General features: G+C 35.0%; 2 protein-coding genes and 4 pseudogenes across 3 annotated transcripts in view; 3 read left to right on the plus strand and 3 right to left on the minus strand.

Annotated features, from left to right (window-relative positions):
- Positions 1–11,056: 11,056 nt before the first annotated feature.
- On the minus strand, positions 11,057–15,381 carry LOC143557986 (mitogen-activated protein kinase homolog NTF6-like). The gene is made up of 5 exons (XM_077046923.1): positions 15,189–15,381; positions 14,240–14,369; positions 13,017–13,487; positions 11,682–11,865; positions 11,057–11,397 (listed from the first exon to the last, which is right to left on the minus strand). The coding sequence occupies exons 1-5, from the start codon at positions 15,344–15,346 to the stop codon at positions 11,219–11,221; spliced, it is 1,122 nt and encodes a 373-aa protein (XP_076903038.1). The 5' UTR covers positions 15,347–15,381; the 3' UTR covers positions 11,057–11,218.
- Positions 15,382–20,920: 5,539 nt separating this feature from the next.
- On the minus strand, positions 20,921–23,654 carry LOC143557980 (uncharacterized; annotated as a pseudogene).
- A 756-nt stretch (positions 23,655–24,410) lies between these two features.
- On the minus strand, positions 24,411–36,365 carry LOC143557987 (DNA-directed RNA polymerase III subunit 1-like; annotated as a pseudogene).
- A 1,654-nt stretch (positions 36,366–38,019) lies between these two features.
- Positions 38,020–38,824, plus strand: LOC143557971 (embryo-specific protein ATS3A-like; annotated as a pseudogene). The gene is made up of 2 exons (XR_013139652.1): positions 38,020–38,168; positions 38,314–38,824. The product of XR_013139652.1 is annotated as an embryo-specific protein ATS3A-like (transcript).
- Positions 38,825–45,535: 6,711 nt separating this feature from the next.
- Positions 45,536–47,507, plus strand: LOC143557973 (uncharacterized; annotated as a pseudogene).
- A 23,437-nt stretch (positions 47,508–70,944) lies between these two features.
- The window catches only part of LOC143557988 (GDSL esterase/lipase At5g37690-like), a 2,268-nt gene continuing 1,123 nt past the window's right edge, over positions 70,945–72,089 (plus strand). The window contains exons 1-2 of the mRNA XM_077046924.1: positions 70,945–71,137; positions 71,356–72,004. Of these exons, the coding sequence (XP_076903039.1) occupies positions 70,972–71,137; positions 71,356–72,004 (815 nt within the window). The 5' untranslated portion in view covers positions 70,945–70,971. The remainder of the gene's footprint in view (positions 71,138–71,355; positions 72,005–72,089) is intronic.

Below are 72,089 nucleotides of genomic sequence, written 5' to 3' on the forward strand. Positions count from 1 at the left end.
TTCACGGGGAAAAAATTATTTATAAATTAAGATTTGCCAAAAATAGTATTTTGGATAAACAATGACATCAAAAGTACTTCATATCAAATAGTAATTAGTTTTATACCCATCCGATAGACGGATTGTTTAACGTCATAATGTCATAACTATCTTTGCATTTTAAAATAAAAACATTATTTGTTTATCAACTTTAAAATTTCTCTCCAATGATCTGATTTCACTTGATGATTGCTTAATCTTCTATTTTTGTCACCAAAGTAGTACATTCCTTCGTTGTTTTAGTCTTCTCCAATTATGAGATTTTACTTAATGATTGGGCATTAATAAATCTAAAGTCGAGCTCATCACCTAACACTAACCATGGCATGCAAGAAGTGTTGTGAGGCCGTACCATCCTTGCAAATCTCATGCTCAATGTTTTAGTACTTGCTCGAGCACTTAAATATCGGAAACGAACTTGTTTTCTTCATATATGAATAACAACAATAAAAGAGCATACATTATTAACGAAAGAGCATAAAATTGAGATACTCATTCAAATTTCATCTAATACATAAATCAAAATTACTATAAAACTGGTAGTGTATTTACCAATATATTTTTGCAATGATTCAAAATATCTTGATAATAATGATGTTTCATTTTGCGGCTAATTTTCTCAATATCCAAACTTGAATGGTTTAATATTTCATTCTTGCTCCTCAATGTTTTAAAATGGCAGTCGGGTTTTGCCTAACCGCTTCAAAGCTAACCGGTCAGTTATGACTTATGGGTTATGATACGTAGCAGTTGAACTGGTTGACATGTAGCCACAGTTGGACTGGACCTTACCTTGTCAAATATGGAAGGAGCAAGTCCCTTTTAAAAGATAGTTGCTTTCATTGTTTGATGCTCTTGATCTACCTATACTGTTATAGCAAAACAATTTTCTCACATATCATTGAATTATAGTTGCAACTAGGATGCCAACTAATACGATGACCATTTGTAGAATTATTAACAAAGTTACAAATATAACTTTAAATGTTGTATTAAATGAGATTTTTAGATGTTTATGAATTATAAAACTTTATTTATCATTTATTTATATCTTAAGAATCCATAAAACATGTTATTATGTATATTATTAAATTTAACTTTTTATTTTATTTTTTAACCACCCGTATATTTTACGGACGATATCCTAGTAAATAAATAAATAAAACTTGGGCCTAGTGACAAATACAATTCAAAAGCCCAAGTATTGAGGAAAATTTGAGTGAACTGAACCCTAATAGATTATAAAGGGAACTCATGTAACCAAGTATTTCTCTTATCATGTGTCACGAGTTCGACACTCCGCATTCTATGTTTTATTTAGTAAACACCAACACATATCATATCATCATCTTCTCCACAATCGTTATCAAATTACACCATCTTATTTTAAAGAAACGTTGTTGAAGTCCTTCGTACTTGATTTGATTTTTGAATGTAAGGTTATGATTCTATGGTTTTTTGATAGAAACAATATTTCCATCTCACCCATTCTAATCAAATTAACGTGCTTAGTGCAAGGAACACAAGGAAATTATGTTGATATAAGGCATCTTAAATAAACATCTATATATAGTTGCAAATTAAATTGACAATGTTGGTTGTTAGCCAGACGAACCAAACAAACAAACCAAACAAAAGAATATGAGATATTGGGGTGACAACCCTTGACTCTTATCATATAATCAAACGAACTTAAAGAGCATCACAAACATACAAGGAGAAGAGAGTCCTCTTGATACACAAAATAAACAATAACCTAGACACCTATTTATAGATCAACTTTACTTCCTCTCCAAGACAATTAACTTTCTCTCCAAGGCATCCATTTCCTAAACCTATTACAGTTCAATTATTTAAAATAAACATAACAAAATAAAACATTAACTTTTATAATAATTCAAGATTAACCTTCATTGGTGTTCATAGTTACAAACTTGGATGTGTTTTAAGATTTAAAACGAATTAAACCTCTCCATATGCACATGACAATGTTATTGGCTCTGTCTCGCGCATTAAAATAAACATAAACTACCCGTATCAAATTTAAGTGTATAAAACGTTCATTATATTATGCATCAAAGTAGAACCATACATGGATAATCATACATCTAATCATCAGTAAGTATCAACATTTTATGTAGGTCTTTCATAAAAGTTGTTAGCTTTCTATAGTCACCTACCTGACATGTCAGTCATTCATCAAATTGCATCCTTAGCCTCATATCATAGTGAACACTAGTTAAACTAACAATGTTCACTGAACGCCCTTTAAAATAAAGAAACACAAATATTAAGTTGATAACCAAATGAGATTTGTAAACTAATTGTTAATAAAGATTTAACAAAACATACAAAATGAAACTGAAAAAAAAAAATAAACAATTTAAAATTAATCAGACATGTGCGGGTAAAGTCATATAGTCAAGAGCATCTGCAAGATCTTGTGTTGGTCTCGAGGCTGGGCTCACAGCAAGACACCTAGCAACCATGGCTTTAGCTAAATATAATACTCTTTCACCAGGGTACTGATTGTTGAGGGACGGATCCACCAATTCAGGAAATTTACTTCTATCTCTAACGATGGGTCGGGCCTGAATTTCGGACAGATAAACATGACACAAAATCATGAATTTGAAACCTACCAAGGGTTAACTGAGTATATAAATTTACACACATGGACCTAAAAATTTTTGGTTACACAATTCATTAAATTTTTAAAAATTATCTAAATCCTTTAGGCTAGGTTAGGCTTCAATCAATTCGGTTTGATTTTTTTTCCGATGTTTAGGTTATAACAAAACCAAAACGAAAAATCGATTTTTAGAAAACATAAAACCAAACTGCTACTTTTTATAGGTTCGGGTTCTTTTAAAACCTAGGTCAGCTGGCCCGTTAAATTCATGAACGTTCGTTTAATTAAATGAACTAAAGTTACCCGTGTTAGTTCGTTTATTAAATAAACGAACTTTCCACCGAACAATTCATGAACGTTCAATTCTCTTATTTAACTTTAACCGTACACGAACATTAGCATATACTCAAACAATTTTTTTGGTTCATGCTATTATTTAAAAAAGGAGCATGTTCGCGCTTGTTCGTTTAAGGACTAAACAGACATAAACAAATAAACTTAAACCAACAAAACTGAACAAACATCAAACGAACATAAATGAACATAATTGACCAATCATAAATGAACACAAACTCTAGTGGATGATCACGATGATTTATTCTTTTCAATCATAAAAATAACCAAATGCGTGTGTATAGAAAAAAAATTAATGAGCCCTCTTTATGTTTATATCTATATAAATATAACTACTTATATATTTATTAAAATTTAAACGAACATAAACAAACAAACAAAAATGAATGTGTATGAACGAACGTTCACGAACATAAATGAACGAACAAACATGTGCTGACGTTTGTTCGGTTAATTAAATGAACAACAAGTTTGTTCGTTTTCGTCTGTTTATTAACTAAACAAACATAAACCAACTTCCACCTGAGGCATTCACGAACTGTTCATTTACAGGCTTAGTTAAATGGTTTCCATTTCTTTTATGTTTTATTTTAGACTAACGTATTTAATGTTTAAACATTTGAACGTTTTGACAGTTGTGGATAATTTTTATTAACAAAAGATTAATAAAATGAAAAACTTACCCAATAAACAATGTCTTGCTCATCTTGGAATCTTGTAAGATCGATTGTTTGTCTACCTGAAAGCAGCTCCAAATATACAACTCCAAAGCTGTATATATCGCACAAGAATTTTAGTTGACTGGTACATGAATATTCAGGAGCAAGTGTTATTACGTTTTGTTAACAGCTGTACCCATCACTCATTTTGACAGCTGTACCCATCACTCGTGTTATTATGTTTGGTTGATCTCCGGTTGGGGCCATTCTCGATAGTCCAAAATCTGACAGTTTATCATTTAAATGCTTGTGTAACAGAATGTTAGAAGATTTTAGGTTTCGGTGTATCGTTGGTGGCGTAGCATCACGATGCAGATATGCTAACCCACGGGCTACATAAGCTGCAATTTTCATATGTGTGTTCTAGTTAAGCGGTGTATCGTTGGTTGACATGTGTACCCAAAGTTGTATATATCGCACGGTTTGACAACTGTACCCATCACTCGTGTTATTACGTTTGGTTGATCTCCGGTTGGGGCCATTCTCGATAGTCCAAAATCTGACAGTTTAGCATTTAAATGCTCGTCTAACAGAATGTTAGAAGATTTTAGGTCTCGGTGTATCGTTGGTGGCGTAGCATCACGATGCAGATATGCTAACCCACGGGCTGCATTAGCTGCAATTTTCATCCGTGTGTTCCAGCTAAGCGGTATATGTTATAAGGATTTCCACCTGTCACAAGAAATATAAATTAATTTTTATAAACTTAATAGGCTTTATGACACAAAAGATTTTTTTTTTATACTAATCAGGGTTTAGGTTTTTATACACTAACAAACTCAAATGAACACATATTAATTTGAAAATTATAATCATTAAATCAACACCAAATAATATGATAAGTTAGTTGTGACTCAATGGTGGAGCACTCACTTTACACATGAGAGGTAGGGGGATCAAACCTCACTACCACGAACTTATATGGGAGATATGAGGGATGACCCTGGCTTGCCAGGGTTCGAGTCCTGATCTCACCCGGTTTTACCGGCTCCTCGCGGGCGTGGGGGTGGGGTTTTATCCGGTGAATCCCTCAACAAGTGGACCGCTAGGGGTTCCGTCCGTCCGGACTAGTGGCCGGATCGGGCTACCTTTAGGCAATGGGGGTCGCGTACGGGGTACCCGGTGTTACTTAGTTGGACGTTCAAAAAAAACACCAAATAATATGAAAATCTTGAAGTACACAAGCATAATATCTTAAAAAGCTTAACATGGTAATATAAACATAGTTATATCAAAATAGGGCAGTAGTAAAATTTAAAAAAAAACTAGATAAATTTAGTAATAGTAATTATCATAAAAACAAGCATATACATGTAAACAGATGAATTAATGTAAATGAACGAAGATTAACGAACGCATAACCGAACGTTAATGAACACAATTGAACGAACGCGGTCTTTGTTCGTGTTCGTTTGCTAAACTTACCCGAAAAAGTTATTAATTCATACTCGTTGATTTATTAAACGGACAAAAAGACGCAATCATACACTAATGGACACACACTAATGTAACCGGACACTAACGGGCTCAGATGAACACCTATTAATTTGAAAACATTCATTGAATCAACACAAAGTAATCGACAACTCCTGAAGTACACAAACATAATATCAAAAATAGCTTAACATAGTAAGCATAAACATAGTTATATACAAATAGGGTAGTAGTAAAATTTTAAAAAATAAAAACAAACTAGATAAATTTATTAATAGTAATTTTCTAAAAAAGCAAGCATATACATGCAAACGGACGAACACACTTAAATGAACGAAGATTAACGAATGCATAACCGAACGTTCACGAACACAATAGAACTAGCGCGGTCTTTGTTCGTGTTCGTTCGTTAAGCTTACCCGAAAAAGTTATTTGTTCATACTCGTTGATTTACTAAACGGACGAAAAGACACAAATACACTAATATTCATTGGATCAACACAAAATAATCGAAAAAGCTTGAAGTACTCAAGCATAATATCCAAAAAAAAGTTTAACATAGTAAGCATAAACATAGTTATATCAAAAAACCGGACGAAAGTAAATAATCAACTAGTTATTTAAGAAAAGCGAAAAAAAGGGTTTTTTTCATACCGTGCAAGGCGTCCCATAAGGAACCTTTCTGCATCAACTCATAGACGACTAGCATCTCGGGTCCATATCGACATAAACCATGTCGATATAGTTTACCAGACAATAAATCAACAATTTATACAACAACATTTATACACAATTACATGTTCGTTATGTTTGTAATATTTGAATGTAGAGAGAGGACTATAATAATCATAATAATATATTAATAATAAAACTCAAAAGAAAGAAGTTGCAGGTGAAAACAGCATGAAAGTAGCTTTTTACAATAGGAAGGAAGTCCGTCATCAAACTTTTCGATACTTCACGTTATTGTTTTCACTAATAAAGCTCGTGGGTCCCACTCTTTCTCCACGTGTGTCAGAACCATGATACGATCCAGACTTGGGCCGTCCAGTATTGGGCTAAATCCACTACTTTTATTTATTTTTTATTTTAGAACGAAATTTTTTTTGTATTTAGACTTACACTACTGTACTCTTCGGAAAGTCTCGTTGTCTCACTTTAGTCAGACTATGTTGTCTTAACCGGGTGTCACGTTGGCTTCAGAGTTTGGCTTGGGCGTTTCTTCGGGAAACCATACTGTCCGCTGCCACTTGACAGTCGTTGTGTCACCACAGAGCAGAACTCTCTGACGTAATACATGGTGGGACGAAAACCCGGGTGGACTCGGGATTTGAACTGATAACCTCGCAATGGCTAACTCAAATCCTTCATTGCTAATATCCATTTAAAATACCGATGGTAGGGATGAACTTTTATTTCGGGTATACAACAATTGGGGATGCTACTTTTAGTTATTTGAGTATTTATTTTATTTGTTTATTCTGTCGGACAAAATAAAACAAATTTACAGACATCAAAAGCCTGGTTGGTGACACAATAATTTGTGTGGTGTATGATAGGTGAGCATTGGTGATAGAATTAATTTGCTAGGTTTCTTTAGGTGAGCTTAGTTCGATCCTGGTTACATTTTCTTTAGTTTTTGGGTGTGGGTTTTGGTTGTATCGGGCAGCTGGGGTGGGGGTTTTCCTCCCGGCTTTTGGTGGTTGTATTTGGTGTTTCTGACTTCTTGCTAGCTTGTTTCTTTAATTTAATTTTGTTGATCGTTTAAAAAAATTTGCCCATAGGATAATCATGTGACAACAATCATGTGTGTTTGTTCGATTGTTAATGTCACTTTTTGTCCTTTTTGATTATATGGTTGTATTCAATTTGAAATCAAATGGTATCTTTCTCATGATCAGGGTCGTCTCGTGGGTAAGCTAAATGAGGCAATGGTTTTAGGCCTTCAGATTTATAGGGCCTCCATCTTAAATAAGAGTTACGTATTATGAGATTTTGAAAGTAGAGTTCTTTTAGAATTAGTAACTCAATGAGCCACAAGCTAACGGAGATTGCTTCATATTCATTATCACGGCATAGCATTCATATTCTATAATTCATGTATACTCTCTAGCGTTGTATGCATACTATAAAGAAAATAAAAAGGCCTCAACATTTTAGTTAGTTTTTAGCCTCCGAGAATGTTGAGACGGCCCTGCTCATGATTGTAACAAGATTAACCAATATTTACCCTCTTTGGTCTATTAAATTTGGTGCTACCAATTGTCGGGCACACTCGACTCAAAAGTACTAGCATTGTGTCTTTGCCACCGTCACAAGAAAATAATTAGATTGACAACTGGTGATAAAACATCACAATCTTTTAAATTAAATGCTCGTCATTGAAACGCTTCTCTAACAAAAATAAAATAAAAATGAAACAAACTAGTGTCAGATGGAATTGTTGGTAAGTGGGGGTAGTCCCCTACTCAGTTTTTTATATTTTTCATATAGATTACATTTTACATTGTTAATTTTGGTTTAAAAAAAATTTAAACCTCTTAACTAAGTTTTTATAAACGGAGCGGTTATCTACCCGATCACCTTACCGGTTCACTCGTAGAATCAGACTAAAACTCGTATGGCATGATAACTAATTTTAAAAGACTTCGAATATTACATAAAATATAACATTTATATTAGATTAAACAAAAATTTTAATTTTGTTAGCTATATTTAAAAGATACAAGCAATATTTTCTTATGTTAAAAGAAAAGTAATATAAAATAATAATGAAACAATTAAAAAGGATAAAATAGATTAAACAAATTTGAAGTGTATTTGGTTTTAATTTTTTATATACCTAGAATTAGGGATGCGACCGGTACCGTATCAACAAGACAATAAAGCAAACATCGATATCAAATCTGAACAAAACTTGTGCCAACACCACAAGAATATATTAGTACAATATCGATACAGGTACGACAGTCATACCGGTATTTCAGTATGATACCTGCTTTTGGTACAACTTTGTTTTTTTCGTGATATTCATTAATCTTTGTGTTGGTATTGGTATGTGTACCAGAAAGCTAAATTGGTATGGATACCTTTATAGTAATCAAAAAACCATAACACCAAATTAAAACATTCAAATGTTCAAAAAAACTTATCAAAATGATTAAACAAGCAAACCAAACCAAAGAAAGTGATTATTTGCTTACTTCTCACTATCGCTTTGCATTTTCCCTCTCTCTTTGTCGTTTTGTTTGATAGTCGCATCCTCACTTTTTGCTAAAAACACCCAAACGAGTTCAAGAAGAGTTTTTACAAATTCCTTATTTCTAAGATCTCTTATTAAATATTTAATCAACCCTTAGAAAACAAAATTACCTATTTGCCCTTGTTCAATTTACAAAATCTAATTTTAATGCCCGGTTCTTTTCCCATCGTGAGAACCAAACCGACTGATACCATCAGATGCTACCTACAGACGAAACTATTGATCCAACTTAGGATTCTAAGCGAAAATTACTGAAATTTCCGGTGGGTTTCATTTGTATCCATAAAAATGTATGCACAAACACTTCCAATTTCAAAATATAATACCCCTCATGTTACTTTCACTCATCTTACTTTCGCTATGTAACCCCTAACCCACCGTTAACCAATTTCACTATATTTCATTCCATATTCAAGTTCAAATCTGGGTTTTGCAAGTCATCTAGAATTATATATCTTTCTTTTTTTTTGAAAATTGACTTTCATAAAAAACAAACACCACCAACGACTCTCACCAAGACGGAGAAAGACGCCGAAAGCCAAAAACCAAAAACAACAATCACGTTACATCAAATAAACACCATCTTTTCCAATCCACTACCCCTATCTTAGATCTATTTTTGTACCAAAGAAAACCCAAAGATTTTATATCCGCAACCATTTCTACCACCTTAGTGTTCTTGCCCGAAAAAATCTTTTCATTCCTAGCCCGCCAAATCCTCCAACAAGTAATGATGACAATGCCATGAATAATCAATCTCTTGTTCCCCGTCGCACCACTAACCTTATGCACTTCCACCAGATCATTGACATGGAAAACAAAAGATCTAGGTATGTTGCACCATGAACCAATCGCATTCCAAACGGCCATAGAAATGAAACACCCGGTTAACAAGTGCTCGAGTGATTCCTCATTACTCTCACATAAAGCGCAACTATGATCATCACAATGCAAATGACGTCTAGCTAAAGCCTCCTTGGTTGGAAGAGAATCCAGAACGGCCCTCCACATGAAAATATTACATTTTTTCGGGACCCAATTGCTCCATTGAAAACCGAAACTCCCAGCATCCACAACGGACCGCACCATCCAACTTTTAATCGACGAAACCTCGAACTCTTTGCAGCTACCAACCGCCCAAGACCATGAATCTTCACGGTCAACCATCACCACCCCTTGAAGGAGATCTTCCAACTCTTGCTTCTCGACCACCTCCTGATGGGAGCAAGGAGCTCTAAGCCAGTCCCACACAATGCGACGAGAGGATCCAGTGACCACCAACCGATCTGCTAACAAGACATTTTTATGTTTTTCTACCGCATATAAGGACGGATAATTGTCCATAATCGGCGCCAAACCCAACCACAAATCCATCCAAAACCGAACTTGGCGACCATTCCCAACTGTGGCCCGGATCACTCTATTAAAATCCACACCATCAACCTTAAATTTGTTCCAAAACATAACACAATTCTTCCAAACCCCGGGAACCCCATTATTAACCGGAGCAAGCCCCCAACCGCGCGAGGACCCGTGAATAGACAACACTACTCTTCTCCACATCGCGTGATGACCGTTTAGAAATCTCCCAAGCCATTTAGTAATCAGCGCTTGATTATTAACCTCTAAACGATCGATACCTAAACCCCCTTCTTTTATAGGTTTGGTGACTACCTCCCAAGCCACCCATGACATCTTCCTCACTTCATCCGAACCACCCAATAAGAACCTTCTCATCAAAGCTTCTAAATCATTGGTAACCTTCTTGGGTGCCTTAAAAAGCGAAAAATAATAAGTGGGAAGACTATCCAGCACCGATTTAATAAGGCTTAACCGACCGGCAATAGATAACGAATTAACTTTCCATTTAGAAAGCCTCTTCTTGAACTTGGACACAACCGGTTCCCAATTAACCACCCTATTCATGTTAGCGCCAACCATAAACCCTAGATAAGAAAACGGGATCCGTTTTCTTATCTAGGGTTTATGGTTGGCGCTAACATGAATAGGGTGGTTAATTGGGAACCGGTTGTGTCCAAGTTCAAGAAGAGGCTTTCTAAATGGAAAGTTAATTCGTTATCTATTGCCGGTCGGTTAAGCCTTATTAAATCGGTGCTGGATAGTCTTCCCACTTATTATTTTTCAGCCTATCAACTAACTATTGCTATTGCCATAAATAATAGTAGTTATTTTTATAGTAGGGTATTTACATATATCCCGTTTCTATGTCTACGCTTCAACCAGTTACAGTAAATTGGCTCATATCACATATCATCATGTGTAACTTCCCATTTTTTTGTATAATTAATAAAATACCTATATCCATATGAAAGGTCTTATTAATTTATATTGATTGAGTTATTGAAGTACGATTATTATGAGGATAAGTAAGAACTATTGTAAACAATTGTGGTAGCTTAAAGAGTTTATGATGAGCATTAAGTTAAGGTAATATCTAACATACTTGGAACTTTAGGGACTTTTACTGAACTTCTGATCAAAATTCTCATGAAATTTATTAATTTTCTCAACCCTCCAAAAGTTCACCATTTTTGTTCTTTTATGTATCTACTTCTATCACATATTCACATATACAATTTACTCACAACATATAAATAATAAAAGAACACAATTTGTAAAATGAAAACTTCTAGAATGTTACAATAATTATTATACATACAGAAAAATAATAAATCAAAACCACACGAACATGTTTCATAATCATAAAACATAATCAAGCAATAAACAAAAACATAAAATAAAAACCCACTTGGTTTATTAAATTCTCAACCCATTTTCAGGATTAAACTTCAAAGCTTCTTTCCAAATTAAGTTCTTCACATCTTCTTCACTTAAAGAAGCCTGCTCAAAGTCAAACACAAAAGGAGATGGACACGTGGGCTCCTCATTGATCTCATGAAGATTTCTCACCATTGGATGGTTTAATGCTTCCTCCACTATTAATAACATAATAATGTAAATATTAAATTACTATTATTAAGAGTAAGGTTATCGTACAATAATCCTGAACGCACAAAAACGTACATGAATGACGCTCAAGGCAAAAACAAAGGTTATCGTACAATAATCCTGAACGCACAAAAACGTACACGAATGACGCTCAAGGCAAAAACAAAACGCTCAAAGCCAAAATACAAAAACGTTCAAGAAAATTGTATTCTATCATTTGTATTATTATTATTAATGTTATTAATATTTAAAATTTATTCAAGAGGCTTACCAGTTATACGTTTTGCAGGATCAAAAACCAACATTCTCTGTGCAAGATCCATGGCCACTGGAGACACATGTGGGAATTTTTCTTGAAAACTCATCTTTGGGACACGTGGCAGCTGTTTAACATACCTTCTTGCATTATCACTTCTAAGGAACCCAAGATCTGAGTCATCTGGAGAACCAACAAGCTGCATTCAACCAATTTTTGGATCAATATATCTAAATTTGGTTAAGTAGTTATAATAATAATAATAATAATAATAATAATAATAATAATAATAATAATAATAATAATAATAATAATAATTTGAGCAAAATGGAGGGTCCTATGCAGGACATAGTTTTTTAGGTTAATCGAAAAACAAAAATAAAACATTCACTTTTTTTTATATGAATATAGAAAAATAGTCAAAATGCAAATATTTATTTAGTGCTTTTGAAATTTAAACTTTGTTTATTTATAAAACTAACACATGTGCAGGTCATATGGTGTGCATGAAACAGAAAAAAACAGATCCGCGCCTAAAAACCAAAATAACCGAACACAAAAAAAACCGACAATTTGGTTTTATGTTTTCGTAAAACTGTATATTTTCTGTTCGCTTTTGCATGTAATTAAGACCAAAAAAACCAAACCGAATGTATAAATTCTTATATTTTAGCCCAAAAACGATCCATGCACACACCATTGGCAAATCATGTGTAGAAAAATTATCAAAATTTAACCAGTTTATAACAAAATAATACTTTAAGCAAATGGCCGTTTGTTACTATTTTCCGTTCAGTTTAGTCCAGTCATGTGGACTCACATGAGGGCATTTTGTCCTTTATCTATAAGCACAAATCTATAAGTTAAGTTAAATACATAGATAGTCTTTCAAATGTTAAAATGACCAAAATTCCCTCATGTGCAACTGGACTTAACGGAAAAATTAACACTCTTTAGCGGAAAGGATGTAAACTGTGAAAATATATTAACATACAGAACGATTTCTGTTATATCCTTAGTTTAAGAACAAAAGGTGTAATTTGCTATATATTACGGAATGTGTAGTTTGTTCTAATAATAACTTGAGCAAATAGGCGTTAGTTTTTTCTGTTAAGTCCAGTCATATACGCTCCACACGAGGGAATTTTTATCCTTTATCTATAAGTTACATACATAAATAGTCACTCAAAAGTTAAAATGACCAAAATGCCCTCATATGCAAGACACATGACTGGTTTTAACAGAAAAAAATTAGCACAGCAGATGTAAGCTGTGACAATACATTAACATAAAGAACAGAATTCCTTAGTTTAATCCGAAAAGTGTAATTTGTTCTTAATAATAATATACCTGAGTTATAAGGGATAACTGCTGAACATAATCTTTTCCAGGAAAAAGTGGTTCCCTCAAAATAATTTCCATTAAAATGCAACCAACCGACCATATATCAATGGCTGCAGTATACTCTGAACAGTTGAGTAACAACTCAGGGGCTCTGTACCATCTGGTCACGACATATTCGGTCATGAAGTCGGTTTCAGATGTGGTTCTCGCAAGCCCAAAATCACATATCTTTAAATCACAGTTTGCATCAAGAAGCAAGTTGCTCGGTTTTAGATCACGGTGTAGAATGTTTGCAGAGTGTATATATTTTAGACCGCGTAGTAACTGGTATAGAAAATACTGACAGTGGTCGCTTGTTAATGGTTGTGATGAACGGATGATTTGGTGTAAATCGGTGTCCATTAACTCGTACACGATGTAGACGTCGTTAAAGTTTTCTTTGTCTGGTGGCCGGATGATGTCCTTGATTTTGACAATCTGCAAATGATCGGGAAATTACACGTTTTGACTTGGATATGCAAATTATGTTGGCTAAAAAGCTTGCTCAAAGTCGGCTCGGTTTGTAAACAAGCTGAGCCTGAGTCAAGGTAAGCTCGGCTTGTTTAGATTAAAGCTCAACTTTTATATGTATAAAATATATAAAAAATATAAATTATTGTGTTTACAAATTATGCATTATGTATATGTTACAAAAACATTTGTTGTATTTATATATATGTGTGTGTGTGTGTGTTAGCCCTGCTTGTGGTGCGCACATATGATGTATATATGTGTGAACCCTCGGGTGGGCAAAAGTGAAATTGCACTAATTTTGACGTTATTTTACTAATCTCGTGAAAATAACGTTAAAAGTGACGGACGGTTAATCAGGCATCATGTAGTGGCGTTGATAGCCGAAAGACAAGGGTACATGCACCGATCAGCCGGTGTCCCGATGATTGAGTGCTATGTGCCTTATGTCCAAGGCTTGATGCAAAACTACTATCGAGCCGGGGGTCTCACCGAAAGCAGCCTCTCTATCCTTATAGGGTAGAGGTAAGGCTGTCTACATCTTACCCTCCTCAGACCCTACCATAGCTTTGCTATTGGTGGGATATACTGAGTACGATGATGATGATGATGATGTGTGTGTGTGTGTGTATGACTATAAAATAAAGAATTTAATATATGAGCTGATTCGAGTTTTTTACAAGCTGAGCTCGAGGTCAACAAACGAAAATTGTACATACATTCTCATGCTCCATATGGCAGAGGAGTTTGATTTCCCTTAATGTCCTCTTGGCATCAATCCTGTTATCAAATGCATTCCCTATCTTCTTAATCGCAACCGCTTCTTTCGTTTCGGAATTTTTAGCACAGCTGCAATCATGTCATAATTTACCAAAATCAACTTAATAATATTCACTTCTCAAACCCAAAATTTATTAACCAAATGAAGTAATCCAGTTGAAAAACATAAATTCAGAACAATTTCCATGCAATAGTAAGTATGAATGTTAAGTATGAACAATTGATTCTCAAAACCCTAACAAATATAGTGATGTAAACGAGCAAAGCCGAGTCAGAGCTTGTCTAGGCTTGATCTTGGCTCGTGAGTAGTTTTCCAAGCTTAAGCTCTGATCATTTCGAGCTCTATATCTAAAGCTCAAGGTTGAGCTCGGCTCGGGCTCAACTCGTTTATTTGTTATTAATTATTTTTAATTAACTTTTGGGTCACTTGCCCTAAAGCTGCTATGTTTCTAACTTTCATAAAAGAGTTCAGTAACTTATCGACGCCGAAGAACTATAGCTTTGTATTCGATAGGATCGGTTTTGCAATTTAAAAGGAGGTTACAGCACAAATGTTGCCCGCTTAATTATCTGTCTCTGTATTGTAATTGGATCATTTAGTTTTTTTATGTTTATGCTTATTTTTTATACATTCTTTTAATTATAAAATTTAAAATATATTATTTTATCATAAATTTATATATAGTAATATAACATATAATAACAAATATTGATATAAAAGTTATATAAAGAATAGGCTCGAGCCCGAGCTCGTTAATTAAACATGCTTATTTTAGTCTCATGTTAGGGCTCGAGCTCATTTAAGCTCGGCTTCATTCGAGCTTTTAACAAGACGATCTCAAGAATTTAATAAAATCCGAACCGAATTTGGAAAAAAAGAGTGATTACCAAACGAGTCCGTAAGCGCCACGGCCAACGGGTTGAATGGGAGGAACATATTTAGAAGAAACCTCAAAGAGGTTACCGAGCACGCTGTACTGCGTGTACTTGCCGTCGTAGGCTGGAACTCCTTTCAACACCACACCTCTCGATTCACTTCGTTCCATGAATGATCACTCACTTTAATTCAAAATATTAATATTAATATTAATAATGGGGTTTTATAATGGAAGGAAGAAAGTGATTGAAATATAAGGGTCCACCACCATTTTCATTTTCAGTCACATCTGACTTTTGAAATGTCCAATTTTCTTGGTCGTGGGTTTCGACTGGTGGGAAAGCTAAGTTGATAGTCAATTTGAGGCAACTTGTTTGAAGGATCCATTCAGTTTCAAATTTTCAACTTTATTTCTTCCGAGAAACACAAAGGAAGATCGGCGGACCCAGGATTTTTTGTCAACGGGGTCTCAATTTTTTCGGTTTACAAAATTTTTCGGGTCGGTCGTTATTCGGGTCGGGTCGAGACGAGGGACATAATAAAACACGGAACTATGGTGTCATTGGAAACGAGTAAGTAGAAAGAATCTAAATTACAAACTAGATGAAACATACACTTTTAATTCATACCCGAAAAACATGAACGTAATCTATATATATGGTCTTACATAATTGACCAAAACATGAAAAAATAACTCTAACACAAATAAATGATTAATTATAATATACATACAAAAGGTAAATAATAAAAGAATATGCAAAATCCATGTTAACATTATATATGTTGCATGGTGATAATGACTATATGAGAGAAACTAACAAAAAGCACAAATACCCTAACTAAATAACTAAGACTAGGATATTAAAAAAACAACAAAAAAAGAGTATGATGGGGCTTGAACCTACAACCTCTCACAAGTAAAACAAGGGACTTTCCACTGTACCAGTTCAATCTTAATAGTATGAGTTCCAAGTGTGCCGGGACCCCGATCGGACCTATGTGGGTCCGCCCCTGATCTCAGGAATTTTAATACTCTTGTTGGTTGACTTGTACTTGACTCACTTCGCTCGCATGTTAATTCATTCATTAGTTTACTAGTAATTGATTCTGCGCGATGCGGCGGAAGCGTTGATACATGTCACATGGACGTTAACTAGTAATTAAACCCGAAAAAACCCGATGGAACCGTACTATACCCGGAACCGGTTTCTATCAAGAAGCAGTTTTGACTGTTGTTGACAGTACCTGGAACCACTTAATAAATAAAATATGTGCCATTTTTTGCCATCTCTTTTAGGGGTGTTCAAAATAATTTGAATTCGAATCCAAACTATCTAAAAATTTGGATATCCGAAAATTCAGATTTTGATTGTTGTTTTGAAAATTTTCGGATAGTTCGGATATCCGAACTATCCGAAAGTTAAATTTAATTATTTTTTAAGGGATTACTACATATAATAGTAACCAAATTTAAAAGTTGTTCCAATCAGATCACTGATAAAAACTTTTGTTCCAATCAGGTCACTGAACTTTCATCTTTGTTCCAATCCTAGATATTTTACCTAGATAGCAGGTAATCTAAGTTTTTTTTTATAATTTTTCAAAGGTTGCGAAAATCAGTAAAAATGCGAAATATAATTTTAAATTTATGAAAATTTGCAAATAAAGTTCCGAAAATTGCAATAAATTGCAAAAATTAAAAAAAAAAGTGCAAAAACGTTTAGTTTTTTTTTTAAATTGCAATAAATTAAAATCCTTTTAGTTATATTGTTATTAGAGGTGCCAAATGGGTAGGGTTGGGTCGAAACGGGTCATGGGTCGGAACGAGTTATGGTTGGAACGGGTTAGGGTCGAAACGTGTTAGAGTCGAAACGAGTCACTTAAAAAAAGGGTTGTTTTGGTTCGGGTCGTAACGGGTTAGGGTCAACAGGTTTGGGTTAGAACGAGTCAATGTCGGAACGTGTCAAATCAGGTTTCCGGTCAGTTTTTTTTACCAACGAATCAGCGCGTCTTCAACACGTTACAGCTCATTTTAACAGCAAAAGCTCGTTTAAGCGATTTTTCAGTTCGTTTCAGCACCTAACAGCTTGTTTAAGCAATTTTTCATTTCGTTTCAGCACCTAACAGCTCGTTTAAGTGATTTTTTAGTTCATTTCAGCACCTAACAGTTCGTTTAAGCGATTTTTCAGGTCGTTTAAGCACCTAACAACTCGTTTAAGCAATTTTTTAGCTCGTTTCAGCACCTAACAGCTCGTTTAAGCGATTTTTCAGTTCGTTTCAGCACCTAACAGCTCGTTTAAGCGATTTTTCAATTCGTTTCAGCACTTAACAGCTTGTTTCAGCGTGTTTTGACCAAAATGGGTTGTTTTGGTTCGGGTCGGAACGGGTTAGGGTCAACAGGTTCGGATCAGAACAGGTTCGGGTCGGAATAGGTCCAGGTCGGAAAGGTCATAACGGGTTTCGGGTCAGTTTTTTTTATTTGTTGAACGAGTACAACGGACGAAACGTTTTAGTTTTTTTACTTTCTTGTTTTTGTTTTATATTTTGAATTATGGTTTTTTTTGTTAATTTTTTTGATTTTTTAAAGAGTTTTCTAAAATGAAACCTAGATTACCCGCTATGTATATAAAATTTCTAGGATTGGAATAAAAATGAAAGTTCAATGACTTGATTTGAACAAAAGTTTTTATCAGTGACCTGATTGGAACAAAAGTTTTTATTTATTATGTTTAAATATAAATGATGAAAACCTTAAATAACTTTAGCATTCACACAATTAGATTCATAATATAGACGCCTCCATCATTCACAAATCCATTGATGCTTAATTCATTTGACCATCACTTAGTTATCATCTCTAATCTTAGTTCTAATCTCGTCTTTGACCGGAGAATGACACTACAATATCTATCTCGAGTTGAGTTATAATAAGAAGATTAGTTTTTGTAAGAAAGATAAGAAATAATCTTGTACATTCATTTTAGACTTGGATGATTGAGATTAGATTAGGGATGAGCAAAATCGGTACCGGTAACAAGATCCCGAAATCGGTACCGATTTGGTACCGTCGGTACCGAATCGGTACCATGGTTTTAAGTTTCGGGATCGGTACGGTACCGGTACTGGTACAATTTTTTACCCTCGGTACCGGTACACTTAAATTTTCAGTCATCTCCTACAACTACCACCGCCCACTGCCACCACCTTGCCGGAAAAGTATTCGGAAATTTCACCGGAAATATTTCGTCGGAAAGTCATAGGTAAAACACAATGGAAAATATTATGAAAAAACACAATGAAAACAACACAATGGAAATACACTAAGAAAATAAAAACACAATTACAAAAACACAATGAAAAATACAATTAAATAACACAACGTAAAAACCACAATACAAAAAACACTATGAAAAAATAAAAACACAATTTTGGTAAAACACAATTTGTAAAAAACCCATGAATTTTTTTTATTATTATATAGCAATATGGTACTCATATAAAAGATAAAAAAAATGTGAAATTTTTTTTAAAAAATGTCATATAAAAAAGTTATGAACGTTTTAAAATAATGGGGGAATTTGACATGTGTCTTGCATGTGGAGAAAGAAAGTCAACAAATGTGTTATCCCTATTATATCCTTACCCTTGTTTTACACATGCATTTCTCTCTAATCTAATCTAGGGATGAGCATGGGATGGTACCCGTACCGACCGGTACCGATCCCGATTTCCCGATCCCGAAAATTGGAAATTCTTGGTACCGGTACCGGTACCGAAATATTCGGTTCGGTACCGGTACAATTTTTTACCCTCGGTACCGGTACTATCCCGGTACCGTCCCGGTACCGGTACAAATTTCACATTAATAACGAGTGTTTTTAATCTTTTATATGAGTACCATATTGCTATATAATAATAAAATAAAATTTCATGGGTTTTTTACAAATTGTGTTTTACCAAAGTTGTGTTTTTATTTTTTTATAGTGTTTTTTGTATTGTGGTTTTTACGTTGTGTTATTTAATTGTATTTTTCATTGTTTTTTTATTTTCTTAGTGTATTTCCATTGTGTTGTTTTTATTGTGTTTTTTCATAGTGTTTTTCATTGTGTTTTACCTGTGACTTTCCGACGAAATTTTTCCGGTGAAATTTCCGAAGACTTTTCCGCAAAGGTGGTGGCGGTGGGCGGTGGTAGTTGTAGGAGATGACTGAAAATTTAAGTGGATTTTTAAGATTAATTAAGTGAGTTTTTGAAATTAAATTAAGTGGGTTTTTAATATTATGATAGTAGACTAAAATACCCTCCTTCTCCTATCTCTAACTCATAATCTAAAATTACCGAAGTCGACCTGCTTCTGAAACCCCTAGAGTTTGAGTTGCTTGTAATCTGTAACTGTCGGCCATTCAATCGTTTAAATATTTCTCACATTATGTTTAGTTCTGTTTGGTTTCATTGTTGATGTTTCTATTCGATTTAATTTCATTGGAAGATAATGGACATCATAAAAAAGAAATGGGAAGAACAAGATGGATTTATTCAATATGGGTTTAAAGAAATGGGATTTGATGGTTAAGAAGAGGAAAGAGGAAAAAAAATTCTCCAATGAACTTAAATCGAATAGAAACAATATATGTTCTTCCTATTAGCGTCACGTCTTAATTAATATACTAGAAATGTTTCAATCTTTCAATGAACTTCAATTATGTTTCATATTTAAGTTATGTCTCAGTCTTTACTATTAGCGTCACGTCTTAATTAATATACTAGAAAAATCTTCTTGTATCTTTGCATTATTTGTATCATGGTACATGTCACTAATGACGTTTAGTTTGAAAGGTCATCTTAAGATTATTAGAGCAAGTAGTTGGTAGTTACATCTAAATAGTCGGTAGTTATTATGTAGTTTAAATGCATTAGTTTTTTTTGTCTTACTTCCAAACTAGTATTAGTGTCTCGTGTATAATACATAGTGAAAAATATAGAAAACGTCAAATATACATATATGAATTATATAATTAACATTATAATTTTATCAATTATAAGGATATTACATAATGAATATAAACAAATGAGTAATTGCGTATTTCCTAATATATATATATATATTAGTAAGAATAATTTGTATTTGTATTTTTAAAAACAATCAAAATGGAAGATTGTATTCGATCATTTCATGTTATCGCTTAATTGTTTACTTATTTTAATCATATTTTGCAATAACATGAAATGATCGGATGATTTTGTTGGAGAAACGTAAAGAGAATCCCCTATAGCCCTATTTATAAGGAAATATCTCATAAAATAATAACCAACTTTAAAAAGTGTTTCAATTATGTTACTCATGTATATTTTTCTCAAATCGGGTCACTAAATCTTCAAATCGAGTCTCACCGATTTTTTTGTGCGTTAAGAAAGAAATAGAGGATAAGATGTGAGGATCGGAGTTTGCAATATATGTAGTTATATTTAAAAAATCTTTAAAAAATTATAAATCTATTTAGGCTTAACATTAACGGCCCAGCTTTAACTTGGGCTCATCAAAGTGAAGCCCACTTTGGTTGAGTTTGACATATTGGGCTTAGTGGATTTTAAAGTTCAAATACTATCTTTTGTCTTTGCAAAATATTTACAGGATATGATACATATAAAACAAAAGCTAGGATGTAAAACATATAAGTTTAGTTGATCATGCGACTGGTTTCATAGTATTCTTGATGAATGTGATTATGAGAACAGATTAATCTTGAAAACATGTTAGTGTTCTTCAGTCTTCATGACTTTTGTCATCCAAATACAACATGAAGTGGATCATAAAACCATGAATTACGATGATAAGTTATTAAGTTACACCTCAATAATCTCAGTTTCTCCACAGTGACCAACCCATATATACATGACTCCTTCCTTTCTAGAAGGCAAAACCCTACAACAATCCTTTCTTGGTGCCTGCAAACCATAAAAATCATAATATTTAGCCAGCATATGCAACAATTTATTTTCTCTAAAGAAGTTACACTGTTATAATAAATAAAATAATTACTAAAAAAGTACGATGTCGTTATAAACAATTGAGTTCATTATTTGGGCAAGGGTGCTTTAATTACTTATTAATATTATATTCAATAAATGACACCGAGCTGTCATAAACTTGTAGCAAGCTTAGCAAAAATTGCTACAATATTGCCACAAAAGTCTGGCTTCATGATTATTAGTTTTTATATTCAATACACAGTTGCCGGAAACTTGTAGCAAACTATGCAAGTTTTTCATAGTTTTGCTACAAAAGCGTGGTCTTACAAATCTGTTATGCACAATTTGCGAAAGTCCGACCAATTTGCCACAAAAGTATGGTTTCATTATAATTAGTTTAAAGTATTCAACAACTAACAGATTTGCCTGAAACTTGTAGCAAAGTTTGCATATTTTGCCACAATTTTGCCACCAAAGTGTTAAATTACAAATTTGTAGCATCTTTGTGGCAAAATTTGCCAGTGTTCCGACCGTTTTGCCACAAAAGTATGGTTTCATTATAATTAGTTTTAAGTATTCAATAATTAATAAACATTTGCCTGAAACTTGTAGCAAACTTTGCATATTTTACCCCAAGTTTGCTACAAATGTGTTAAATTATAAATTTGTAGCAAATTTGTGGCATAATTTGCCAGTGTTCTGACCATTTTGCTACAAAAGTATCTTATTTTATTTGGATGTTGATTTTTTTATGCCGAAGATTAATATCTAATAAATGCACAAAGAAATTGTCGGTAGTTTGTTGGAAAGTATCTTTTTTACGCCTCTATGTTGTAGGATACTTGTGTAAGATATTAAGACTTTTTTTGTATTTGATTATTGACGAAAAGTTGCAAAAATTGTAGGAAAATTTGAGTTGTGGGAAATTGTAGAATGCGTTTGTAGCAAAAACAACCATTTTCTAGTAGTGGTTAGGCTACACGTACCCCACCCCTGCTAAACGTAAACCGACTTATTTAACCAATTCATTTGAACCGAACTTGTCGATTATGAGCCAAACCGGTTGTTAGACCTGTTTTGATTATTTTCATCATTTACTAATTTAGGTTTTTATGATTGTGTACGTACAACATGTTGTCATGAATTACAAACATAGTATAAACATATGTAGTATGAACATGTACCCGTAACCAACGATCAGGATCTTCATGCTTCAAAACAACAATCGTATGAATCTTTTCCGGAGATCCCATCTTCCACCGGCAACTAGGATGTCTTTCCCTACGAACACTATAAATCCCAACAATCTGCCTCCTAGATTCATCGTACCGAGTCGAATTCACATAAAACACAAACGGCTTTTGACACGGGTGACGCGTAACAGGCCGAGTATTAATCGCTTACGCCCTAAAATCCGACACTTTATACCAATTAGTAAACTTTCGGCTCGGGATCTCAAGCTCCCGAGGCGACATGATTCCCCTCACTATCTGCACCGCGAACCCCCACTGACACCAAAACCGACCACTCCCGCTTTGAATCATAACAAATCGATTGTTGTATCAAACTCGCGGAGTCGTGTTTGGTCGAGTCAAGCAAGTGTTTGACCGAGTCAACTCGACCCATACCCGGGAATATCGGGTCAATCACATCAAAATGATGTAGTGACACCAATGGTGTCACGGGATGACCCGAGAGTAACCCGAGTAGGTTACCGTACACGCCGTTTTGGTGAAAACCGGGTTCTTTCGTTAACGGAACGTTAAGTTCCGCCATGCATGCTTGCATGCGGTCGTCGCTCCCGTATAACCCTGGGTAACGTTTAATACAACGGTCTTGCATTTTCCCGAGTTCTTTGGCTAACGGGTAACTAATAGCGAACCCGCCGCCTCCATAAGCCATCGAGTACGAAAAAAATATGTTTTGGAAATGACTTTCGGACGAACTCCCGATATAATAATATTAGTTATGGTTGTGTTTGTTTAAAACCCTAACGACATTTTTGACGACGAAAACTGTGTCATCGTCGCCCATCACGAACCATCGGACGTCGTCTAGTCCGAGCCTTAATGCCTCGGACACGATCCTCGATATTCGGATTGCAGACCGATGCCCTTGGCGGTTGGTGTATGGGAATCTTGACGTGTCTTGGGAAATGTAGATGTCGGGTAGGGTTTTGGTTTCGTTTTCGTTGACTTTGACTTCATGGTCAAGCCAGACAGCGCCCCGGGGACAGAGCTTGATGTATTCTTTTCTTGAATTCCATAGCTTCAATGATGCCGCGATGCAAAATGCAATGTGTTTAAGGTCGGTATCGTATCCGGTTTTCGGGTTGGAGGTGTTAAGGTGTTGGTAATTGATGTTGGTGGTTATTTGTTGAGGGTAAATGAGTAATTTGGAGGAGTTAATGAGGTAGAGGAAGATGAGGAGGAAGAAGAGTAATGGGAGGGTTGCGCGGAGGGTGGTGACGATGGTGATCGGAGGGCGGTGTTGGGTGGTGGAGGTCATTATAGTGGTGGTTTTGATGGGATGTTGGCAAGGAAAAGGTGGAGTATGGTGATTGTTGTTGGAGCTGATGTTTAGGTCAAAGGATGGAATAAATTGATTTGTTTTTGAGTAATGTTCGGATATTGATTTAAGGAAAATTTGTAACAAAGTCAAAAGTTATACTAGGTTTGACTAGGTTGTTTATTATGTAGTTTTGGAATATTTAAAGTTACAAAAATTTAATAATATACTAGGTTTGACTAAGTTGTTCATTATGTAGTTTTGGAATATTTAAAATTATAAAAATAAAAATAATAATAATAATAATAACAAAAATAATGTAAGGAAGCATTGAGTTTTGAACCCAACAGCTCTGATTGATGAAAACATGACTTACCATCACACCAACAGATTATTTTGTGACTGGTTATAGCTTAAAAATAACAATTATACAAACCAATTTTTAGAATATTAAAAAAAAAAAGGAAATTAGTGGCTGACATATTATATCCAGCCAGACCAATGCTTACTACTGTAGTATAATATATACAATTTGCAACATTCTGTTGCATTGATTGTTGTATATGATGCATCATGCTTTGTACGTTTGTTCCCTGCACTCTCTCTTATATCTTCCGGACCATGACTTGAAATTGATTATGAGGATGATAAGTTGGCTGATCTATGTGTTTTAACCTGATTCTATCTTTAAGAGAGAGGATTAGGAATTGAAGAAATTCCTTCAATGGAAGATTAGCAGCTACTTTACAATCTCCATCAAGCCATCTTAACCCAGAGAAAAAGAAGATCCGATGTTTTCTCAAATACTTCACCCTTATACGTCATGACATCCGCTAAAAGCATCATATGTCTAATATAATATCATTCCGTGACTTTCCATAGTGTATTGAATCTCTTTAATAATCCTCCTTCTTGCAGCTTCGATCCCGAGCGTGCTGTTCACTTCTATAATATGATTACTCGTCGTTTCATGACCATTTATTCCTTCCATCCCCATAACCGCTTGCAGTCCCGACCCTTCTTTTTGTTTATCACCGCACGTTCGATGGAACCAATTCCCAGCCATTATAAAAAAGAAAACATTTTAGTAGGTCAAACGGGTCGGTTGACCAAAATAATATCATACCTTCACAACAATTGTTGCAAGCTTACTTCGGATGGAATGAAGATCAACGTAAAGATTATTCTTATCAGACGAAGGATTGATTTCAAGCTTTCTATCATTCAAAATCTTAATATTCTGCACACAAAACAAATCATTTCAGTAACTAATATATATAAAAAACAGATCTTACATTTTCTTTCAGTTTGATTCTAGGAGTCTTTAGAATTGATTCCTTCACAGTATATGCATCTATAGAGAGTTGTAAAGCTTGGATTGTTGGCTTGCCAAGAGTAATAACAATAGAAGCAGATCTTAAGTCCAGCACAAGCTCTATACTCTTTGCAACCTGATATTAAATCCAAGTCAACATTTTTAAATATATTAGTTACAACATTTGATATGACTGGCGCACGTGCTAACCAGTCAGGTTGGGTAACGGGTCAAAACGGGCCGGGATGGAGTTGGGCTGACTGGCTGGCCCACAAACACACTTTTTGTCCAAATTTTTTAAAAAGATCAATGTGTTAAATATTACATGTATACGGTCAAAATTGCCACATCTACGAGCATGTAAACGAGCGAAGCCGTTTATATACTTTATTTAACTATAGGGGCAGGTTCAAGAGGGAACTCAAAAAAAGTAGGGAACTGTGGAACTCTTCATTCTACATGTAAAAAATATAATATAAAGCTCGATTTCAAATGTAAAAAATTAGTTTTAGCATAAACTTTTTTGGACTTTTTGTTTATAAATATATGTAGAAGACATTCTATTAAAAAAAGTAATTTTTGTTACCGTTTTTTAACTGAAAACTAAAAAAAAATAAAAAAAAAAATTGGAAACGGCTTCTACATGTGTTTATATGTAAAAGCTCTAAAAGGATTATGTAAAAATATGTTTTTTACATGAAAAATGAGTTTTTTAAATGTTTTTTTACATGTAAAATGAAGAGATCCCTAGCTCCCCACCTTTCTTGGATATATATTATTACATAATAAATATTATTTATGATAAAAGTAACTAAATAATAAAAATGATATCATGTAATACAAATTAGTTAATAAATAATGAACGAGTCTAGTTGAGCTCGAGCTCCCGTAAGTTAAACAAGCCAAGCTCGCTTAGACCTCTAATATTTGGAAACCAACCATAAATTTTGTAAAACTTGAAGGAAACAATATCTAACCTGACCCAAAAGAGTTTTTTCCATTTGACCTTTGATCAGCTTAGAAAACGACACATTATCGTTAGATCTAAGCTTTGCGGTAATAACAGGCGTGCTGATATTCTTGGCTGCATCTATTATTTCCCTGATACGAGGAACGCCAAGAGTGATATCTGTAAGAGTTAAGTAGCACACAAGTACACAACTTTGTACAATTATATGATTAAATAAAACATGATAATTATATAAAAGGATACTCATGCTTGCAACTCCAGCAAAATGGAAGGTTTTTAAAATCATTTGTGTTCCCGGTTCTCCAATACTTTGAGCACAAATTGCACCAATATTTGTTCCCGCGTCAATCTGTTTATGATGGTAACGAGAAATACACGTATCTAAGAATACCTGCAGCTGCTGAGAAGTGATGCCACACATGCTTTGAGCGACATTTTCTATAATGCCAAACTGTTGATCGTCTAGTTGTCCATCGCGCGGTTGAAGTGCTTGTTTGGTGATTTCTAATGTTGCTGCATATTTTTCAATAAACTGTCTTAATTTGTTCCTGAAGTCCTCGGAGCAACCCCCTTCGGGAGTCGTATCATGCATTGAAAGACGTTCGTTAACGACCTCGCGCATCTCTGAAGAAGATATTCCTTTATGTTTCTCAGCAGGGCATGTAGCCTGTCATAAAAATAACAACTTTAGACCAACTGTTTGCATGAGAGGTCGAGAACGTAACAAGAATAACTTTTTCGCTTAAGTGCATGTGAAATGACCAAAATACCCTTAGCCTGTGTAACAAATAGAGCCAATTAAATAAAAGCGAAATTAGTGTCGAACCTTGACTTTCATCAATAACCGGTCAAAACTGAGAGGAAATCCAGCCTTTCCTTCCATCTGAGACGGTTCCCGTCCATCAGAACCGTATGTAAATTGTACAATACACGCACTAGAATCCCGTACTGTGTTGTCGTAGTAAACAGCTAAGTCTTCCATTCCCTTTATTAGTCTCCGGGACATATAACCCGTAGCAGCTGTCTTAACCTGTCATCATATGAATACAAAAAACTTTCAAAATCATATAACTTCTGAATAATAATAACTATTTGTTTAAAAATTATAAACTTACTGCGGTATCCACAAGCCCTTCTCTTCCTCCCATTGTATGGAAGAAGAACTCGGTAGCCGTCAAATCGCTATAAAAAGAATTTGCTACAAACCCTTTTGCCTGCATTAAACAAAATAATAAAATTAACTAAATTACACTTAAAAAGTTGGCTAGAAGAGCAGAAACATACAGCAGGAGTTTTTGAGTTTCTGGGAAAGTGCGGAAGACTTCGCTCCATAAATCCATTCGGTGCACGTTGACCTCCAACCGACTGTTGACCAACACACGCAATCATTTGACTTATATTGATAGGAGATCCTTTGGAACCACATTGAGACATAATTAAAGGGCTGTTCCTCCAATGTAGTGTTTCCATACAAACCTATAAAAATTTAAAAACTTTCATCACTTTATGATTTATTAGAAATAAATTAACTAATAATGTTTTACGGTTTTACCTTCCCGGTTTCATCCCTGATTCTATTCAGGACACCTGTTATCTCAGCTTCAAGGGTCTGAGCAGCATTACAACCAGGCTGCAACTTAAGCTTTCCTTCATTAAAATCAAGTATAAAATTATCACATTTTTTATTGCCTTCAGAAATGATTTTATTCGTGTTGTCATTCAAATTATCGCCTGGTTGAACAGAATCGATTCCAATCGAGAATCCATGATTTCCTATCCACCGTGCACTGCATCAAAAAAATATCACCGTTTAGCGTAATAATAGTAATACTTAGTACATTATTTATATAGTCACATGGTGCTAAAAACGTACCTTAATTTTGCTAAGCGGTTCATGCATGCAGCAGCAGCATACGCATTGTAATCCCTAAGAAGAACCAAGTAGATTCCATCCTTGTTTCCGTTCCCTGTAAATAAATAAAAAATAATTATAAAAATAAAGGACACGTTTTGACCCGTTAAACGTAAAACAGAACACAGACCTAAAGTAGCCTTTCCAAGCTGGCCGCTTAAAAGCTCGCTGTTGTGAATATAAACATAACCATCATTCGGGCACATAGTCTCATACGGCTTGACCTGTTTTCCACTCGGTTTTGTGTAACTCTTTTCAGTAACAGTCAGATTCAAATAAACTTTCATATCTGCATACGGACGCAACAATACACTAAACAACTGTTTACCGGTCCAAAGCTCTATCGGCTGCAAGTCAAATAGTAAAAATGCAAAATAAAGTTAAATCAAACACCATAAGCGCATACACGCACATCAACATATATAAGTATAATCTCTGTTATCTTGCCTTAATTATAGCCGGCGTAGGCAAATCAAGCATTTCCATTGCATCACTCATATAACAACACATAAGTGAAAACGAAGCACGATCATAAAACGTGTCTTTTCTTGTTATAAGAAACGAAGATGTCAGAAAATCTTGAGTGGATGCAACCAATATCTCCCCGTTTTTCGGTGTGCATAAATTGTTTTGCACCTGCATTATTAAAAACAGTTATTTAAGTGACATGGCAATAACAATATTAATAACAAGTGATTTGCAAAGATGATTAGTTACCCCCATTAGCATTATCGCCTCTGCCCGGGCCTCTTCGGTTTGTGGAACATGTATATTCATCTCGTCACCATCAAAATCAGCATTGTAAGGATTACAAACAGATTCATTAAATCTTAATGTCCTCCAAGGCATAATTTTTGCCTGCATACATCAAATAATAGTAACATCATCAAATAATAATAATAATAATAATAATAATAATAATAATAATAATAATAATAATAATAATAATAATAATAATAATAAAATTACAGCTTTTATTTATAAAAGTTGCATCAAACTCACTCTGTGACACATGATTGACATACGATGCAAACTCGGCTGTCTATTAAAAAGAACAAGATCGCCATCGATTAAGTGTCGCTCAACAAAGTCACCAAATCTTAACTCGTCAGCCAACCGCTTTCTAGCTCTAATAATCAATGACCTGTAACAGTAAACTATAATCAATCATGTGTCAACTTTAGTTGACTTTTACTTAAACAACCCACTAATCAGAACTCAAAGCACTTACAGGATGGTGCCATCTGGCTTTCTGATATGCCTCGCACCAGGGTATTTATAGATACCGTTACACACTGCCTGCCTCAGTCTCTCTATATTGTGATGTGTAACCTGCTCAGGATATGTCAAAACCCGAGCCATATGTATAGGAATGCCCACCTGGACCAATAAAATCATCATAAGATATTAAGTCTCATAACATGCTTATAATATGCGTCGCATGGCATCACGCTTATCACATCATGCAGGTCATATGATGTCAAACGGGCCATTTCTACGCAACCTGAATAAATATACATACCTCTGTAATCTTTAGATTCGGGTCAGGAGAAATAACAGTCCGACCCGTATACTCAACCCGTTTCCCAGATAAATTCCCACGCATACGTCCTTGTTTTCCTTTTATACGTTGAACAAGACCCGACATTTGTTTCTGTTTCCTTTCTCCCAAATACGCAACAAATGCTGATGGTAAACGAACATCACTGTTTATATATAATGCAACTCTGTATTGCAGATAATCCCAACTAGTCTGCAATATCAAATAACACGCGGTTATAAACATATGACATTTTTGCCCTTATAGAACAAAAACAAGAACTGAAACAAACATACCGAAAGTTTGTATTTATCGCTTGCTTGCAATAACCCTTCACGAAGTGCAGAGTTTATTTGTACTATCTCACTCAATCTTAGTGTAAGGTCATTCTCGTTGCTGCACGAAAATTAAGTTTATATAATAAAAGAGTAACTTTTTTGACACGTGTCACTCGCTGGCGCATCTGCCTCCTTTAACCCGTGCAATATGAATAATATCGTTTTTATAAGAAAAAACTACACATTTTTGAATCATATCGTTTTTAACAACCAACCCGCGTACTATATATTAGCATTAAAACATTATAAGAAAACTGTAACTGAAGTCAACCTTGTTGCGGTCCCATCAATTCTGACCGAAGGGCGAACAGGCATTGGTGGAACAGGTATGACTGATATTATGAGCTTCTCGGGTCGATCATCAAGATAAAGCAATTCGCAGTCCTGCACGCAAAGATAAAATCAAATTTGAATTGCCACACAAAGTCAAACACTAAAATAAAGTCAAAGTCAACTATACCATATCTAACATCTTGTTAAAAAGTTTAAGAGCTTGATCAGGGTTTAACAAAGCTGAAAAATTGCCAGGTGTCGTCATCTCCCTTGTGTTATAAATATTATCTTGAATCTTGCTACGATCATGTATGACTCCAACCGTTCCAACGGCTTTTTTAACTATACCTGTAATTTTATAACTAATAAATAATATTGTTTTTAGTTCATGTAAACAAATTAAGAACAAAGGGTAAGTTTTGAAATTTGAACCGTTAATATAACCACATCTTGAGCATGTAACCGCCTTCTTACTACTTGCCATTGAAGCTTGTTTGGATAGATTCGGTGAGTATGCCCTCCACTGTAAGGAATTGCCGGGATTCAAGTATCGTCATGACTGGGTTAGAGATGTGTTATGGGATGTGCTTAGACGTGCCGGGATCTCAGCCAAGAAAGAGGCAACTTTTAACTTTTTGACTGATCCGCGTGAGGGAAGATCTACCCTGCGTCTTGCGGATGTTCTTGTGTTTGGCTGGGCAGGGGGTAAGCATGCGTGTGTTGACCTCACTGGGGTGTCCCCGTTGGTGGGGCTGAGAGACAGTGGCTTCGTACCGGGACAGACGGTTTTGAGAGCGGAGTCTAGGAAGGTTGCTAAGCATGAGACATCGTGTTTGGAGAATCAGCACGTGTTCATTCCATTTGCCTTCGACACTTTTGGATCCCTAGCTCCCGAGGCGGTTCGCTTCTTGGAGCGGGTGCAGAAGGTGGTCCACAGTGACTCGCAGAGCCCGAGGAACCAAGGATTTATATTTAGTAGAATAGGCTTTGCGATTCAAAAGGGGATAGCGACGCAGCTTGTTGTTCGCTTACCCATTATCCAGATGTAGTTCGGTTTGTGTTATATATAAATGGATTTACGGGATTACCAATACTAAAAAAAAAACTTTTTTAAATAGTTAACTCATTCTTCCTCATGCAACAATATGCGGGAACAAAACTGAAAAAGAAAAGAAAATGAGAATTACGACTGTAAAAAGTACAACTTTTAGCTACTTGTACGGGCTAAAAACATTTACAAACGTGCCAAGTCAACTACACATCAGATTTCCACGTCATAACCACTTTTTAAACTTATTATGCAAAATCAAGTACCAAATAAAATTATTTATAAAATGCATCTAACTTATTGTGATCAACAAATACATTGTTGGTAAAATAAATTATATAACTTAAAGTACTGTATAAAAGATACAAAAACAGTGTAAAAAGTTATATAAATTATTATTGTTTTCAAAAGTAATTAAGCATTACATATTTTTATTATTTTACCTAATTACTAAATCCAAAATAATTTAGAATGAAAAAGTAAATGTGATATACAAGTCGTCAAATAAATCCTTTTGACAGGCTAACATAAAATCAACAAAAACATGAAATACCTTGCATATGCACTTCAAAATGTTCACAATGTGAGATATGCATCCAACATTGTAAACTGGCAGCGCGAGTTTCAAGTAACCAAAGTGACCGGGGCAATTATTGTAGTCGCCGTGACACGTCTCACACGTGCCAAACTTGTTTGCAGGACCCTGAAATACCAGAAAGACATGTCTTTTAAAACTTTATGAGCAAAAAATAAATTTAAAAAGAAAGAAAAATTAGTTAATGCATTAAACCAAGCAAGACACTTAGAATCTTATCATGTTCTTTTCGTGTTTCATGTCGACTCGTTTTTTAATGGTTTGCGAGTATAAGTAAAACTGGTGACTTAAATACAATTTGAACAACCAATGACTTCAGCTCAAATGAACCTTTTTTGTAACAAGTCATTTAATAACTATTTTTGTTTCTTGTCTCTCGATCCCAATGAGCATACTTGTGTATATATTTAGCTAGAGATTAAAGGAACCGAATAAAGTAATGTAAATAATGGGTAGTTGGGAGTAACGAATAAAATTAAATAACCCTTCTAAGATCTATTTAAAATCTTTTAAGGGAAAATCACCGGTATAGTCATTTTGACCAACTTTATTAACAGATTAACCTGACTTTAGTTTCTCAAAAAATAGCTATTGACCATTCATCGAACGTGGCGCATATGCGACCAGATAAAGATGCAGCAGCGCAAGATTCTCCCATCCAAACGTGGCGCAAGAACATTTTTTTATTTTTCAAAAGTAGCAAATAAATTTCCTTAACTCGGTGCTGACTTGGCACAACTCGCAAAAACAATTTTTTTCATTTTAATATATTTTTATTTTCCATATTGACAATGATTTGGCACAGGATCCAAGAATTCCACGTGTCAAGGCGTTACTGGCTTAACTTTTCGGTAAATTTGAAAGGTCAATGACCATATCATTAATTTGTTTGGTCAATATGACTTTTTCTTTTTGGTGATTTTCCCACTTTTCAAAACCGTCGACTTTAACCATGCAAAGGGTCTATTTATTAAACAGGTCGTGTTCATGTCAACCCTTTTGGTAATACGACCAAAATTTTGAACGGGCCACGAGGTGGCGTGAGGGCATAATTATTGATTCGATTCTTTCTTATGGTCATAAAATATTGTATGGCAGTCTCCATGACCGAATTTATGATACGATTCAGTGGTTCGACTCATCCTCAGTTTTTCCTCCGGCTCTTGTACTACCCCCTTTGGCAATACGACCAAAATTTCGAACGGGCCACGGGGGGCGTGAGGTCATATTTATTGATCCGATTCTTTCTTATGGTCATAAAATATTGCATGACAGTTTCAAAGGCCGAATTTATGATCCGATTCAGTGTTTCGACCCATCTTCAGTTTTTCCTCCGGCTCGTGTACTACCCCATTTGGCAGTATGACCAAAATTTCGAGCTGGCCAAAGGGTGACGTGAGGGCATAATTATAGATCCGATTCTTTCTTATGGTCATAAACTACTGTATGGTAGTCTCCTAGACCGAATTTATGATCTGATTCAGTGGTTCGACCCATCCTCAGTTTTTCCTCCGGCTCGTGTACTACCCCCTTTGGCAATACAACCAAAATTTTGAACGGGCCACGGGGTGGCGTGAGGGCATAATTATTGATCTGATTCTTTCTTATGGTTATAAAATATTGTATGGCAGTCTCCTAAAACGATTTTATGATCCGATTCAGTGGTTTGACCCATCCTCTGTTTTTCCTCCGGGTCTTGTACTACCTTCTTTGGCAATACGACCAAAATTTCGAACGGGCCACAGGGTGGCGTGAGGTCATATTTATTGATTCGATTCTTTCTTATGGTCATAAAATATTGTATGGTAGTCTCCTACACCGAATTTATGATCCGATTAAGTGGTTCGACCCATACTCAGTTTTTCCTCCGGCTCGTGTACTACCCCCTTTGGCAATACGACCAAAATTTCGAACGGGCCACGAGGTGGCGTGAGGGCATAATTATTGATCCGATTCTTTCTTATGGTCATAAAATATTGTATGGTAGTCTCCTACACCGAATTTATGATCCGATTAAGTGGTTCGACCCATACTCAGTTTTTCCTCCGGCTCGTGTACTACCCCCTTTGTTAATACGACCAAAATTTCGAACGGGCCACGAGGTAGCGTGAGGGCATAATTATTGATCCGATTCTTTCTTATGGTCATAAAATATTGTATGGTAGTCTCCTAGACCGAATTTATGATTCGATTCAGTGGTTCGACCCATCCTCAGTTTTTCCTTCGGCTCTTGTACTACCCCCTTTAGCAATACGACCAAAATTTCGAACGGGCCACGGGGTGGCGTGAGGTCATATTTATTGATTCGATTCTTTCTTATGGTCATAAAATATTGTATGGCAGTGTCCAAGACAGAATTTATGATCCGATTCAGTGTTTTGACCCATCCTCAGTTTTTCTCTGGCTCGTGTACTACCCTATTTAGCAATACGACCAAAATTTCGAACGGGCCACTGGGTGGCGTGAGGTCATATTTATTGATTCGATTCTTTCTTATGGTAATAAAATATTGTATGGCAGTCTCCATGACCGAATTTATGATCCGATTCAGTGGTTCTACCCATACTCAGTTTTTCCTCCGGCTCGTGTACTACCCCTTTGGCAATATGACCAAAATTTCGAACGGGCCACGGGGTGGCGTGAGGTCATATTTATTGATTCGATTCTTTCTTATGGTCATAAAATATTGTATGGCAGTGTCTAAGACCGAATTTATGATCCGATTTAGTGTTTTGACCCATCCTCAGTTTTTCTCTGGCTCGTGTACTACCCGATTTAGCAATACGACCAAAATTTCGCACGGGCCACTAGGTGGCGTGAGGTCATATTTATTGATTCGATTCTTTCTTATGGTCATAAAATATTGTATGGCAGTCTCCATGACCGAATTTATGATCCGATTCTGTGGTTCGACCCATACTCAGTTTTTCCTCCGGCTCGTGTACTACCCCCTTTGGCAATACGACCAAAATTTCGAACGGGCCACGAGGTGGCGTGAGGGCATAATTATTAATCCGATTCTTTCTTATGATCATAAAATATTGTATGGTAGTCTCATAGACCGAATTTATGATCCGATTCAGTGGTTTGACCCATTCTCTGTTTTTCCTCCCGCTCTTGTACTACCTTTTTTGGCAATACGACCAAAATTTCGAACGGGCCACGGGTGGCGTGAGGGCATAATTATTGATCCGATTCTTTCTTATGGTCATAAAATATTGTATGGTAGTCTTTTAGACCGAATTTATGATCCGATTAAGTGGTTCGACCCATACATTAGTTTACCAAGTAAGAATCCAACACGCCATTCGCAGCAGTGCCTCTACCATCTTCTCTCCCATAACATTGCGAACGATAAACTTTGACTTCAGCCAAGTTAAGCATCTCTGAGCCAGATAACATTCCTAGTTTAATGGACTCACTGTCATCAAAACAAAAATTCAACAATTTCAGTATGAATATTATTAGCAGCTGAACTAAATAATAATAATATACATATGTATAAAAATAACTCTTACATTGTAGCCGGGACAGCATGTTCGATGTAAGGCTGTTTTGTATACATAAATGCTGTGTCTTGTCCCATGTTACTGTTCATCGTTTATAATATTGGTGATCGAATAATATAATAAAAAGAGATTAAGATTAGGGTTTATGGTTTTAGAGAAGGTGTTTAAATAATTTGATATGAAGATATACACTAAATTTAACACGGATTCTTCTTAAATTAATTACCTTATATACATGTTATTAATGGTGACATGCAAGCCCAGCCCAATATTAATGGACTTTAAAACTTTTAATTGTATTGGTCGGTATAAAATCAGGTATTTAAATACTATATTTTCAGGAATTGTTTTTTTTCCAGGTATTTTCGGATGTATATTGGATTTTTTTCATGGTTGCACTTTTTAGTGGTGTTTTTCATGTATAGATCGGATATTTGAAAAACTCGGTTTCGGTATCAGAAAAATCAGGTTCTGGTTTTTGGGTATTACCGAGTATAAATCGGGTCCGGTTCCGGGTATACGTTTTGGTACTGAAATGCATACCTTATCCATACCCAACGGGTAGGGATGGATACAGGTTCGGCCGTTCGGGTATTAAAAACCCAGGTATAAAAAACGCGATTCCGTGTTTTTTCGACGGGTCTGGTTCTGGTTTCAGGTTTTTGTGCACCTCTAATACCGGTGGTTGGAAGATGAGGTTGAATGATGAAGAAAAAACTAACGTAACGTGATTACTGAGAGGAATGACTCAAATGAGCCATACTCTTTAGTCGTATAAATGTAATGCGTGTATGAGATGATGAAATGAATCAATTCTCACAGTTTCTTTTCATAATATTAATTCTTTCTTATGGTCATAAAATATTGTATGGTAGTCTTTTAGACCGAATTTATGATCCGATTAAGTGGTTCGACCCATACATTAGTTTACCAAGTAAGAATCCAACACGCCATTCGCAGCAGTGCCTCTACCATCTTCTCTCCCATAACATTGCGAACGATAAACTTTGACTTCAGCCAAGTTAAGCATCTCTGAGCCAGATAACATTCCTAGTTTAATGGACTCACTGTCATCAAAACAAAAATTCAACAATTTCAGTATGAATATTATTAGCAGCTGAACTAAATAATAATAATATACATATGTATAAAAATAACTCTTACATTGTAGCCGTGACAGCATGTTCGATGTAAGGCTGTTTTGTATACATAAATGCTGTGTCTTGTCCCAATGTTACTGTTCATCGTTTATAATATTGGTGATCGAATAATATAATAAAAAGAGATTAAGATTAGGGTTTATGGTTTTAGAGAAGGTGTTTAAATAATTTGATATGAAGATATACACTAAATTTAACACGGATTCTTCTTAAATTAATTACCTTATATACATGTTATTAATGGTGACATGCAAGCCCAGCCCAATATTAATGGACTTTAAAACTTTTAATTGTATTGGTCGGTATAAAATCAGGTATTTAAATACTATATTTTCAGGAATTGTTTTTTTTCCAGGTATTTTCGGATGTATATTGGATTTTTTTCATGGTTGCACTTTTTAGTGGTGTTTTTCATGTATAGATCGGATATTTGAAAAACTCGGTTTCGGTATCAGAAAAATCAGGTTCTGGTTTTTGGGTATTACCGAGTATAAATCGGGTCCGGTTCCGGGTATACGTTTTGATACTGAAATGCATACCTTATCCATACCCAACGGGTAGGGATGGATACAGGTTCGGCCGTTCGGGTATTAAAAACCCAGGTATAAAAAACGCGATTCCGTGTTTTTTCGACGGGTCTGGTTCTGGTTTCAGGTTTTTGTGCACCTCTAATACCGGTGGTTGGAAGATGAGGTTGAATGATGAAGAAAAAACTAACGTAACGTGATTACTGAGAGGAATGACTCAAATGAGCCATACTCTTTAGTCGTATAAATGTAATGCGTGTATGAGATGATGAAATGAATCAATTCTCACAGTTTCTTTTCATAATATTAATTCTTTTCGTAGTTACTAATTTGTTTTTAAGTACTGAAATTGTACATTTGTCAGTGGACCAATTTTTTTATTTAACTAGGTTACGTTATTTTATTTAACTAGGTTACGTTATTATCCCTAAATTTTAATAGAGTTATCATACGGCAACTTAACTTCAATAGTTTTTTTTTTCATAAAATTTCTTTTTTTAACCAATTAACGCTTTTTTTACCATGATACTTTAATAAGGTTATCATACAACCCATAAAGTGTAATCTCCTAAACTATAATAATTATAATTATTTTAGTGATTTAGCTTAACTTATGTGTTTGCTAAAGTTATTATTGGTAGATTAGTGTTTTTAGTTATTATTATTGTTATTATTATTGAGAAATAGTTTTCTTTTTAATTTTTTATGTGTTTAATTGTTTTTTTAATTTCGTTTTCATTTATCAAATTATAAGTGATGAGGTTGATTTAGTAATTGATGAATTTGAGTCTTATCATATTAAAAGTTATGATGTTAATTGTGTAACTAAATAAAAGTGATGTGGTTTCATATGTGACTTTACGCAATTGCAATCCCTGAAAACCGTTCAAAGAAAGCAATATTTGATGTTCATTAATTTTCGTGTATGTTTTCTCTTACATTTTACTTATCAAAAATGTTATGTTATCATAAATTCATAATACCTACTGTAGTATTAACTTAATAACCATTCACTTCTTTTTATTAGCTAAACCATAATTTCTAATTTTAAATTAGAAAAAGGTAACCGAAGAAGGAGGCTTTAAGAATATTAGTTTTTGAAGAAAGGAATGAGTGATGAGAAGAACCACCTTCACATCATTTTCTATATATTTGCATCCCCTCCTTATATTACCAAAAAATATAAATAAAAATAAACAAAAATACGATGAAGTGCTACTTCGGGGATTCCATCATTGTGTTCTTGATTGTTGTTAGTCATGTTATGTTTCAAAAACATTCGGCAGTAGCATCAAGGGTCACTCTCCCTCTTCATCCACACGAGAAGGTAAATATTGAATTCTTGATTATTATGTTTTTATTATTACTATTGTAATCGTTTTGAGTTTAGTGAGTAATGCTAAAAAAAATTGCTATTATGGTAAAAATTCTAATTGTCTAACCAGCTAAAAACGTTCATCACCATGTCACAGAGAAATTGCACGTATGCGATTACGGTCCAGACAACTTGTACAAAGGGTGCAGACACTTCCAACCATGTGAGCGTACGGTTCGAGGACTCAAACTCAAATGACATCTTGGTGCATCGCCTCAACTCAAAGCGTGTAAAAAGGCTTGATCCATTAGAGCCACAAGTCCTTGATGATGTACCAATAAAACCGTTTCAAGCGTGCACAATAGACCAGTTTGAACACACAAGCAAGTGAGTGGAACTACCCGTATGCTATGTATACCTAAAGTTAACGGGTGATGATGACTGGCGTCCTGGTTTTGCACAAATTCGCGTATTAGAGGGCCCGCATCTCAGTTCAAATTACTTTTATTTTCGTCGATATCTGCCAAGAAATGTTTGGCATGGTGTTGATGTTTGTGATAGTAAGGACACCCCTTTTGGGCTAAAACATAGAAGGAAAGTGTTTGACTAGTAGTCTTAGATATTTTCACTAGAACTTAAGGTTGTTTTTTTAAGTACACTTTAAAAAAAATCTTTGGGCTTAATCTACAAGTTCAAATTATCCTATCCTTGAAATATTGGGCTTAACGAGCTTGTTTGGTACCGTGTACTATTGATCAACTATTTATAATGATCGAGAACCCATTAGGAGAATTCTAGAGTCACGACTAGGTAAGAGAAGAACTTCGCTTATAGTCACATTTTGAATTTAGGAAAAGTTTTTTGAAGTTCACCCGCCCATCAAAGGATATCATAAATAAATGAACTAGAAGGCGTGTCTGGGTAACATTGTAAATGATATGATTCTGACACATGACATATAGAACCAATGTCTAAGATATGATGGTTAATCACATGTCTGACACAATGGTAATTGATAAGATGACTAACGGTCATCCTTTTAGGTGACCATGAATATCAAAAAATTCGGGACTACTACAAACTAACTAAGAATAAACCAAGTAAGGTTAGGAGGAGGGACCTGCCACGTACATGTCATGTCGCCACCTTAAGCGTTTTTATCATCTATATGTGTGACGTTCAAAAGAAGCCCGTATGTTTTGCAATATATTTCTCACATATGTAAATATTAAATCCTTATGTCGTAACTTGGCTGTAAAAAAACCACATTCTTTGTAACAAAAATAACTTTTGTTACTACGTGTAGCTGTTGTATTACCCATTACCCAACAATGTCACCGGGAGATGAAGGGTGTCTCTCGTATCAAAATTTGAAGCTACATTTTAGATATACATGTCGAGTAATTTTCAATCAATTTGCCTTGTTGGATCCATCTATTTTTTTTAGTTTCATGCAATTTACGTGTTAAAATTAAAAATTAATCCCGATTAACATATTTATAAGTAAATAAGCAAAATTATTTTATTCAAAATTACCAAACACGTACGTTAAACGAAGGCATCTATTTTTAAATTTGCCTTGTTGGATCCATCTATTTTTTATTCAAAAAAAAAAAAAACATTACCGTAGGATGTGAATTAATGTCACTATTAAAGTGGATTGTTGTTATATTCAATTGTTCATTCAACTCTTTTTCTGATTTCATTTAAGGGAAATGTCATGTTGTCTACTGATTCGTGAATGATGATTCATAAAGAATAGAATTAATTACTTCTATGTACTAAATCACATATAATTTAATTGATTTTTAATACATGTTGTACATATCATCAAAACTGAAAAACAAAAGAGGAATCGTGTCGGGAACTCAGCTTTCAAAATACATTAGCTTAACCTTCAATATGTAATAATAACTAGGGTTTAACTCTACGCTTCATGATGGGCATGTGGGTTTGAAGTTGTTTGTTTGGTGTTAGTTGGTTAGTAAGAAAACCCAATCGTGACACGATCAAAAGAATCTTGACATATAATATCATAATACCTACCTATAGTATTACCCAAATGCGTAGTGCGGATATCGATATTCACGATACGCTATGGGGTAGCAAGCTTTTGTCGTACTTATATCCAAATGTTGATACAATAGGGTGTTAAAAACTTTTTGTAACTTTAATTTAATAATAAAAAAAGTTAACCTTAAACAAAAGTAAAAGAAAAAAATTAAACAAAACAAATTAGAAATTTATTAACATAGCAATAGTTTAATATTTATACGGATTTCAAAGTCGTTTTTAATTTGGTCATCATTTGATTTCAAGGACTCTTTTTCAATTTCATGAGAATTCTCATCACGTCACCATCTTTAATTTGATTTCAATGACTCTTTTTCAATTCCGTGAAAATTCTCATCACGTCACCATCTTTACTCTTTCTTATATTCGTCAACAGAACGTATCACCACTCTAAAGCCCAAATGTTATTAGCCACCACCGCCCCACTTTTAACTCTTCTCTACGTTCTTAGTATGAATGCACTATTGATCATATAAACATGTTTAATTTATTTTAAAAGATAAAATTACCTTGCCCGGAAGTTGGAAGACATATTATGCTTCCATCGACCATTATGTTTAGACCATAGTTATAGTGTGTGTACCTTTTACTGGTCCAAAACTTCAAATGGAGAGAATCTTTTGCTTGCATTCATTAATGATGTATCGACCGGCCATAACTGAATTGTTCATTTGTATTTGTAGACAAAAAAAAAAAAAAGATGGATCATTGTTAAATTGAGATTGGTTTTAGTCCGGTTTAATACCAACGATAATTTCAAAAGAAATACTAAATTTAAATGGTTGCTTCTTTTTTCTTTTTTTAATTAAACACTAAGATAAAAATAGTACAAGCATTTAAATGCAGTAATGTATATAATGAGATATAATGAGAGAGGAAGAAAACTATTATACGTTACATAATCTTCTTATATATCACGATTAGAACCGTAAATACATATATCACGAGGAAAAAAAATATTACACGTTGTATAATCTTCTTATTATATGTTACATAATCTTTTTAGTAAGTTTTGAACTAGAGTATTATACGTTACATAATCTTCTTATATATCACGATTAGAACCGTAAAATTTATGTTACATAAATTTTACATAATCTTCTTATGTATCATTTACATAATCTTTTTTTTGTCCCACCATATTTAGTGCTTCAAAATACTTGTTTCTGAAATTTTCTTAGCCTAAAATAGTCGTCCCGACCAGTTTTTTAGCCTGAAATTTTCTTTTGAGCGTGGATTTTCCTCTACATATTACGCCTGTTAGTAATACTTCGACGTACGTTTTCCAATCGTGAAACCATAAATCTGTTTGTTATTTTGCGCTAGTTGTGATTTTCTTAACGAGCACCAGATCGCATCTGATAACCGCAACATTAACTGGAACACGAATTGTGTGTTCATGGTGCATTTAGGGTTCCAAAAGATATATTTTTGTATGAGCAAGAGTTTGGTTTATATGGGGGTGGGGGAGGGCGGTGGAAACAGTGGAGGCGGTTGCAATGGTGGTCGGAGGAGGAGTTGTGGTGTGATTAAAATGTGTGTAAAGGAGATAAAAAGATAATTTAGGGCTTGAAGATGATAAGGTAGTAGTGGGTGGGATCCATATTAATCTAATAATTAAAATAAACAAAATTAAGTAAATGTGTAATTACCATTATACCATGCCAATACTTAACTGAGAAAATGAATGAGGTTAAGTGTAAAGAACTAAAAACGAAACATGTTTTCATTTAAAAAATAGAGAGTGCAAACGAACTTTTTAAATTTGACGATGTTTAAATGATAACATTTGCATTTTTTTGTCTATATATAATAACATAATGTTTTATTAGAGTTAAGTTCGTTTTCTTTCATAAGATTTCCCTATTATATCTACTTGAGCATACATGCCATTTATATTTGTCAGTCGGGATTTGTGGTTTATTCTTTTAACCAAAAAAAAAGAAAAAACAAAAACTCTAAAAAAGTTGTTTAAGAGAGGGTAAATGATTAAAATTATAAAACTTAGGCCTTAAACGATTAAAAAAACATATTTGATCCTCAAATAGATAAATTGATTAAACCCATAGACTAAAGCCGAATTTAACCTTAGCAAAAAAGACAAAAGAGATTAAAAGTTGGAAACTATAAGCTAAGAAAAGACGAAAAAAAATTACCTTATTAATACTTAAGTAATTAAAATGGGCAAACTCACGAACGAAAACCAAACTTAACTCGTTTTAGTTATCTAAAAGTTTTATTGGTATATTAGTTTGAAAGATTTACTCATTTTTCTGAAAATTTTACAGACAAGAATCTTTGTATTACACTATTACTGGTATATTAGTTCGGTGTAATCGTTTAGGTAACTTATATCTCGTCCAAACTCCAAACCAAGGTACATGAGTGGGTCCGTTAGGTCACATGTGGCTCCTCACTAGGCGGGGTTTGTCAATGGGTCTGACCCATCTGAAAGAATATAAGCAATATGTAGGCTTTATATAGGTCTCAGTTCGATTGTTGGGACTTCAATAACTACCACCACATATTTACTTGATAATAAGTAAAAATAAATAATTTGTAAATACACGTCAAACATGCCAACATGGAATGATTAATACCAACATATTCAAATCTTTTACATTTGAATATATATGATTAAAAAACTATATTTCTATAATAGATATATATACATATATAATCAGTTAAGATAAAAATTTGAATACTTTACATGTTTCAACTGTTTTAGCTATGAAGAAAACTAAATTTTAATAAAGGATAATAATATTTGACAAAATTACAGAAAACATCATTTACGGATACACCATCTTCTAGATTTCATTCTTAATGCTTTGATATCACTTTGGCCATAATGTATTTCACTTTTCATCTATATGGCTAACTTGTTAGACTTTTTATATTAAATCAGGGCATGTGATTGTTAGCTTTTTAAAATTAAATCAGGGCATGTGATTAACATATGATGGTAAACTAGTCTTTTTACAACATCTCATATATAAGGAATGTTTAACCTCAAGAGTTGATTAAGTGGTTGTTAAAGCAGCATACCTAGCCCCGCTTTGTCACTGGAACTGTATGCGTGTGTATAAAAAAGAGTTTAAATAAGAAATCATTGTTTCTGAATGAGTGTAGAAAGACTTTAAAATAAAGCGTATCACGTAACCTAAAAACTATACCATATAACTAGGACACTATACATTTTTTAAAAACTATTAATCTCAGCCATTAAATCCTAACTCTAAGGGCCTAGATTTATTAATAAGCTTATTAGAAAATCATGTTTTCTAATTTTAGTCAATCCATATATATATATATATTAACCAACCCCCCCCCCCCCCCCCAATCAACCCCCCAACCACAATGACCACCCATGGATATATAACTTAGTTCATGTCCTATTTAATTAACCTAGATCTTAGGTTCTTTAGACAACTAGTTAGATTTCTTTTACACATCCCTTCTTCACGGGCTTTAGTCTCGTCTCACAATATGATCTATCGTAAACCATCTGTTGTTGACTCATCCAAGTCTACTTAAGATAATATGCAATTGAGATGAACTGTCGTGATGCGTTCTTAACTCACGAGCTAATCTAGTAATCTTACCTATTTGTCAATCCTTAAGATCATAACATGAGATCCCAACTTCGATCCAGTTCAAAAGTCTTGTCTTTGCAATGACATGAAAATTATTTCATGGCGGGCACATCCCACAATGCCTTTGGTATGCCCTATTAGACAATTATCTAGATTCTAATTCTAACCAAGTGGCATATGAATCTAATCAACTAGATAGACTTCTTATGACCATTGTGTACCTCACTTGGTAAGATGTCTGCATTCATTAGATTTACTCAAATCCTTATTGTTACATTATTTTTGTCAAATGCAAGCTACCTTATTGATTCAATTAATGTCCAAACGTGGTAGTGAAAGCTTCTCCATTTTTTAAACAGGTTTGAGAAAATTCTCAAATACCAATTTTACAAACCGAACAAGGTTGTTTCAAAATAGAATTTCCTATTCAGATTACGGTTGCTCACAATATTGTCTAAGTTAACCAAAGCAACACATGCTTTGGCATTTGCTTTCAACACTTATTAGTGTTTAAGCTAACCTTGCCATAGGTTGGTAGCAATAACACACTTAAATTCAACGTGACTTTGAACTGAATTGAAGTCTACTTTTACTCCTATATGGTTATATATACACAAATTCATTTGGGTGTCATAGTTGAATGTTTAAAGTTAATCATTCTTCGCGAAGCATGATAATTAACAAGTAATATTCTAACATGCTTTAGACTACAATAATCTAGCATGTTAATATAGAAGATGCATCATTTTGATTCTTCACAGTCCCAACTTACATTATTTAGTTTAGAAAAAGTAACAAGACATATTCATCATCCTATAATGCAGTATTTAAGAAAGTCTTAAAGTCGTCGTATGTTACACATACATAGCTTTGTCAATATTTTAGGATCATTTCTATTTAGCCTTTAACCTTATAAGAACTTCAAGATAAGTCTTAAGTCGGTCGCTTTGGTGAATGTATGTATCACCAACAAGATGAACGTTAGTATGTTACTAGTATATAACACCACTTAAGTATTGAGATTAACACAAAAAATGGCATTTATCTTTGCCAATAGTGATATATACATAGCCATAGTTCAAACAACATTGATGGTGGTAAAAACATCTACATGTTCATTATCATTGTAAGTATCTTATATAAAGTAATTCACAATAATAACATCTCTTTGTTTATATATTATAGCTAAGTCATTTAGGATTCACACTTGAGAATTTCAAAATATCAACTTGCTATTACATGTCATATATATACTAATTGTGTATTTCATATTAATACACTCAACATATTCAATTATGGTGTGGTCATACTTTGATGTTTGATGTGTAACTATTTACTTTAGTGACCACAACTCGCTAGTTATGCTAGTGGAAATCACTTCCCCTCTAGGTCAATACCTCAATCATACCTTCTTGCTCAAAACTTGTATATATTACACACATGTAACTAACAATGTTACATATACATAGCTCATATAAGTTAGATACATATATATGACACTGTGAGTTACATATATGTAACTCGTACAAATGAACACGTACATCGCACAATGAATCTTATAATTAAATGTGCGTTGGAACAAAACATTCAACAACCAATCTTAAACATCTTCCAAGAAATACGTAACATGTGATTCCTATAACTAGTTAATGCATTATACTGTTCTTATAAAACAATAAGACACAAAAAAATGAAGATATTACGAATAATCCAACAACCTTAATTATGATCCCAAGTTGGAATGCATTCATTTTTCCATAACAGTAATACTAGAAATTTCTGTTTTTCTCTTTTTTTGCACGGCTGCATCTATCCCATCATATTTCACTTTATATTTACATTCCATAAATTTTGTTTTTATTCATAAAAGGACATGCAAACTGAGGGTGACTATGACATAATCAAATCACCCATTCCCTTTATAAATACTACCCCTTCACTCCAAAATCCTTTCCAATCAAACTAGCTGTTAAACAAGAAGATGTCGGCTACGAAAACTGCGGTGGCACCACTCAGCCGCCGATGGTGTCCTACACCGGAGCAGGTGATGTTGTTAGAGGGAATGTATAGAGAAGGTCTAAAAACACCAACGGCAGCACAAATACAACAAATAACCGCAAGGCTTTCTCTTTATGGCAGAATTCAAGGCAAAAATGTGTTCTATTGGTTTCAAAATCATAAAGCTCGAGACCGACAAAAAATTCGAAAGAAACTCATGGCTTTGTATCAAAATCTGCCTTCTTACAACTCACCTTGTCATCATCCCTTTCCCATTCAGGTAACCTAAGTTAATTAACTCACACTTGAACAATGTTTTTGACATAATGTGTCACCTAGTGGCCAATTAGTTAAGGTTTTTAATGTATTTGAACATTTTAAGGTTAAAACAATATATAAAAAAGTTACTCATAGTTGATTGGCTAGTTTTAAGGTTAAACAAATTCAGTATTTTAATGAGTAACCGTTACATTATTCTAATAGATTTACGGAATCTAAGGAACATAAGTTCTATTTGTTAAAAGCTAATATTTTTTTATCAGCAAGAATGATTTCATTTATGACCTAGCTAGCAAGCAGGCAAAAGTACAAAGTCGCATGAATTAGGATGAAGTACAACAGGCACTAGTTTGCAGAAATCTAAATACCACAACTTTGTGTTAAATTTAAATGTTTATGAAAATTATTCGTATAAAGATATTTAGTAGATATATATAACATTGTTAAATTTCAAAGGTAACATTTTACCTTCAAATCTTCAATAGTTAGTGTTTTAACGCTTCTCTAATATTTTGAAAATATATGTCAGTGAGCTTTAAAAGTAGTGTCTTAAGTTATACCAACATTGAGTTCATAGTTAAACATATATATTTTTCAAAAGTATAATGTGAAATCCATGATGAATAAATTTCATAATAATATGTTATATATACCAACATGGCAACATTAAATTGATAATTAGTATTTATATTTAGTAACATACTAAACCATAGTTCATATTAATTCAACTAAACTTGCATTTCTTATATTTATCTATATATAAGTGTGTCATTATCATAATATAATGGTATAATTACAGGGTGGTGTGGTAGTTGAAGATAAGTCAACCTACACAAACATAGTCAACGAATGGAATGTAGATCAGGTGACCAGTACTTGCAAGAAGGTCATGTGTGATTGCTCATTCATGACAGTGATGATGATGGAGACTACAAGTCCATATTGCACAAGGGTACCACCCAAAACCCTACAACTCTTCCCAACTACACCAGCACCAACTCTAAACCCTAGTCAACCTAATGGACAAGACTGAACTAGTGTCAAGGGTTAGGCTTTCAAGAAGATTAATATCATTTAAATAAAGCAATTCTTTCTTTAATTAATTGAGTTAATAGTGTCAAGTGTGAGGTTGTATTTGTAATGACTTTGTAAATTTAATTATCGTGTAATAAATATTAATGTACGTTGGTGTAAATTAGTTAATTAATATGGTGTAGTGACTTGTGAATTTCTGTTATGTCACTAGACGTTTGCGTGACAGAAGTAGTACTATATAAAGAAAGATGAAAGATCTGAATTGCCATAGAAGCTAGCATTTAGGGATGGAATTGAAATGTCTATTTCACAAATTTGGCATATGCAGTGGGATTGCCGAAACCTTCCGTGTTTGGTTGATTTGAAATCTATTCCATGTTCCCTACTTTTTCTAATAGTTTTTTTTTTTTTTTTATAATTGGGTTCGATGACACGACAATGATAGTTAAGACCTGAGATCTTTATGCGCTCGGATAAAGAAACCCAATTCATAATGTTTTTTTTACAACGGTGGGTTTCTTCGTAATGATGCTTTGGGTGAGTCAAGCCTCAGGTCTGGGGTGACAAAATCTGTATGGACTGTTAATATCCCGTCCCTGAAAGGCTCGCTCAGGTATTTAAGGTATTTAGAGTAGTTTCAAACACTGTAAAAAATGTTTTAATATTATTTTTCCTATTTTTTTTAATAATCTTACTATGTTTTTTATTCTACTTAATTAGTTACAATGACACAAGGTGGAATCACCAGAGAATAAGTGAGAATTCTTGTGAATGAAGCTAAAATACTATTGCATGATCCACGTTACACATTGTTTTAAATATTATATATTTTTTTTGGATTTATAAATTGTTTATATATTTTGTTACTATGTATATAATTTTTTAACGACTAAAGTTTTTACACTCTATAGAGTTTGAACCACTATTAGAGCATTCCTAAAATGTACTCTTAAGATCTCTATATTATATAGAATATTTGTTAATGGTTGTGCGTGAAGGATATGAACAAACTTTTGATCATGAGTAATTTGGAGAAACACTGTTTATCATTCATAATTTTTTAATGTTTTTTTGAAAGTAATTGTGAGTGAAGAAGATAAAAATGTAATGATAAAAATATAAAAAAATATTATTTAATTGAACACTAGAGAAAAAATACAGTGTTTTTTAGTATAATTATAAAAATAAAGATAGAGATATAATCCACCATTTTTTACCATATAGCATTCACATCTCATCCCTCAATTTTGTGAGAGGAGTTTTATAATGTAAAGAGCGGCTTAAGGTGTTACGAATAAAGGAAAGAGAAAATACAGTGATTTCTGTATATTTGAAAAAATACTATTCACATCCTTTTTAATATTTGTTGAAAGTGGTTATGAGTTGAGGAAAGAGAAAATAATAATAAAGTGTAACATCCTTAAAATTTTGATCCAAATTTGACAACTTAGTAAAGTTGAAGGATAAAAAATAATCTTAAAATATAAATATTTAAATAAAGAAATAGAATTATTTTATGTTAAAGAAATAAGGAAATAAAAACATTCCATAAAGAAAATATATCTTATGTAAAGGATATTGAATAAAGAAAACCCATCCAACATGGAAAGAGGTAAGAAAGTGTAAGCATTTTACAGGGTATAAATAAGAAATGTGGAATCCGTCCCACATGGAAAATGTAAAAGAAATGGAAGCACTTTATAAGAAATTTTTTTTCCATAGTAATATTCTTTTATGCCAAGCATGCACCAAGTGGTCCTAGCGGAGGGTCCGGAGCCCTCGACTCGCACGGGGTCAGGCGAGGGCGACGGTGAAGGGCGGTGGGCGCAATGTGGCGCTTTGATTACGCACTTTACACAGTAAGACCCAGACATAACAAGTTACCAAAAACAATAGACTAAAAATGAAAATTCTGATATCTTAACCCATCGTGATACGCGATGGGCATAGCCAAGGGACCATCGCGTTACACGATGGCTGTCTCATCAAACCCAAGAAAGGGCAGTGTCGCAATACGCGATCACCAGAACCCACTACGTCATCGCGCACCGCGATGAGTGGTCTGAAAACTCATGACACGTGTCCACCACGTGGCAGCGTCGCAAGCCACGTGGCGCCTTATGAACTACATGAGTCATCGTGATACGCGATGACTATGAGAAAGGGTCAATGCGTATCGCGATGGAGCCCACATTCAGCCTATAAATTGAAGGGTCAGCTCATTTCTCATCACACCACCCCACTCTCTCTATATATATACTTTCTCTCACTACCTCGGTATCCGTGCCTTGACCAGATTATCATCACCTCGTAAACCGTGCCATATACCAACGACACTTCGAAGTTCGTACCGACAACTCCTGACGACCGACGAGCCTCGTAATGTGTGTCGACCTCGTAATGTGTGCCAAGCTTCGAAGTTACGCCGGTTAAAGTCTTAGTACGCGACATAGAGTAGAAGTGCTGCTCGTACAAGTTTAGGCATTTAAACTTCGTATACCCGCGTAAGGTAGGGATTTTGTCTAAGTTATTATTATATTATATTTCAAGGCTTAGACCATAGTTTGGGGTATATCCTAGACCTTGATCAAGATTTATAAATACAAAGGTTAAGATAAAATAGTGTTTCTTTGAACTAAGAAATATAATATACATAAGGGTATAGTCAAAATAAGAAACATAAGATTTATATATATATATATTAAGGTTATAGACAAATAACTTTTCTTCTTGAAGAAGAAACATATCATAGACATTTCTTCTTGAAGAATAAACATAGCACATGATTAGCAAATAAAGGGAAAGATTTCAGATCTAATATTTTATCCAAACAAAAGATCAGCCAAGGTTTAAAGCTATCAAAATCAGACTAAAGGTCTGTAGCCGGATTAAAAGACAATCAGGATATTTATATAAACATATTTTATTATAGGTTAATCATTCATTCATTCACAAAGGTTTTCAAATGAGATCACCACATCATTTAGAATAGACAGTCACAGGTGAATACGTTAAACCTTTTTTAGTCAAGATAAACGGGTTGTTTATCTTAAACAAAGTCGGTCAAAATAAAGATTTATGGGATTACGTGACCCCTATTAAAGTATAAGATAGAAAATAAAAGCAACTCAGACCGAGTACACATGTATCTGGATCCAATCATAATTAATCTAATATATCAATCAAGGCTACGTGGCCGCAGACTAGAGATCATAATAAAAGTTCTCCAATAGAGCGCCAGTTCCCGGAGAACCGTAGTTGTGTGTGTATGGCAGTGGCAAAATCCCAGAAATAGACGTTTTTGCTGAGTGTATTTAAGAAAACTATCTTGTCCGTCAAAGAAAGATTTATAAAATGTTTTTAGAGTTAACGATTCACCAGCATATCGCTGACGTATTTTTCCCCAACATTTTAGGAAATAAAGCAAGGTAGAGATGACTCAGTTTTAAATTATTAAAAGATTATAGACAAAATGATTTGTAAAATCAAACGAAATTTATAAATTAAACACTCGGGTACTTATTATCCGATAAGATTTTCAATTAAAATATTTTATTATTATTATTATTTTGGAACGACCAACTAAGTAACGTTGGGTACTCCGTACGCGGCCCCCATTGGCTAAAGGTAGCCCGAGCCGGCCATTAGTCCGGACGGACGGAGCTCCTAGCTGTCCACCTATTAATGGATTCCCCGGATAAAACCCGACCCCCACGCCCGCCAAATGGCACGACAACGAGGAGCCGGTAAAACTAATATTTTATTATAAACTAATGTTTTGAAATATATATTAATATTTTATTATAAATGGAAGACTTACGCTAAAACTCTAATATATTTACAAAACAAATACTAAATATTGGTCACACGTCTATGCCCTAAGTCGGGGTGTGATATAAAGTTATAGAAAATATTATTTAATTGAAATATATAGAGAAAATATACTATTTTTTAGTGTAATTTAAAATTTAAAGACAGAGGAAAGAATGATAATGCTCTAATGTAATTAAAATTCATATTTTTAATACTCATTTTAAAAAATCTCTCACAACCCATCCACTGTCTTTATCTTTATCTTACTCACAAACAATTATTTTATTATATTTTTTGTTTTATACACTCAAAAAAATTTAATATAATAAATAGCAACTTTTTATATAAAAAGTTGGTGTATCATTTTTTTATAATTTAGGGTTTGATAAACAAATAATGGATGTGATGGAGCTAGTTTTTAGCATAATATATCAAAATTAAAAGATGATGGAGAATAAGATTGATGAGATGATAATGTTTTAAGGTCGTGATTTGCTATTTAACATCTTAATCACTTTATCACCCACTAAAATAGGAATCACAATCTTAAATATATATGCATAAATTTCTCTACGTTCTCTCAAATCATCAAATTGCTTTATTTGTAAATGGAGGCTTCTCATGCAATTGACCCGAATTCACGGGTATGGGTCTCACCAACCCCAGATTGTCCTTAAACGGGTTATCACATCTCATTAAATTAAAAATTAATCTCACCAAATATTTGATGTGAAAATCATAAAAAATATATAAATTAAAAACAAAAAATATAAAACAACCCCCGCAATATGAGGATAAAAGCTAGTATATAAATAATTAAGTTTCTTTAATCTATCTCATTTAAAAAAAGTTAAATTTTATTGCATTACATATGGGATAAGGACAGAGACAAACAGTACCTGTGGACGCTGGTAAGGTATCAGATGGTCGATTAGTACTTCATGATTTACATAGACATGTCTTGGGAAGAAGTCAGGCCAAATTTACTTGTGTTTTAAGTTTTGTCAGCATGAAAAGTAAAGTCAAATTGCAATGCATGCAAACTTATTCAAAATTCAGCCTACACCGGTATCGAAACTTGAATAATGTTCTCAACTACAAAGTGACTTATCAACTTTAAAGTCATAAAACTATTTCAGCGCATACTTTATTTATTAACTTGAAAGTTATAAAATATTTCAAATTTCATGCAATTAATATCGAAGAAAAGTTTTTTCATTTTCATATTTATGAAGACTATCTGTAGTTGGTTTAGCACATTAACTATATTTGTCACTAATTATATAAAAAAATTAAGATACTTAAATATAAAACAGGCAGAACCATGGACGAAACTTCATAGAGACCCAGAGTGTAAAAATACATGTTTTCATCTTAAACAAGGTTTAAACTTCGTTACCGTGTAGAACAAAATTAAATATGTTTTCACGTAAAAGAAGGAAATGTGCTCTTATCGCCTGATATTAACACTTCGCAAAACATTAAAACAAAGAATAAAGGTAGTCTGAATTTAGAAACTGAGCATTGAGTTATTTAACAGTACATGAATTGTTAACATCGATTTAGACGGTTGACTTTGGAAGCCATGTTGTTTGCTAATTGCATTGTATTGTTGAAGTGATGGATCATACCAAATTTATACACACATACGTATAATATATACTAAGATGAAATTTAATATTCATGATATGTCATTTATGCATAAATTTGTTGTTTGCAGTGATTTTTTTTAAGTTAAAGGATTACACTAAAATGAGAATCATAATATACATTAAACATGCCATGAGGTGTCGGGTGCACACTTGTTTGAGTTTATTATTACGTTATGGGGCAAAACCTCTAACCAATGGGAGATTTAAGAGGGCAACACCTCGTTGTTGGGGGTACATGGGGCAGCGTCCTAGTAGCAGGGTATAAATGGCAAAGCACTAGCTGGGGTTGAAGTTTAACGTTTTTATAATTCTTTTGGAAAAATGCATATGCTGTTGAAAAAGGAGAATGACTATCTATATGAAATGCCTCAAGAAGATAGTTGGATTTGGCCTTTAATATATGCTTAATTACGAAGGATTGGGGAACACGGCTAGTAAAATATAGTGTCAAGTAAGAACATATTAGTATGTAAATATTTGTGTATTTTAGCTTCATGTCTTCACTTTGAATATCTAGCAAGAGTTTAATTCATAGTGACACCACCGATATTCGAATATTTGGAATGTGTAATATACTGAGAGGAAATTTATTAGTCATGATATTTCATTTATTCATAGGTTTGTTGTTGTAGAGAATTCTTAAGTTAATCAAGGATTACATTAACATGAGCGATAATTGTTAGATATTTTAGAGGTGTTTGGGTGAGCTTTTAATTTTTGTTTATTTGATTTTGGTAATTATGCAAAAGGTGTTTGGCAAAGTCCCTCTAAAAGTTTTAAAAAGAAGATTTCAAAAGAGTTTTTCCTATTAAAAAATCAAATGAGCAAATACACAAGTTTGAAAAGCTCATCCAAACACCCCTTAGTGTAATTGGATCGACTTGTCGATCAATAAGAATCATAATATAGATTTACAAGCCAGGAGGTGTAGGTGCATGCATGTTTGAGTTTATTATCACTACAACAAATCAGACCTACCCCGACAACTATTTCTGAACTTTTCCCGACAACATGTAGTTGGTATAACTCTAAAATTTCTATCCTGACGATATATAGTTGAAGTTGTTTCGGTCAAATATTAACAAAGCAACTTTTGATCAAATTAGTGCGTGAGGTGGAGTGCTTGATGATAAAAAGATTGAACACAACGATGTGATTACGAGGGAAAGAACCCTTGATTATGATAATCTTACTTCGGTCAAAAATTAACAACGTAATCTTTGGTCGAATTGCTTCGGTCAAAGATTAAGAACGTAATCTTTGGTCGGATTGGTACGTGATTATGATAATCTCCGGCACAAAAAACCCCCGGACGGTGAAAACTATCACCGTCAATTATATTAATGACAAAAAGGTGATTACAAGTGGTGGAGCTGATAGAATAACGAGTGCTTACGTGTTTACAGTGATTGCTAGTAGCTAAGTCGTGAGAGTGTGTGTTCAAAACGTATCTATCAGCTGGTTTAAATAAGAAAAAGTTACAACAGATATTCCGAGAAATCTGGAAACCCTAGACTAAGTCTTCCACTTATCTCTTGCTGCCCACGTTTAATTTGACGAAGTCTAAGCACTAGCCGTTGCAAACCCACGTTTATATTAGCATATTAAACACGTGGTCTTATCTGCAAAACAAATAGAACAATAAAGGACAGTTGGATATCCCGAAGTATAATCCTCAGAATACTTGTATCGGCAGGATAGACTGAAATCCCTAACTAACTCTCCGAGTATTCCGGAACCGAAAGAGTCTTCCAATATAGCCGTTAGGGAACTCTTCTTTTGAGTCTATCCACTTTCTTCAATGTTCATCCCACGTCTTTGACCGATTCTTTTGGGAGTTACTCATCAAACGTGGTCCCACACATGCTGATATTAACTATAAGTGCGAGATTTCAGCATAATAGTCAATATTTGACCATTAACCATTACTTGGCCTTTAATCCCAGCTGTTATAACTCATTCCACACGTTTTATGTAACCACCAACCGTGTATTTCACATGGATTAAATCAACAATTAATATCTGCAATTATAAATCAACACCAAGAGAGAAATATCTATTTATTAGCATTGATACTCAGGATACTAAAATTATTCAAAAATCCTGAACATATTCGGGATCCTGAGCATAGATCCAACTATAAAATTTGGGCCCTAACAATTGTCCCCAAAATTTGACAGTTGCTTTTTACCAATTTCTGCTGTTAAATTTTCTAATAATAAACTGTTTTCCATGTAGCACCAAAATTTTATGATTTAGCACCGACTAAAGTTGACATCATTACGAGAATAGATCAGACCTTAGAAATCCCTGTTTATTAAATCTTTAGAGAAAAAATTGAGTTTATTAGGAATGGAATTCTTTAATAACAGTTTAAATTTAATTCAATAAATCAATACCAAGTCATAAAATTCATCTTATAAAATATTTACAAATGTGAAATCATACCAGAATCATATAGCAACTAACTCTGATAATGTATATACCATTTCATCCTTGTAATAAGATTACTTTTCAGAATGTTCCTCCAATTCTAGGGATTTAATGACAAATCTGCAATATTAACATTATCCTGAAAATAATTTCAGAAATTCTGGCGACAAGGCCTAAACAAACTGGCGACATGGCCTAAACAAACTGGCGACAAGGCCTAAACAAACTGCCGACAAGGCCCTTAGAAGATGTGAAAACCCCTTAATCCTTAGGAATAAACAGGCGACCAGGCCCTTAGAAGAGGCGAAAACCCTTTAAACCTTAGAAGAGGCGAAAACCCCTGAAACCTTAGGAATAAACTGGCGACGAGGCCCTTAGGGATGGTACGTCTACCATTAACTCTAGATTCAAACCAATAGTTGAGGATAATGAGGTAACAAGTCACTATATTTCATGTGCTGGCCCCGCCTCTCGAACTAAGGCCGAATAAACATGCGCTACAGGCGACCTTAAGAAGAGGTGAAAACCCCTTAAACCTTGGGATTCAAACCAATAGCCGAGGATAACGAGGTAACAAGTCACTATATTTCATGTGTTGGCCCCATCCTCTCGAACTAAGGCTGAATAAACGTGCGCTACAGGCGATCTTAAGAAGAGGTGAAAACCCCTTAAACCTTAGAAGGTATTGAATAATACCTTAACTGGCGACAAAGGCCCAAATTATCTGTAGTCTATATGAGAATTCCTCATATCTTCAGGCTACAAAACAATCAACTCTAAGTGAGGGGTGGGTGTTAGCCTTGCTAACACCCCTCCGATGCTTAAGTCAATACCTTAATTGAAGAATAATAATATTAAAAATGAAAAAATATAAATTCAAATACATACCTTAGCTGTTTAGTATAACAATTATCCTCGGGATAGAAGTCTTACATAAAATATTTTTTGAGGTGTATAGCATTCCAAGCCCTTGGTAGTAAGTCACCATCTAAGGTAGACAATTTGTATGCCCCTTTCCTGCTTCTGAATCGATCAAGTAAGGACCTTACCACTTTGGTGCAAGCTTTCCATCCTTAGGATTGGTAGTATTCTGAAAAGCCTTTCGGAGAACCAAATCCCTTCTTGAAACCTTCGAACTCTGATATTCTTGTTTTAGGACTTTGCTATCTTCTGTTGATAAGATGCCATTCTGATCTTTGCCAAATCTCGGAGTTCTTCTACCGCATCTAGATCTTCAAGTAGACTTCTACCAAATCTTGGACTTTGCTATCTTCTGTTGATAAGATGCCATCCTGTCCATTAGCCTGAGGATGGACAGGTGTTGACGTGATCATCTTGATTCCCCAACTGTCACAGAAGTTAGTTGTTCTCTTGTCGATGAATTGCGAGCCATTGTCACACACTATCTCTGTCGGGATCCCAAATCTTGTTAGGATATTGCGCTTGATGAATGAGATAACCTCTTTCTCCCTGACTTGAACAAAGGCTTCCGCTTCGATCCACTTCGAGAAATAATCTGTCATAGCCAGCATAAAGACTTTTCCTCCTGGAGCTCTTGGTAGTTTCCCCACAATATTCATTCCTCACTTCATGAAAGGCCAAGGGGATATAATAGGATATAATGGTTCTGCTGGCTGGTGCAAAATGTTGCTATGTCTCTGGCATGCATCACATTTCTGAGAATAATTCATAGCATCCCTCTTCATCGTTGGCCAGAAGTATCCTGTTCTCAGGATCTTGGAGAATAGTGCTCTGCCCCCAGTGTGATTCTCACAATCTCCATCATGGATATCCTGAAGAACTTCTTGAGCTTCTGCCTTCTCGAAGCACCTAAGATATGATCATGCAAGAGATTTTCTGTATAATATATAATTCATTATAGTATATGGAATTACCTTTGTGCGAAAATCTCTTGGGTTTTCTTCCTTGGGGATAACTCCATCTTGAATATATCTCCTGATCGGGGTAATCCAAGAATTTTCATTATCCTCAGGATTCTAGACTCCCAAATCTTCATCATCTTCTGATATTTCATTGACACCTTGTTCTCCTATTGCTGGGTTCAGGATATGTATGATAGGAATCTCGACACCTTCCGGTATCCTACTTCGGTCAAAAATTAACAACGTAATCTTTGGTCGAATTGCTTCGGTCAAAGATTAAGAACGTAATCTTTGGTCGGATTGGTACGTGATTATGATAATCTCCGGCACAAAAAACCCCCGGACGGTGAAAACTATCACCGTCAATTATATTAATGACAAAAAGGTGATTACAAGTGGTGGAGCTGATAGAATAACGAGTGCTTACGTGTTTACAGTGATTGCTAGTAGCTAAGTCGTGAGAGTGTGTGTTCAAAACGTATCTATCAGCTGGTTTAAATAAGAAAAAGTTACAACAGATATTCCGAGAAATCTGGAAACCCTAGACTAAGTCTTCCACTTATCTCTTGCTGCCCACGTTTAATTTGACGAAGTCTAAGCACTAGCCGTTGCAAACCCACGTTTATATTAGCATATTAAACACGTGGTCTTATCTGCAAAACAAATAGAACAATAAAGGACAGTTGGATATCCCGAAGTATAATCCTCAGAATACTTGTATCGGCAGGATAGACTGAAATCCCTAACTAACTCTCCGAGTATTCCGGAACCGAAAGAGTCTTCCAATATAGCCGTTAGGGAACTCTTCTTTTGAGTCTATCCACTTTCTTCAATGTTCATCCCACGTCTTTGACCGATTCTTTTGGGAGTTACTCATCAAACGTGGTCCCACACATGCTGATATTAACTATAAGTGCGAGATTTCAGCATAATAGTCAATATTTGACCATTAACCATTACTTGGCCTTTAATCCCAGCTGTTATAACTCATTCCACACGTTTTATGTAACCACCAACCGTGTATTTCACATGGATTAAATCAACAATTAATATCTGCAATTATAAATCAACACCAAGAGAGAAATATCTATTTATTAGCATTGATACTCAGGATACTAAAATTATTCAAAAATCCTGAACATATTCGGGATCCTGAGCATAGATCCAACTATAAAATTTGGGCCCTAACAATTGTCCCCAAAATTTGACAGTTGCTTTTTACCAATTTCTGCTGTTAAATTTTCTAATAATAAACTGTTTTCCATGTAGCACCAAAATTTTATGATTTAGCACCGACTAAAGTTGACATCATTACGAGAATAGATCAGACCTTAGAAATCCCTGTTTATTAAATCTTTAGAGAAAAAATTGATTTTATTAGGAATGGAATTCTTTAATAACAGTTTAAATTTAATTCAATAAATCAATACCAAGTCATAAAATTCATCTTATAAAATATTTACAAATGTGAAATCATACCAGAATCATATAGCAACTAACTCTGATAATGTATATACCATTTCATCCTTGTAATAAGATTACTTTTCAGAATGTTCCTCCAATTCTAGGGATTTAATGACAAATCTGCAATATTAACATTATCCTGAAAATAATTTCAGAAATTCTGGCGACAAGGCCTAAACAAACTGGCGACATGGCCTAAACAAACTGGCGACAAGGCCTAAACAAACTGCCGACAAGGCCCTTAGAAGATGTGAAAACCCCTTAATCCTTAGGAATAAACAGGCGACCAGGCCCTTAGAAGAGGCGAAAACCCTTTAAACCTTAGAAGAGGCGAAAACCCCTGAAACCTTAGGAATAAACTGGCGACGAGGCCCTTAGGGATGGTACGTCTACCATTAACTCTAGATTCAAACCAATAGTTGAGGATAATGAGGTAACAAGTCACTATATTTCATGTGCTGGCCCCGCCTCTCGAACTAAGGCCGAATAAACATGCGCTACAGGCGACCTTAAGAAGAGGTGAAAACCCCTTAAACCTTGGGATTCAAACCAATAGCCGAGGATAACGAGGTAACAAGTCACTATATTTCATGTGTTGGCCCCATCCTCTCGAACTAAGGCTGAATAAACGTGCGCTACAGGCGATCTTAAGAAGAGGTGAAAACCCCTTAAACCTTAGAAGGTATTGAATAATACCTTAACTGGCGACAAAGGCCCAAATTATCTGTAGTCTATATGAGAATTCCTCATATCTTCAGGCTACAAAACAATCAACTCTAAGTGAGGGGTGGGTGTTAGCCTTGCTAACACCCCTCCGATGCTTAAGTCAATACCTTAATTGAAGAATAATAATATTAAAAATGAAAAAATATAAATTCAAATACATACCTTAGCTGTTTAGTATAACAATTATCCTCGGGATAGAAGTCTTACATAAAATATTTTTTGAGGTGTATAGCATTCCAAGCCCTTGGTAGTAAGTCACCATCTAAGGTAGACAATTTGTATGCCCCTTTCCTGCTTCTGAATCGATCAAGTAAGGACCTTACCACTTTGGTGCAAGCTTTCCATCCTTAGGATTGGTAGTATTCTGAAAAGCCTTTCGGAGAACCAAATCCCTTCTTGAAACCTTCGAACTCTGATATTCTTGTTTTAGGACTTTGCTATCTTCTGTTGATAAGATGCCATTCTGATCTTTGCCAAATCTCGGAGTTCTTCTACCGCATCTAGATCTTCAAGTAGACTTCTACCAAATCTTGGACTTTGCTATCTTCTGTTGATAAGATGCCATCCTGTCCATTAGCCTGAGGATGGACAGGTGTTGACGTGATCATCTTGATTCCCCAACTGTCACAGAAGTTAGTTGTTCTCTTGTCGATGAATTGCGAGCCATTGTCACACACTATCTCTGTCGGGATCCCAAATCTTGTTAGGATATTGCGCTTGATGAATGAGATAACCTCTTTCTCCCTGACTTGAACAAAGGCTTCCGCTTCGATCCACTTCGAGAAATAATCTGTCATAGCCAGCATAAAGACTTTTCCTCCTGGAGCTCTTGGTAGTTTCCCCACAATATTCATTCCTCACTTCATGAAAGGCCAAGGGGATATAATAGGATATAATGGTTCTGCTGGCTGGTGCAAAATGTTGCTATGTCTCTGGCATGCATCACATTTCTGAGAATAATTCATAGCATCCCTCTTCATCGTTGGCCAGAAGTATCCTGTTCTCAGGATCTTGGAGAATAGTGCTCTGCCCCCAGTGTGATTCTCACAATCTCCATCATGGATATCCTGAAGAACTTCTTGAGCTTCTGCCTTCTCGAAGCACCTAAGATATGATCATGCAAGAGATTTTCTGTATAATATATAATTCATTATAGTATATGGAATTACCTTTGTGCGAAAATCTCTTGGGTTTTCTTCCTTGGGGATAACTCCATCTTGAATATATCTCCTGATCGGGGTAATCCAAGAATTTTCATTATCCTCAGGATTCTAGACTCCCAAATCTTCATCATCTTCTGATATTTCATTGACACCTTGTTCTCCTATTGCTGGGTTCAGGATATGTATGATAGGAATCTCGACACCTTCCGGTATCCTGAAGGATGAAGCTAAATATGCTAGGGCATCTGCTTCAACATTCTCTTCTCTAGGTACCTGTTGGGTGCGGATTTTTATCCTCGGAATTGAGCCTAATTTAAGGATAACGACTTAAGTTGTTATTCTAAGGAAGGTACGTTGACTAATTCAATTGTCCTATATTATTCTTGTTTGTTTTGTAGATAAGAACACGTGGTAAATGTGATTATAAGAACGTGGGTTGCAACGGATATCATCTGGACTTCCTCAATTCGAACGTGGGCAACTAACGAATGATGGAAGAAGTAGTCTAGGGTTTCCAGTTATTTCGGGATAACAGTTGTAATCTTTTCTTATATATACGAGCTAATAATATCATTAGAGCACACACCTTCACTTACCTAGTTACTAGCATACACTGTAACACCATAATTTACGATCACTTATTAGCTCCACCACTTGTAATCACCTATTTTCATTATTAATAAAGTTGACGTTGATAGTTTTCACCGTCCGAGGGTTTTTTGTGCCGGAGATTATCATAATCATATACAAATCCGACCAAAGATTACGTTCTTAATCTTTGACCGAAGTAAGATTATTATAATCAAGGGTTTTTTCCCTCGTAATCACATCGTTGTGTTCAATCTATTTATCATCAAGCACTCCACCTCACGCACTAATTTGATCAAAAGTTGCTTTGCTAATTTTTGACCGAAACAATACCTGTGAAATATCAAACATTTCGAAACACTTTGCTAGTTTTTTGACTAGCTCTAGATATTTCATTAGTTTTTTTTCCTCTAACAGTATATGAACCATTAAAATGATTAGTTAATAATAATGAATCAACATGTACTTGAATAAACCTGATTTTCATGTCAGTTGCTAGTTGTAATCCTGCTATCAAAGCTTCATATTATGCCTTATTATTTGTGGCTTGAAATCCGCAGGATATGGATTGAGGTATAATGTCCCCCTGTGGCGATTTCAGCAGAATCCTGAGACCTGTTCCTCTAACATTTGAAGCACTATCAGTGTATAGATTCCACTTACCTTTGGTTTCTTCAAGTTGTTGGACTTCCAAGTCTGTCTTTTCTTTAAGTTCGCTAGTGAAATCAGCCACAAAGTCTGCTAATTTCTGGGATTTGATGTCAGTTCTAGGTTCATATGTATCATATGCACTTAGCTTCACCGCCCACTTTGCCATTCTACCTGACATTTCTGGTTTTCTCAAAACAGTCTTAATAGGATAATTAGTTTTAACACATATAGGGTGAGTTTCAAAATAGTGTCTAAGTTTAGTAGATGTCATAATAAGTGCTAAAATTAATTTTTCAAGATAAGAATACCTGTTTTCAGCATCCAAAATACTTTTACTTACATAATATATGGGATGTTGTTGACCTTCGATATCCTTAGCCAAACTGCACTTATAGCATTATTTGATACAGCTAGATATAGAGATAGGGATTCACCTTCCTCGGGTTTTACCAGTAGAGGAGCAGAAGAAAGATAAGCTTTTAAGGATGCTAAAGCTTCCTCATGCTTACTGGTCCACTCGAACCTTTTGTTTTTCCTTAGGTTATCATAAAATTCTTTACACTTTTATGAGGATTTGGATATGAACCCGTTGAGCGCTGTTATCCTGCCCGTCAGCCTTTGAACATCCTTGACTGATTCTAGGGATTTCAGGTTCAGGATAGCTTGTATTTGCTCTGGACTCGCCTCTATTCCTCTCTTGGTGACCATGTATCCCAAGAATTTGCCAGCCTTTACTCCGAAATGACATTTTGAAGGGTTCAGCTTTATGTTGTATTTGTCGAGGATATCAAATGCTGTCTTGAGATCTTGAAGGTGTTCTTCATCCTTCTTGGACTTCACCACCATATCATCAATATAGACCTCCATCGTGTCCCCCAGTTGCTCTTTGAACATCATGTTAACTAACCTCTGATAGGTTGCACCTGCATTTCTAAGTCCAAAGGGCATAGCAATATAACAATAAATACCTGTGGGAGTCATGAAGGCCGTATCTTCTTGATCTGAGGGCTCCATCTGGATTTGCTGAAATCCTGAGGATGCGTCCATAAATGTTAGCATCTCGTGGCCGGCTGTAGCGTCTACCATCGAATCGATGTGTGGCAGAGGGAATGGATCTTTAGGACAAGCCTTATTCAAGTCTGTGAAATCTACACAAACTCTCCATTTGCCAGTCTTTTTCTGTACAACCACCACATTTGCTAACCATCGGGGATATTGAACTTCACTAATCATATTTGCCTTCAAGAGTCTTTCTACTTCCTCTTGAATGATTATGTTTCATTCAGGTGCAAACTTTCTTCTCTTTTGATGGATTGGCCTGAATGAGTTATCAATTCCAAGTTTATGTGTTATAATATCTTTGGAAATACCTGTCATATCTTCATGTTTCCATGCAAATGTTGACAGCCTTGTCTTGAGGAAATCGAGCAGATTTGACTCAATATTCTCAGGAATACTCGTTCCTATCAGCACTTTGACTTCAGGATCCTCGGGATAAAGAGGTACTTCTTTAATTTCTTTTTCCATGGCCTCCATTACATCTCGTGCTGTCTTCTGTAATTGCTACGCCTGCTGGGGTTTGGCAGTACACTTCATGGAAGAGGTGTAGCAATTCTTTGCGTCTTGTTGGTCACTGATGATTTTGATAACTCCCCACGGACTTGGGAGTTTCACGCACTGGTGATAAGTGGAGGGTACCGCTTTCATGTCGTGTATCCAGGGCCTGCCTAATATAATATTTCAACAAGATAAACAGTCAATAACACAAAATTTTTGCATTTTATTTACCCCTTCTACATATATTGGGAGCTTAATCTCCCAAATAGTGTTCTTAGTTTCTCCACTGAATCCAACCAATACTGAGGAACTGGGGACGATCTCATCCTCAGGAATATTCATCTTTTTCAGCACGTCTAATTGAATAATGTTGACACAGCTTCCGCCATCTATGAGGATCCTGCGTACATAATGGTTAGCCACATATAAAGTTATTACCAAACTATCATGATGAGGATCCTGAACATCGACTCTATCGCTTTCATCGAAGGATATAATCCTCTCTTGAGTGAGAACAGATGTCTTTGTTGGTCTGTCAACCACCTCTAACTTTCTTTGGTCAGCATTTCTCTTTGCAGCAGAATAAGAGGTTCCACAAATGTTGGATCCTCCGGATATGAACATGATTGTTTTTGCATCCGTTGGTGGAGGAGTCGGCTTTTTAGGAACTTTCTCGGATCCTGCTCTCTTCCCTTCTTCTTGCCAAGTAACTCTTTCAAGTGTCTCTTGTTGAGAAGATAGCTGATCTCTCCTCTAAGTGCTATGCAATCATCAGTCAAGTGTCCAAAGTCTTCGTGGAAGGCACACCATTTTGATTTGTCTTTCTAGGCTCCTTCTCTTTCCATTTTCCTTGGCCACCTGGCTTTTTCACCTAAATCCTGCATGGCACACATTAATCCACCAATATCAACAGAAAAACAATATTCAAAGATCTTAGGATATTCTTCAACATTTTCATCATCTACTGCATTAATCCTGGGGTTATCAGGCTTGTAGTAAGGCTTTGCTCGATATGGTTTTCCCGAGGATTCGGCTTTCCTGTTCGTCTGATCATACTTCGGGATATCGACCTTAAAGTTTTTCTTGTCGTATTCTAGCCTGATATACCTTAGAGCTCTGCTTCTTGCTTCGTCTAATGACCTGCATGGAGTCATAACGAGATCATCATAGAAAGAGGAGCCCTTTTCCAATCCCAACTTGAGAGCTTCCACTGCTGAAGCTGAGTTTAGATTCGGAATTTACAGCGACTCCTTACTAAACCTGGTAATAAAATCTCTCAAGGATTCCCCAGGATTCTGGGTAACCCTATAAAGATCACCAGTCATTTTCTCAAAAGTTCTATTGCAAGAAAACTGGTTATTAAACTTGTTAACTAAATGAGAAAAAGAAGTGGTAGTGTTAGGTAGCCATTTCATGGCTGCTCCGGTCAAGGTAGACCCAAACTCTTTGCAAAGACATGCTTCCTTGATTTCTATAGGGATTGGATTGATCTCCATACGTTCTCTATATTGTGCGACGTGTTCCTCAGGATCCGTTGAGCCATCATATAGTTTCATATTTGGGGTTTGAAACCGTTTTGGGATATGTACGTCGCTAATTGATGGCACAAACCGGGATATCTTGTGATTATCAGTGGGAACTTCGGCTATGGGACGGATTACACCGGGAACATTTGATATTTTGTCCTTAAGCTTCTGTAATTCTCGGGCTAAACTTGAACTTATGCCTGCATCCTGCAAAAATCCTTGATTAGCATTAAATGGAATCGTATTGAAAGAGTTACCCTGATTAACATTACGAGGAACGGTCTGGGCGTTGTAGCTCGTATTCCCAAACATAGTATTTCCAGGGTTGGTAAACGGAGCAGTTGGAGCGTTAGCCTGCATTGGGATAAAGTCTCCCTGGTGCACATCAGAGGATCCTGAGAGCTGCTGAGCTTGAGCTAATCCCGAAGATGCCGCCTGTTGATAAGGACCAGCCTGATTGAACAATCCTGAAAATCCAGACCCTTGCGGTAATCCTGAGGATATCGCTTGTTGATAAGAGCCTGAGGACCCCGTCTGATGGAACAATCCTGAGGATCCTAACTGTTGAAACAATCCGGAGGGTCCTCCCAGCTGTGACAATCCTGAGGATCCTGCATGTTGAAGAAGCGCAGCAGAGGACGCATACGGGTATCCTTGGGATCCAGATAAGTGAAACCCCGCAGACCCCAAATGCTGGAATGATGAGGATCCAGAGTTGTACGCCATGGTCGGCTCTGGATGCACCAATCCTGAAGATCCTGGAGGAGTGAAATCCAGAGATCTCAGGACTAGTGGTGTGAATTCTTCCGCCGGCTTCTAGGCTTTCTTGAAATCTTCCAGTTCCCTTACGAGCATCTGGTTGGTCTTGTTCTAGCGATCCATCTGTTCCTGTAGCCGTCTGTACAGAGACAGAAGGTCGTTGTTGGATACCATGACGGGATCCTGGGGAGATGGTTTCGAACCTGAGAACACAGGAGTGGCAGGTTTCTTCTGAACGTTGTCAGGTTTCTTCGGGATACCACCAGCAGGAGGGAGAGGCATAAGCGAACTTGTGGAGGAATTTGAAGCTGCGGCAGAAGAGGAAATAATCTTTGGTTGGGAAGACATGTTGTGGATATTAAGAGTAGGGTTTAGTTTAAGAGTGAATAATGATCAAATAACCGTTTGCCCCACGGTGGGCGCCAAATTGTTTCGGTCAAAAATTAACAAAGTAACTTTGATCAAATTAGTGCGTGAGGTGGAGTGCTTGATGATAAAAAGATTGAACACAACGATGTGATTATGAGGGAAAAAACCTTGATTATGATAATCTTACTTAACAACGTAATCTTTGGCCGAATTGCTTCGGTCAAAGATTAAGAACGTAATCTTTGGTCGGATTGGTACGTGATTATGATAATCTCCGGCACAAAAAACCCCCGGACGGTGAAAACTATCACCGTCAATTATATTAATAACAAAAATGTGATTACAAGTGGTGGAGCTGATAGAATAACGAGTGCTTAAGTGTTTACAGTGATTGCTAGTAGCTAAGTCGTGAGAGTGTGTGTTCTAAACGTATCTATAAGATGGTTTAAATAAGTAAAAGTTACAACAGATATTCCAAGAAATCCGGAAACCCTAGACTAAGTCTTCCACTTATCCCTTGCTGCCCACGTTTAATTTGACGAAGTCTAAGCACTAGCCGTTGCAAACCCACGTTTATATTAGCATATTAAACACGTGGTCTTATCTGCAAAACAAATAGAATAATAAAGGACAGTTGGATATCTCGAAGTATAATCCTCAGAATACTTGTATCGGCAGGATAGGCTGAAATCCCTAACTAACTCTCTGAGTATTCCGGAACCGAATGAGTCTTCCAATATAGCCGTTGGGGAACTCTTCTTTTGAGTCTATCCACGTTCTTCAATGTTCATCCCACGTCTTTGACCGATTCTTTTGGGAGTTACTCATCAAACGTGGTGCCCAAACGTGGTGCCACACTTGCTGATATTAACTATAAGTGCGAGATTTCAGCATAGTAGTCAATATTTGACCATTAACCATTACTTGGCCTTTAATCCCAGCGGTTATAACTCATTCCACACGTTTTATGTAACCACCAGCCGTGTATTTCGCACGGATTAAATCAACAATTAATATCTGCAATTATAAATCAACACCAAGAGAGAAATATCTATTTATTAGCATTAATACTCAGGATACTAAACTTATTCGAAAATCCTGAACATATTCGGGATCCTGAGCATAGATCCGACTATAAAATTTGAGCCCTAACAGAAGTGATGGATCATACCAGATTTATACACACATATATACGTATAATATATACTAAAACGAAATTTAATATTCGCGATATTTCATTTATGCATAAGTTTGTTGTTTGCAGTGATTTTTTTTAAGTTAAAGGATTACACTAAAATGAGAATCATAATATACGTTAAACATGCCATGAGGTGTCGGGTGCACACTTGTTTGAGTTTATTATTACGTTATGGGGGTAAACCTATAACCAATGGGAGATTTAAGAGGGCAACACCTCGTTGTTGGGGGTACATGGGGGCAGCGTCCTAGTAGCGGGGTATAAGTGACAAAGCACTAGCTGGGGTTGAAGGTTAACGTCTTTATAATTCTTTTGAAAAAATGCATACGCTGTTGAAAAGGGAGAATGACTATCTATATGAAATGCTTCAAGAAGATAGTTGGATTTGGCCTTGATATATATGCTTAATTACGAAGGATTGGGGAACACAGCTAGTAAAAGATAGTGTCAAGTAAGAACATATTAGTATGTAAGTATTTGTGTACTTTATTTTCATGTGTTCACTTTGAATATATAGCAATAGTTTAATCCATAGTGAACCCCGATATTCGAATATTTGGAATGTTTAATATACTAAGATGAAATTCATTTGTCATGATATTTCATTTATTCATAACTTTGTTGTTTGTAGCGAATTTTCAAGTTCATCAAGGATTACACTAAAATGAGGGAAAACTGTTAGATATTTTATGGGGTGTTTGGGTGAGCTTAAAATTTTGCTTATTTGCTTATTTGAATTTAAAAAGCAAAAGATGTTTGACAAAGTATCTCCAAAAGCTTCTAAATGGAGATTTCAAAAATGATTTTCCTATTTAAAAATAAAATAAGCAGATAAAGAAGTTTGAAAGCTCACCCAAACACCCTTTTAGTGTAATTGGATTGACTTGTCGACCAATATAAATCATAATATAGATTTAACAAGCCATGAGGTGTAGGTGCATGCATGTTTGAGTTTATATGATGTAGGCAGTTTCCAACCCTAGTCTTCAAGTATGATTTTCTATTATTTGATCGAATACTCAGCTTCTCAAATTCACACATCCACACACACAATTCTTGTGAAATTTATCCTAGTGAGCATTTGAAAACCAAAAGACCATCCACTATGGGGCGCCCTCAAGAGGGTTTATTGGGCGACTTGGGCGCCAAACACTATAGTGGGGCGCCGATGGATGCATGGCGACGAGGAAAAGGGCAAAGCAACGGCCGACGCGGTTGATGTATGTGGGCCCCTCTCAGCAGCTATCTCCTTCTCTCTCTCACACACATACATATATATATATATATATATATATATAATAAGGGCGCCCGTCGGGCATTAAATGATAGCGGGACATCTTTGAAGTGGCTTCGATGCCCATGGTTCTTACGTGACGCTGACGTGACACAGTAAAGGGGCTTTGAAGCCCCCCATCACAAAGAATGGTCTAAAATAATTTCAACTTGAAAGTGTCATACAACTCTCATATTTTCTAAAATGATCATCACAAATTTCGCCAACTTGAAGTACGTGTTTGAAAATGAGGTCTTTAATCAATTATATATTAATTATATATATGTTATGTAGTGTAAATATGATGGCAGTTCTCCAAATGAAGTCAACTTTTGATCATTTTCAATTGATGGTTTTGTATATTTCATTATCAAATCAAGGGATACACCCAAAATATAAATAGAAAGAACGGAAAACGTGATTCTTATATTTTGAATAGGGCCGTTCAAACCGCTTGTCGTTTAAACTCGCTCGCTGCTCGCTCGGAAATTGCTTGCTCGTTTTTTTGCTCGATTATAAACGAGCCGCTCTACTCGGTTCAGTTTGCAAACGAGCCAAGCAACGAGCAAAGGTCTGCTCGGTTCGGTTCGGCTCGAATATTTTTAATTTATTTTATATATAATTTTATATGAACAAATATATAAATATATAGACAAAACACATAAATAAATACAAGCTTACAATTTTTTTAACCCCTTTAAATTTTTCCTATTCAATCAATTTTATAGTTTTATTTATTCGTTTCAAGTTTTTAGAATACTAAAGTTTGTTTACATGATCATTTTATATCACTTCAAACTTACTTTTAATAAAAAATTACAATCTATTACATGTTTTTCTAAAAACTACTAATTTATTTATAAAAAATATATAATTTACAACATTCAAACTTGTTTCTTATTGAAAATTTTAAAGTGAAAAAGAAATAAATAATGTTTGAAATTGCTCGATGTTCGATCGAAAAATGCTCGATTTAATTTTGGCTCGTTTCGATTTTCGCTCGGTTCAATTTTCAGTTGTTCGGTTCGGTTAGGTTGTAAACGAGCTAAGTAATGAGCAAGCCTTCGCTCAATTCGGCTCGGCTCGTGAACAACCCTAATTTTAAAGACCATTTCCTTCTATAAATTTTCTGGCCCAAGTTGTGTCTTGGGTTTATGTTGATGGGAACTGGAAGCACATTAATTCTAAAGCCCAGATCCAGTGGTACTTAACAAACCTCTTGCAAGATTCAGCCCATGTCACGGACAAACACAGTCATAAGTCATAAGTCATAAAACGAAGCCGAATTGATGGATCAAATCTACAACGTAAAACGATACTATAGTCCTAGCACATTTTAAAGTTTACACAGCATTCCAATGAGAATGAAACGCCTTGAATGTAATGCTCGAATATTATTTTTTTTTAATCCAATTTAGGAGAGTTAAATAGGAATTGAACAAATTTAAAACTGGCCGATATAAAATAGTCTTGTTTAAACTATAAACATGCTCATTCATTTTTAATATATTAAATGTGAGCGTGTATCTGACTAATTTAGTTTATTACATAGATAATGTTTAAAAAAAAGAAATTGAACGGGTTACACCAATATTACACCCCATTACAATATACACACCACGTTAAACAACGGTGATCTAAAATGAAAAATTACACCACACCTCTTAATCTAATCCAATCATTAATTTTCCCTCTATTCTTTACCGAAATGAATATTAGTCGTTTTATATCTTCCTTAATTCTTATAATCGACACCTTTGTGTTATTGAAAATTGTTTTATTCCTCGCATTCCATAGACATCAACACACCGTGAGAATAATTGATTGGATAGCTCGTCTTTGCTATTAACTCAAACTCGAAGTTTGTATAAATTAGTTGATTCGTAAACGCCGGGTAGAGAATTGAACATAATCTCATGATGCACCTAATTATGTTCCTTATACATGCACATCTACTATAGAGGGGAGGAGGGGTAGAGGACGACCGAAATTGACTTGGAATGAGAGGATTAGACTTGATTTGATAGACCTAAACCTCTCCGAGGACATGGTTGAGGATAGGAATTCGTGGAGAAGTAGAATTAAAGTTAAGGATTTTTAGAGAGAATTGAATACCTTAGGGCTTAGACTTAACTTATTTAGGTCACATACCATAATGGTATTTCCCTTACATATATTATTATTATTATTATTATTATTATTATTATTATTATTATTATTATTATTATTAATTATTATTAGCTTTTATATAGCTGTTAAACTGTGATCTTATTATTAATATTATTATAATTAGTAGTAGTTTTTATATAACTGTTAAACTTTGATTTCCTTTATTTTGCTTCATACACATGTACTTAGAGCCGAGGGTCTCTCTGGAAGCCACCTCTTTATTCCTTTGGATAGAGGTACGGTGTGCCTACATCCCACCCTCCCCAGACCCTACTTATAGCTTTACTGTCGGTGGGATTTTACTGGGCATGATTGATTGATTGATTGAATACATGCACATCTTCATGTCTTCAAATGCTAGTCAGATTCCAAATAGGGGAAAATCTGATGACCAACAATCTCTAAATTTTTAATGAAAATATCATGATGCCCTTTTGTATGTTTTATTAATTCATTATATGTATTCAAACTAAACACAAACTGTTTACTTGACTTTGAATCAATATAAAGGAACCTTATTGAGAGTAATAAATAAGAGGAAAAACAAGAGATGATAAATAGAATGAAAATCTATCTTCTTCTTCCTATTATCACCATATTATTTATAAAAATGGTGAATAGCAACATAACAGTAAGTAATGTGAAGGCCATGTATATTATGGGAGATTCAACTGTTGATTGTGGAGAAAACACACTCTTTTTCCCTTATCTCCTTCGTAACCTTTCGTTACACCCTTGCGAAGGTCCGCATTCCTCAATTCTTCCGCACCTTCTAGGTAATTTCGTCGTGCTTAATTACTTTGTTTTATGTCATCGCGCTTAAATAGTATTAGCTTAAATATATAACATTTCATAATATATATGATGATGTAGCCAAAAAGATTGGATAGGAAATTTCGTCGCGCTTAATTACTTTGTTTTATGTCATCGCGCTTAATTAGTATTAGCTTAAATATTATATATAACATTTCATAATCTATATATGTTGATGTAGCAAAAAAGATTGGATTGTCATATCCCATACCATTCTATAGCCAAAATGGTTCCTCAGAGGTGCTTGAACGAGGCATAAACCTCGGGTCAACCGGAGCCACCATCTTGAGTAATCCAACCACTCCACTCTTCCAGTCACTCAACCAGCAGCTTCGCCAAGTGTTCGAGATTTTCCAGCTTTTACAACTAGAACTCAGCCAAGAAACCACAAACGAGTTTATTAGAAACTCCACACTCTTCTACATATCTTTTGGCAAAGATGACTACATTAATCTTTTCCGCAGCAAATCTGCCAATGGTCCAGGATCCGATGCTGAAAAGCTGTCTCGGATACTGGTGGATCAAATGACTAATGCTATTGAGTATCTTTATGATTCAAATGTGAGGAAGTTTGTGTTTATGGGCATACTTCCTTTAGGATGTGCACCGAGGTTTCTGCATGCTACCAATGGTTCGGCCGCGGATGAGGTGGTTTGTGCAGCTGATATTAACAACTTTGTTTTGGAGTATAATGCTTTTCTAGAACAGCGCATTGTTCGGCTCGGTATGAAATTATCTGATGCTCAGTTGATCTTTTGTGACTTTTATCGCCCTATGATGGAGATCATCAATAACCCGAGCACCTATGGTATGACTGAAACTATATTTTAGCATCTAAAAGATATATGCCCCTTCAAAATTCATTTTGAATCTTTAATGGAAACCAATGAATTTTAATTGTTTTTCAAAATGGAA

The sequence above is a fragment of the Bidens hawaiensis genome, unplaced genomic scaffold (assembly GCF_021521415.1).
Source record: "Bidens hawaiensis isolate Kalapana, Puna unplaced genomic scaffold, B.hawaiensis_p1.1 tig00019312_1, whole genome shotgun sequence".
Classification (NCBI taxonomy): Eukaryota; Viridiplantae; Streptophyta; class Magnoliopsida; order Asterales; family Asteraceae; genus Bidens; species Bidens hawaiensis.

Coding starts and splice junctions, on each gene's coding strand:
- LOC143557986 (XM_077046923.1), bottom strand. CDS start 15,346: ATGGAACGAAGTGAATCGAGAGGTGTGGTGTTGAAAGGAGTTCCAGCC. Junction 14,370..15,188: donor GGCGCTTACGGACTCGTTTG/GTAATCACTCTT, acceptor ACATGATTGCAG/CTGTGCTAAAAATTCCGAAA. Junction 11,866..13,016: donor AGTTATCCCTTATAACTCAG/GTATATTATTAT, acceptor GGTTGAATGCAG/CTTGTTGGTTCTCCAGATGA.